Source organism: Salmo trutta, chromosome 37 (genome assembly GCF_901001165.1).
Source record: "Salmo trutta chromosome 37, fSalTru1.1, whole genome shotgun sequence".
Classification (NCBI taxonomy): Eukaryota; Metazoa; Chordata; class Actinopteri; order Salmoniformes; family Salmonidae; genus Salmo; species Salmo trutta.
This window is the reverse complement of record NC_042993.1, coordinates 31,362,499-31,434,587: the sequence shown is the minus strand read 5'-3', so window position 1 is coordinate 31,434,587 and position 72,089 is coordinate 31,362,499. Positions and strand designations below refer to the sequence as shown.

Below are 72,089 nucleotides of genomic sequence, written 5' to 3'. Positions count from 1 at the left end.
AGAGGGGATGACAGAGGCTCGCCTCGTGGGAGACTGTTGCTGATTACTTATAACTGCCGAAGTGTCGCCCAGGTGGGTGCTACACTTTTCGGTGTTGGATCTGTTCTAGCCTAGCTACAGAGAAGGAGTAGCTGTGAACTTCAGAGACAGAGGTGCCTGATAAAGAGCTCCAGGACTTTGAGATTCTGTATGAAAAGTGCTACGTTAAATAAATCTATTATTATTATTATTTCCAGACTCAAATGACACTCTACTTAAGTGATAATAACCAAGAAGCCGGTGTTTGTTGGATATATTGGCACGGATGTTGTTAGTCTCGAGACGAAGTATATACATACTGTACATTTCAAAGTGAACCCCATTCTAACAATCACCTTTCCTACCAAAGACAGAGAGTCTGTTATTGAAGACACAATGTATTGTAATGACCCTAGGGTATGGTGCCTTACGTTGTTTTCCAATTGGGATTTCGTTATTGGGATTGTCGCTAGGGTGTTTTTCTATCTCAATTTACAATACTTAAAATACATTATTTTGTTGAATTATTAACACATAAATGCATGCACTGAGTGTACAAAACATTAGGAAAACCTGCTCTTTCCATGACATAGACTGACCAGGTGAATCCAGGTGAAAGCTATGATCCCTTTTTTTGATGTCACTTGTTAAATCCACTTCAATCAGTGTAGATGAAGAGGAAGAGATATGTTAAATAAGGATTTTTAAGTCTGAAGAGAGTTGACACGGGTGCCATTCAGAGAGTGAATGGGAAAGACAAAAGATTTAAGTGCCTTTGAATGGGGTATGGTAGTAGGTGTCAGGCGCACTGGGTTGAGTTTGTCAAGAACTGCAACGCTGCTGGGTTTTTCACGCTCAACAGTTTCCTGTGTGTATCAAGAATGGTCCACCACCCAAAGGACATCCAGCCATCTTGACACAACTTTGAGAACCATTGGAGTCAACATGGGCCAGCATCCCTGTGGAACGCCTTGTAGAGTCCATGGCGTGACAAATTGAGGCTGCTATGAGGGCAAAAGGGGGTGCAACTCAGTATTAGGAAGGTGTTCCTAATGTTTTGTACACTCATTATATATACAAATCAACTGGGCACAGTAAAAGGAGAGCTCAAGGACAACTGGCTACCAATCTGTTTTACACACAAATATGAACTGGGCAGAAAGATTATATGTAAAACTATATGATCACATTGTGTAACTGTTGGATGTCGAATGGTGGCAGAGAGGATGGTGCGTTACAGCCAGTAGCACTAGCCAGCCACTAACCATCTAGTAGCATCGACAAAAAGGGTTAGTTATCAGCTGTGTCAGTCAAGATTCGAGGGGTAACATCTGTCTTTTTCTTCTACCAATTCAAAGTTATGCAAATATTTCCACGATAAAGGCTAATGTCTCTGCCATTTATTTTCAATTAAGCCTAAACAGGGGCGAATTTCTATCCAGGCAGAACAGTTGGCGGTGCTCGTGAATGCCGCTCAGCCGAGAAAATAGGAGTCTGCTCTATTTTTCAAACGGTGCTGTGTTAGCGAGCTGTTGACACTATCCGTTTACAGAGTCACATTTAACAACAAAAATCATTGTTTTTGAATACATTTCTGTTGCATGTAAATACTTTTTTATGCATGCTTATGGTAAGGTGACCAGACATCCTCGATTTCCAGGGACAGTCCCCGGTTTGTTGGCCTGTCTCCGACTAGAGCTGTCCCTGAAAATGTCCCCAATTAATCCTCAGCAACTCTGAAGTTAATTTAAGACCCTTATTTCAATAATCAAACACTGTATCCAATCAGATTTGCATGTAACATTGAAGTCTATCCTAGTAACAAACTTGTTTGCTACCTTTTTACGAGAATGTTTGATCAGTGATACATAGTAACCACCACATGATCAACCATGAACATCCTGTAACTTCCTTTAGCGGGGAGCCTGAGGAGGATGGAAGGTTGTGGCTGTAGACCTTGTGCTAAATTCGAGGAAGGGAGAGAAGTTACTGTGTGTGTCTGTGTGCGCTTGCCTACATTTGTGTGCATTTGTGCATGTGTGCGAGTGAGAAAGTGGTGACGCAAAAAAGGTGAGGTGAGGTAGAGTGACAGGGTGAGGTAGAGTGACAGGGTGAGGTAGAGTGACAGGGTGAGGTAGAGTGAGGTAGAGTGAGAGAATGAAAGAGAACGACGGAGCAGCAGAAACAAGAATATATGAATTATTTCCCATCGACTTTTAGCAGCAGAGACTCCTAGAAGAGGGGAGGGTGTTTTTTGGAAGGGAACAGTATGTTCTTCTGTCAGCACAGTTCTGATTAACCTCAAATGACTGGGACAAGATTCATGAGTACAATGAGCGTGTGCACATTTTTTTGAGTAGTTTGCTTAATATACCTCAAATGGTCTTTCCCTGTATCTTTCTCTCTTTCTCCTTTTCTGTCACTCCCTTTTACTGTCTCTCCCTTTCTGTGTGTCTGTCCATCTGTCTGTCTGTTTACTTTTGTGTGACTGTTCATCCGTGCACATATGTGTGTTCACACATCAAGTAGCTCTTATAGCACTCTAGTGCCTCATGTCACCCACCTCACATCTCTAGATGCTCTCTGTTGCCATCTGTCTCCTGCCCTTCTGTGTGTCTAAGGACAGATGAGGTAATGGGTTTTGGATGGGTTGGAATAGGCTTTCAACTGATTTGGAGGGTTACTGAACGCAGGTGATTCTCAAAGAGAACGACTGAACTGAGAAGACACCATCTGTATTGAAGCATCACTGAGCACACTGCTTAAAACACACACTTCTGTGTGTGGGGAGGGGAAGTAAGCCACAATCAAGGAAGCTGAAATGATATCTTCTCTAGCAGGTGGCCTTCTGATATTGTATACTGTGCATGCATGCTTGCGTGCTTGAGTATGTGCGTTGAGCAGGATCATTTCATACCCCCATTATGAGAAATGGCTCCCTCTAAGGCTCTCTCTCTCTCATGAAGGGGTCTGATGGGCTGCGCTGCACCCAGGATTGGCTATAAGACCTCTTTAATTAAATACATCTCGCTCAGGCTAAATTCATTAGAATACTGTCAAAACAATTGCGATGAGCTGGTTTATGAGGGAGGCTGAACCTGTGGGATCACCATACCTGAGGGTTGAAAACATAATTGCACAATGTCCCAGTCTTCCGTTAGTCAGTGACCATAATGACATAATGTCAGAACTAATTTGATCCCCGAGGGAACCAGACAGAACGGTGTTCGTTTAATCATGCTTAATTAATCATGATTAATTAATCATGTAATAAACCATTCATCCTTAAGAGTCTATTGACTCACCCGTGCGTCAATCTAAGTGACATAATAAAAAAAATCCCCATCAAACTCCGTCAGTTTAAGATAGACATATCACTTTCTTTTTTTTCTTTTTTTTGCATCGGCTGCATCTCAATCCACCACATCTGCCTATGGCGGCCTTCCGCATCTGCGGTGGAAGGGGGCCGAGCTACAGCGAGTTTTGTCAGACCATGTAACATCCCGAAAATCGGTCTCCTCACGAAAACGTCTGTAGCGTCCGAGCGGTTTGGCATACAAACTATTATGACCACTCTAGAAAGGGGGCACTCTCACTCTCACGATGGTGTTCTCCGTTTTGCTCTATGACCCCCACAAGTGTCACGGGACTCATCTGAAGTCAGTAACGCCGATGTGCCAACTTCTGTCCATAGCGTCCAAACCGTTTGAGCTACAAACTCATAATGACCCCACTATGGAAAGGGAAGACTCTCATGGGACTTGTCTAAAGGTATCCCATACAAACAAATGGAAGTATGGTGGTAGTTTTGTGGCAACAAAAATAAGGGGTTAAATATGTGTTAAAAAAAAATAGGTAAATATTTCCTGAGCTTTATATCTCCTAGATATAGGACAGACACTTCAAAACCTACTTCTTTTACTGTCTTTTTTGCCTTTTAGAAATGTGTTATTCAGTGTGTTTCTATGGGCTATAGTAGTAAAGGCCACATTCAATATTTTATCAAGTAGCCAAATTATTCATGGTATGGCCATCCTAAAACAATTATATATGTTAACTTAAACCCCATCGCCCCCCTCTTAAGAATTGGTATTATCCATTTGCTTTAGCGCAAACACCTGAACAAGTACTGTGTATAATTGTTGTTATGTTGTTACGTCCTGTTTTCTCAGAGCTTGTGTAAAATTGTGGTTAGCAGTGGTACGTTTGTAGCAAAAAGGGAGTACTTAAAAAGAGAATGTACCATGAGCCATTGTAATGATGCTATTTTTTCATTGCAATTGTGTAAATCTTGAAACATTGAAATGAGATTGGACAGTTTTCTGTATATAGCCTTGCTATGTCCGGGGGTATCATCGGATGGGGCCACAGTGTCTTCTGATCCCTCCTGTCTCAGCCTCCAGTATTTATGCTGCAGTAGTTTATGTGTCGGGGGGCTAGGGTCAGTCTGTTACATCTGGAGTATTCTCTTGTCTTATCCGGTGTCCTGTGTGAATTTAAATATGCTCTCTCTAATTCTCTCTTTCTCTCTTTCTTTCTTTCTTTCTCTCGGAGGACCTGAGCCCTAGGACCATGCCTTGGGACTACCTGGCATGATGACTCCTTGCTGTCCCCAGTCCACCTGGCCATGCTGCTGCTCCAGTTTCAACTGTTCTGCCTGCGGCTACGGAACCCTGACCTGTTCACCGGACGTGCTTGTTGCACCCTCGACAACAACTCTGATTATTATTATTTGACCATGCTGGTCATTTATGAACATTTTAACATCTTGACCATGTTCTGTTATAATATCCACCCGGCACAGCCAGAAGAGGACTGGCCACCCCTCATAGCCTGGTTCCTCTCTAGGTTTCTTCCTAGGTTTTTGGCCTTTCTAGGGAGTTTTTCCTAGGGAGTTTTTCCTAGCCACCGTGCTTCTTTCACATGCATTGCTTGCTGTTTGGGGTTTTAGGCTGGGTTTCTGTACAGCACTTTGAGATTTCAGCTGATATACGAAGGGCTATATAAATAAATTTGACTTGACTACTCTTATTTTCAAATGTCTTTTTACTGTTGTTTTATTTCTTTATTTAACTACACACACACACACACACACACACACACACACACACACACACACACACACAGACACACACACATTGCACTCATAACGCAATATCGCCTACACATGCAGACCGTACTTGCTACAAAGTTACAGAAGGATAAACCAACAACCACACAAACTGAAATTGGATACATTGTAAATGCAGGTCCAAAAGACACTTTTTTTTAAAGCATCTGATGGCCTAACATGGTGAGTGATGAACATGAATCTCTCCGAAACCTGTGTTGCAGTCATGACGCAAGTGGCGCTTTGCTGTCAAATCCTCCCACATGTTTCATGTTTGACCAACTGTTGTCAGCAACTGGTCTTTTTTAATTCTGTTGCCATACTGGCAGGTTTGCTAGCAACACATGATTTAGCTAGTGTTTGATATGCAATGCAATCGCCCCCATAATGAACAGTGTTGAATGACCTGACGAGACGGCAAAGTTTTCTAGCTATGCCAGGCAAAATCGGGCATCATCAGCTCATTGTTGTGGATGTATCCAAATGAATCTCAATAGCTTAAACAAACGCAAATGCAGCTACTTTGCTGTTATTCCGGCTGCAAAGGTCGTGACTGTGTTAGTCGTAGCTAGTTGGCTAGCTAGCAAGCAAGGGACAAGAACATTGCCAGCGAGCATGGCAGCGGAACATATAGAATAAACAACTGGGTCGCCGTCCATAAATATCGAACTAATCGAAAGAACAACTGGATCATGTCTCTAGCGACCAAAAGATGAGAAAGTATGAATTCTCTTATAAACATGAAAATATCAAATATATATATATTTTTTGTTTCTACTGGTAAATGTATCCTTTAGTACTGATTGATTTGGCAACTATGCTAGAAGAGGGATCAATGCCTCCGTTCTGTACATTACCTTGGGAAAATGAACTCTGCAAAGAGATGTCATTGTCAGGTCAAAACAGGTTCCTTTGAAAGTCTGTGTGAGGACTCTGATCCTTCTCTCATAGGCTACCATCTTCTCCCATCTGGAGTCTAAAACTCTGAGCTGACCTGGGAGCCTCTGCTTCATGAAGAGTGCTTTAACACCCTGGTGGGATGGCGCAGGCTTCCTGGAAACACTGGGCCTCCATGGTGCACCACAGCACTCAACAAAGAGAGCTAACATGCCTACACCCAGGCCGTTAACTCAAAAACATGGACAAAAACATGGACTGACTTTAGTTGACACCATTTTACCCAAACTGATGATTCTTTAAAAGTTGCCTTTTGTGGGATTTGGTGCTACTTGTACATTTGCACATTTGTGACAGGCAGGTGGGTATAGAGCAGGGTTGTTAACTCAGACAGATGCAGGCATCTCACGCCAACCTCTCTCTACTATCCCTCAACCCAGTTGCAGTGCTGTCCGTCCACTCTTTCTCTTCTCATCTGTCCTCCGCACGCACACACACACACGCACGCACGCACGCACACACGCATGCACGCACACACACACACACACGACATTAATATGAACAAATGAACATTGAAACATCCATATCCACCCATTCCCTCCATCCACCCTCTGGATCAGACTGTGTTATAGGGCACTTAGAAGGTCTTAAGGACCCCATTGGTGTGGGAAAAGCCTTCAGGAGCTCTGAGAGAGACCCCATACACATGTCTCTGTAGCCCTTTACTGCCTGGCCTGCTCTCCACTAGGTGCATCGCTGGAGATCATTTCCTACACATTCAAAATGCAAAGTGCAATATACCTTGCCGGAATTACATTTTAAAGCATCTACAGCAAAATGCAATTACATACGTTACACACACACGTATGCATGCACACACACAGCCCACAGCGCATACACACACACACACACACACACACACACACACACACACACACACACACACACACACACACACACACACACACACACACACACACACACACACACACACACACAAACGTGGCATTAATATGAACATATTATCATTAAAACATCCATACCCACCCATTCCACCCCATTTACCCTCTGAAGCTATGAACAGTTGGCCTGCTCTATAGCTGGACAGAAGACCAGATGCTGCTGGGTGTAGGGTTGGAGGGCCAGAATAGGAAACACTCTTCCTCAGATATAAAGGAAACCAGGATAGTGATTGGGAACTTCCTCATCCTCTGGCTCTGACTCAATGATTATTAAAGATCCAATGGCAACTGTCACAAAAATTCCCAACCCAGCCCCTCGCACTACCATGGTGACTCATTCAACCAAATCTTTATTCTCGCCTCTGGAACTCTTCACTGTGATGAGAGAGAGAGAGAGAGAGAGAGAGAGAGAGAGAGAGAGAGAGAGAGAGAGAGAGAAAACCTCTCAACTCTGTTTGCCAAGCAGTGTAAACAAAGTTTTAGCGTTAATTATACTCCTCATATTCGGTAGAAAGCAGGAAGTGGGGAGTGATAAGGCTACGTTTTGATCGACTGCGCTATCGTCCCTGCCAACTTGGTTGGTCATCAGTCAACAAGATAATTGAAAAAACATTCTTATTTTATTTCATAATTTACACCATTTAAAATGGCCAAACTCTATTCACAACAGTATTCAGTTGGTAAGAGACAGACATTCAGTAAATACTAGGAATAGATTGTCCACCATCTATGTGTTATCCAGACAGAAAAGAGAAATAGGAAAAATAACATTTCGATTTAGAGCAATAAAGAAATTGAATAATTTATCTGAGCAAACCAGAAACCTTTCAATATATAAATTCAAACAATACTTTAAAACCATTCAAATATAATACATAGGAAAGTTGTGCTGTGTCACGCCCTGGCCATAGAGAGGGTTTTGTTCTCTATTTTGGTTAGGCCAGGGTGTAACAAGGGTGGGCATTCTATGTGCCCTTTTCTATGTTTTGTGTATTTCTTTGTTTTGGCCGAGTATGGTTCTCAATCAGGGACAGCTGTCTATCGTTGTCTCTGATTGGGAACCATACTTAGGTAGCCCTTTTTCCCTCCTTGGGTTGTGGGAAGTTGACATTGTTTAGGGCACATTGCCTTTAGCTTCACGGTTTGTTGGGTAGTGTTATTGATTTGTTCGGCGTCTTTCTAAATAAAGAATATGTACGCTCACCACGCTGCACCTTGGTCCTCACCTTTCAACCAACGTGACATGCTGAACTATGGTAGATGAAGAATCAATCTATTTTTGTAGACTGTTAGAGTATTTATCTGGTCAATATGTTAGTGTAATATGTATGTTTGCAACAGTGTGTTATATGTGAAAATGTGATCCTATTATAAATTGTATTTTAATGTTTAAGGACTCTTGGAAGATTAGTCCACATGAGGACTCAAAGAGATCCTAATAAAATTAAATAAAATCAAACTCAAGCTTGAGAGCCGCAGCTGATGGGTGGCTCATTGCGAGGCTGATCATGACGCCAGCTCCCCACCTCTGCTTGTTCTATAAACCATTAACATGTAATTATTTCATCCGCTCCTATGATAAGCCCACCTCTACTTCAGGCAGGGATGAAGGAGGCCATATACTCATCTGGTAAAAAATAGCAAATGCTCTCTGATATGAATGTGTTATTGAAGGGGACGCATAACGGAACACACATATATAGGAGAGAGCTCTAATACAATTCCTCTCTGACTATAATATGAAATGCAAGGACATGTTCTTTTCTTTTAAGACTTCCTCTGACAAATGTGGGCATTTGCTGCTTGAGTGACAGCTCACCTTACGTGAATGAGTTGCCAATGTAGAAGCACACTTCCATGTGCAAGCATAGTACCGTTTTCCATTGTGAGCAACGGGCGTTTTTTCCCCCCCAATGTCTCTATTTCATCATTTTCTCTCAGAGCTTGAAGGTAGCTACAGTAGGCATGAGATGATGATTCCCCTTGGGTGGGCTATTGACAGTGAACTTGTTGCCCTCATAGCAACTGGTAGGTATCCACGTTACTACCAGTTTATTAAAGGACAGGCAGCTTGCAGGGGTTCATATTGGCCTGACATTTTAGCTGTCATGACTTTGGCACACCCCACCACATTGTGCCTCTCTGCATCTTCATGGGGAATGAATGAGTGCTGCTCCCAGCGCCAGAAGCTTTTCCTGCTGATCGCCGTGCTCAATCATGTCCTGAGCAGTGGTGTTTGTCTTCTTTATACATGTATTTCCCCCGTACCACTTACTCTATCTCATTTTCAGAGCCAGTGTTTATGGATGAGCCCCTCTCCATGCTGTACAGTCATTTTTACCGTTTTCCTTTTCTGGAAGGGTTTTTCATTTAAGCACATTGGTAAAATACGACAGATAAGCATTCCTGAGGCATGAATAAAACATTGGGTAAATCAATATTGTTTATTTGGGCGGAGAGGTCAGCACATTGGCAAACAACCAAGATACAAGCTAGTAAGCATTTCCCGTTAGAAAAGTCCCTACAGAAATACACGCATCCTGATTCCAGGTACAGAGGGAACATCGGAAAAACAGTATGCACAGTCCAAATATTACTTTTTACTGTCTGTTTTTTATCCACGGATGCCTAATGAGGCTTTTGTAGTTTCATATAATGTGTGAGCCGAGAGAATGACTGTTCTTTTCATGTCCACTCTCAACAACATACTCAAGCACACACTCATCATGCATTAGCACAACACATGCCCCTTTTAGCTTTCAGTGAAAGGATGAAACAAGAACGTTGATTCATCGTGCTTCTCTATAAGCTGCATGTGATATCTTACCTGAGAGGCTGCAACAGCCTAATACAGTTGCGTCTACGTTCACACAGATATTGCTTAAATCTTAAGAGCAAAACTTGGAAGGTCTATTTGTGTTTGCACGTGTGACGCACAGCGAGAGCTGCATGGATATCCTTCACTTAGCTATTGGCTATGGTTTGATCTTTCCCCCATCACAGTAACATAGACAAGCCCTAAGTGAAGTACAAGCTCATGACAGATTACCTCCTGTAATGAGACTATCTGTGGCTGAGGATGAAATCAGCCCACGTTGAAGGTCTCATGCCTGCATCAGCCTCCCACAGTGTTAGAAAAGAGCAGTTCCGGGTTGAAATGAATAGACACAACAAGCCCTTTTCTCTATGACTATTTCAAAGTAACCACATTGGTTGGTGTATGTTCAAGGTCCCAGAGGTTTATGAGGAGAGGTGAGGCTCTTGCGCTTGGGGACTCTTTAGGATGAACGACACCCACTTACCACTTAACTCCTCTGCTTCTCTTGTCACTTTGTGATCAGAAGGGAGACAAGCCACCAATACTATGGCTGCAAAACATTTGCTGACCTTTATTTGAAATCCACTCGGTTAAATATAGCTCTTGTAGCATTTTGGGAAATAATTTTTCCTTATAATTTCCCTGCTCCTTGTTGAGAAGCCCCTCACTGATTCCCTCTTGAGAGGACCACCAGAACACAGCACTGCTGCTTGCATCAGAAAGGTCAAAGTGTGGTGTTGCGCATGTAAACACATGTAAACTGCCTTGAGAGGGCTACTCATGTATGACATTTTGAAGCACAGCTGACTATATTTCTTCAACTTTATAATGGACTCATATAGTCATTATATAATGGACTCAGTAATAGTTATTGCTTCATGACTGGTTTTACTTTCTGTTTTTCTTGTTTATATTCTGTACAATACTAAGGGGCCATTTTATCTCCATTTAATACTAGATAAGTATAGCATTTAACCTTTTCACATGTACCAACAAACGAGTGTGATCATTCTATAGTGGTCCCTGTTGTGTACGGTTTGGTGTGATTTGAACGCTTGATTAGAACGCTTATTTAGAACGTCCATTTTCGATTGGCACAACAATCAACATTTGAGCTGGCCACAAGTTTTCTCAGAAACATTTTGCACAAACACAGTCCTTACAAAGTTACGTCCAGAATGTGACAAGTTTATTGTTGGATGCAATGTTCAGACATTCACAGAAGTAGCTACAGCATAACACAATCATGCAAACTGGAAAATGTAGGCTACATTTGTCCTAGCGCTAACTTGATGAAAGATTGACCAAACACAGGGCGGTCATATCTTTATAACTCTCAGCTGACAGAAACTACAATATGAATTAGCTAATAGTAAATTACTATTTATAATTAATCACATCACGGGTGAGCTCACCATTGATCGTAATAATTGAGTAAAACACTTTCTAGAAATCGAGAGTAATCCGATGAGGGGTAGTTTTTGCCACCCTGAATGTTTTTGGTTTCATCAACCAAAGATAAGAAGAGGAGACAAGAGGAGTTTGGTCTGTTTATAGTGTGCATGTTGAAGGGGGTGTGTTGTCTACGATCATCCACTTCCCTTCATTTACTTCCGGAAGTTTACACGAAAGATGAGTGAACCATTCCTCACCTCATTATAACATCTTTGGTCTGACAGATTATGTGACACCCAGAATGCATTGTATAATGTCAATTAAACATGGCGCCAGTCATAGCTGGCAAAATGCTTAACTCATTATAATCAGTACAACCTTCAAAAAAGTGTTTCACACACATCATAGGTGTCCATTACAATATATGCAATAATCGGAATGCATTATTTGTAACCAGTACTTGAAAACTTGTGAATAAAACTGTAAATACATTATGCTCCAAACATACAAGCATACATACAGTACATACTGTGTGCGCCTACAGTAGAAACGACAACACGATATACAGAAAATAAGGAACTTACTTTGATAGGAACGCACACATGTCCAAAGTTGTTATTTGTAAGGAAAACAACAAGGAAGGCAAATCGAGAGCCAGCAATAAAATGTTCCAATTCTTGCAAGACTGCGCAAATATATCCATACTTGATCTGCTCAAACATGAGTGAAGTGCGGTGGGTTCTCCTCGAGAGAGGAGTTTATCCGGCTCAGTAAAGCCTCAAACATAAATTGTCCGCAACACTGAAATGGGCTACTTCTATGTGAATTAATGAGGAGGCGGAACACACCTCAATTCAAACTGTTGTTAGAAAATACAACTTGTTAAAAAATCATTTGAAATTGACAAGTTGAAACATAGCCTATAGATAATTAACAGGCTGTCACGCTTGTCGTCTGTAGAAGAAGGAGACCAAAGCGCAGCGTGGTGAGTGTTCATATTAATGATTTAATAATAAGAAACACTTCAAACAAAACAAGAAAATGAACGACAGCCAACAGTTCTGTCAGGTCACAAATGTACAAAACAGAAAATAACTACCCACAAACCCCAAAGGAAAACAGACTGCCTAAGTAGGACTCCCAATCAGCGACAACGATGTACAGCTGTCCCTGATTGAGAGCCATACCAGGCCAAAACAAAGAAATACAAAGCATAGAAAAAAGGACATAGAATGCCCACCCAAATCACACCCTGACCAAACCTAAATAAAGACATAAAAAAGTCTCTCTCAGGTCAGGGCGTGACACAGGCAGTGCGTGTTAACTGTCCTGTTGCGTAATAATCCCATTTTGGAACAGTGAGTGCATTCTGACATCACTTGCTTAAAACAACTCACACTGGGGCGAGCGTTAGAAATATTTGGAACTCACATGTGAAAAGGTTAATGTTAATAACAATTACAAAGACTCATTTCTGTCCCTTACCAGAGAAAAACGTAGGGCTGGGCCATTTTGTCTGGCATACCAAGCATGGAGACACTGCGGCAGCTCTTGTGCAGTCCAGAGACGACATACTTCGTTTCTGGGGTCTTTCTCTCCATACCCATGGGAGTTGCACTCAAGGTAGCCCAAGACCCCAAGGATGCCGTACTACTATGGCTGACCCTGTAAAACAACACATTTCACTGCACCTATGTGACAATACAACATTTCTTTTTATTAGCTTATGTAACAGGATGAAACTCTTGCAGTGTTGAACACAGCGTCTGTCAATGCCAGGTGTCTGTCATTTCTAATTAAGGGCGTGGCTGCCATGCCCAGGTATAAACGTTTGACTGTTTCTCTCATTCAGGAGATCCCTTTATGATTGTTCAGCTTGGTGAATGGTGCAGTGTATCTTGCCACTGGTAGTTGTACTCCTTAGCATGACTTCCTTGATATTGGTATGTACTTCTTGTGTTGGCCCGATCAGAATTAAAATATATAGTGATTTGTGTTGATGAAACAGATTGAATCATGTTGTGTTTGGTCAGCAGTGATTGTGCAACATACCGGAAAGCTCTTGAAAATAAGTGTATTTTCTATCTGATATTTGGCTGGTCATTTCTATGCAAAGAACCTGTTTTAGTTTAGTCCTGAGAATGTTCACTCATGTATGTGTTAGATCCCCCCCCCCCCCCCCCCCCCCCCCATGTTAAACTTACTCTACTTCACACACGGCAGCCTCTGCCTATACGAAGACTACGCTGGGGCACCTGACCCCCAAGTGAAGAATTACAGAATATTTGCTTTAAAACTGCACCATTTTCTCTACAGCCCACAGATGGGTTTGTTGTTTAGCAACAAAACCAATGCATATGCAACTATAGGGAAAAACTGACTGGGTTAGCTTGGATTGTTGGCAGCATGTAAACTATTTAATCTCCAATGTTTACTGAAAAAATGAATTTGCACTTGGTTAGCTAGTGAATTTTGGCCATATTAGCATAGACTTGACATTAGTTAAAACACCCCAAGAACAAGAGAGAACTAGCTGAAATGAGCTACCTATGATTCCCGCATGGCAGATTCTTGTCATTGTTGCTAGCTTTCTGGCCATCCAGAATTGAAACGCTCTGCCCCATTGGGTGGCAACCAAATCTCTCTTAAGGCTCCTGAAAGGCTAGAGGTGGCACTCACCTCATGTAAACTTGACTGAGAGGGTCGTAGGACAACTATTATTTATAATTTACAGCTGACTTTAATACCCCAACTTTCCACATAATGGACTATATTGGCTCAAATTAAAATAAATAGTCCAATGAAAACAAAATAACCTCTCGTCATCTGGACAATACTTGTGGGCTATTTGATCTTTATTTGATACTAGTTATTAGTGTCACGACTTCAGCCGAAGTCAGTTCTTCTTCTTATTCGGGTGGCGCTCGGCGGTCAGCGTCGCCGGTCTACTAGCATCGCCGATCCACTTTTCATTTTCCATTTGTTTTGTCTTTGTTTCTACACACCTGTTTCCCCCATGGTGTTGTGCGGGATTGTTTTATGTCATGTTCGGTAATGTTGGTGACTGGTTATTTCGACGAGCGCTGTTTTTTGTCCGTGCGTAAAAGTTGATGTTTGTGTGTTTGTGTTTGGGCAAGTGTAGTGCTTTACCTTGCACTATTCATTATTCTGAGTAAAGTTACGTTGCTCCCAATTCTCTGCTCTCCTGCGCCTGACTGCATACACCAGCTACACCCACCATTATGACAGAATCCCGCACCCATGAGGATATTGAGTCAGCAGGAGCAGACAACCCCGAATTAGGGGTCGAGGAGCGCGTCCAGCAGCATGCGGCCATGCTGCAACATCTCAGCACCGCCATGGATCGCTTCCTGCAGACGATGGATTGCTGGGAGAGAAGAGGAGTGCCTCCAGCGCCTCCGCCTACACCACCAATGGCACCACTACCCACCCCTCCTTCACCTGGTCCCAGTGGGATTCGGCTCGCTCTTCCGAGGGAGTATGATGGGACGGCTTCGGGATGTCAGGGGTTCCTACTCCAGCTGGAGCTTTACCTGGCAACCATTCACCCGGCTCCCTTGGGCCGTGAGAGCGTGTCCGCCCTTGTCTCCTGCCTTTCAGGGAAAGCCCTGGAGTGGGCCAACGCCGTATGGGGGGAAGGAGAAGCGGTGTTGGACCAATTGAAGGAGTTCAATTGGCCAGTTTTTGACCACCCACCTGAGGGTAGAGCTGCGGGTGAACGGCTTTTTAACCTTAGGCAGGAGACGAGGAGCACACAGGAGTTTGCGTTGGACTTTCGGACCCTGGCTGCCAGCGCGGCATGGAACGACAGGGCCCTGATCGATCACTACCGTTGTAGTTTGCGTGAGGATGTCCGTAGGGAGTTGGCCTGCAGGGACACCACACTCACCTTTGACCAGCTGGTGGACATGTTGGATAACCTGCTGGCTACCCGCGGACGTCCAGATCGGGGTCTGTTGGTTCCATCCCCCAGCACCACCGCTGGAACGCCCATGGAGCTGGGAGGTGCTGCACTTAGGGCGACCGGAGGAGGGGCTGGTCCATGCACAATCCTGATTTTTCCCCGCATTCCCAGCATTAGGTGCTCGTAGATTCAGGCGCAGCTGGGAATTTTATTGACAGATCATTTGCCCATAGTTTAGGGATCCCCATTGTTCCTGTGGACATGCCCTTCCCTGTACACGCCCTAGATAGTCGACCATTAGGGTCAGGGCTAATTAGTGAGGCCACCGTTCCACTGGGCATGGTTACACGGGAGGGTCACAAGGAGAGAATCAGTCTCTTCCTTATTGATTCACCTGCGTTTCCCGTGGTGCTGGGCTTACCCTGGTTGGCCTGTCATGACCCCACTATTTCGTGGCAACAGAGGGCTCTCACAGGGTGGTCACGAAAGTGCTCGGGGAGGTGTTTAGGGGTTTCCATCGGTGCTACTACGGTGGAAAGTCCAGACTAGGTCTCCACCGTGCGCATCCCCTCTGAATATGCCGATTTGGCTCTCGTCTTCTGTAAAAAGAAGGCAACTCAATTACCACCTCATCGACACGGGGATTGTGGTATAAATCTCCTGGTAGATGCAACACTTCCCAGGAGTCACGTGTATCCCCTGTCGCAAAAGGAGACGGCGGCTCACACTCCCGGCCTCTTGCCTAGTGGCAACGGTGGTGTGGGAGCTGGACGCAGACATCGAGCGGGTGTTCCGTGCAGAGCCCACTCCCCTCCAGTGTCCAGCTGGGCGTCTGTACGCTCCGTCTGCTGTCCGCGACCGATTGATCTATTGGGCCCACACGTCACTCTCCTCTGGTCATCCGGGCATCGGTCAGACAGTGCGCTGTCTTAGTGGGAAGTACTGGTAGCCCACCTTGGCAAAGGATGTGAGGGTTTATGTTTCCTACTGTTCGGTGTGCACCCAGTGTAAGGCTCCTAGGCACCTGCCCAGAGGTAAGTTACAACCCTTACCTGTTCCACAATGGCCGTGGTCGCACCTGGCGGTGGACTTCCTAGCGGATCTTCCTCCCTCACAGGTTAACACCACGATCCTCGTCGTTGTAGATCGGTTTTCTAAGTCTCCTCCCTTTGCTCTGGTCTCCCTAAGTTACGTTGCTCCCAATTCTCTGCTCTCCTGCGCCTGACTGCATACACCAGCTACACCCACCATTATGACAATTAGGCAAGTACAATTACAGGAGTCCACTCCTCTCCCTAACCTGTTTGAGAAAAACAGAGGGCTGGGCAACTTTGAAATGTGTTGTGACACTTGTGACTTCACAGCTGTTGTTCAATAACATAGCCCTAATCAGTTTATAGGGTCTCTCCAAACCTAAGGGAATTCAATTTAAACTAGGCTACCCTCCACCAGAGTACTCCACCAACTCAACCTCACCTCACCCTAGACAACTCAACCTCACCTCACCTGTCAATTGAGATTCCAATGTGAAGGAGAGAGTATAGAGGGTAGGGTGAGTTTGAGGGATTGAATGTTCAAATCCAGGGATATCATTTGTGACATTTTACTCTATTGAGCCTGGCAGAAAATGTTGATTACAAGGAAACAACTTCAAGGTTAATGTCTCTCCGGTCAGTCCCTGGAATCCCATCATGCAGAGCAGTATGGGCACCGCTTACCACTGGCTAGGTAGGGCATGGTGTAGGCTACTATTTTTATTTTCAAGGGCCTGCACCAGGTAAATTGATGGCTAAACATGCTGTCCAAAGCGTTGTCCTTTAAGGTCCATTGAGCCCCAGTGCTGTGTGCCCACCTGTGAGCTGTCACACAGGCAGTCTAGTGGTGCTGTGCAGGACATTAACACTGAGCATTAGAATGCACTTGCTCTTTACAATGCTTAAAGCCTGATTAATGAGGACAGAGATGGTGGATTGCAGCGATGTCGAGGGAGGGAGAGAGAGGGGGAGGACAGGGTGGCAGAGACACTCAACATCAAATCAATTATGTTTCTTAAACAACACGCCGATCGTGATAAGTTTTACGTTAGGAGTTTGCATATGCTCAACTTTGTTCCAGAGGACAAATGTGTCATCTTTAAGTGACTGGTGTAGAAGACGGACAGAAGTAGGCATATGGGAAATATATTTCATCCCTTGACAAATCAGTCAATTTTCCATCATTCCGATTCAATATGTTTACAGTGATTAGAAAGCTGAACAATACGGCTTTATATGTCACTATGATTAAGTGCCCCATAATTAAATGTCACCATGTTACACGGTTTCATTTTTCAAAAATGATGTCCTGTTCAAATTGAATAACTGCCACAGGTAATTGCATTGAGACAAAACAACAACCACAACGTATCAGTGAAATCAATTGGTTTAAGCTTCAAGCATGGCAGATGTTGCAACCAGAATGCCAACAGCGTCTAGTCAGGTAGTTTCTGGAAGATAAATAGGTGCTGTTTATCTCAAAGGTCTTTGAAAAAGAGAAACTCTGCACTCTTAAAAGTGAGGATTTCACAAATATACTGAACAAAAATATAATGTACTTGCAAAGTGTTTCTCCAATGTTTCATGAGCTGAAGTAAAATATCCCAGAAATGTTCCATAATCACAAAGAGCTTATTTCTCAAAAATGTTGTGCACAAATTTGTTTATATCCCTGTTAGTAAGCATTTCTTTCACGACTTCTACCGAAGTCGGTTCCTCTCCTTGTTCGGGCGGTGTTCGGCGGTCGAAGTCACCAGTCTTCTAGCCATCGCCAATCCATTTTTCATGTTCCATTTGTTTTGTCTGGTTGTCACACTCACCTGGTTTCAATTCACTAATTACATGTTGTATATGTTCCCTCTGTTTCCCCCATGTCCTTTCGGGAATTGTTTATTGTAAGTACATGTGCTATTTGTGACTGGTGTGATACGGGTTTTGTTGCCCATGTGTTTTGTTATTTTTGTATGCTGGTAGTTATGTACATTAAACGGCTCCGGCTATTTACCAAGCTCTGCTCTCCTGTGTTTGACTTCCATACCACCAGTTACGCACCCCTGACAGAATTCCTGACCTGACTATGGAGTCAGCAGGAGCAGGTGCCCCTGGTATAGGGGTCGAGGAGCGCATCCAGGAGCAAGCGAACATAATCCACCAGCTTGGTGCCATCATGGATCAAGTTATCCAGATCCTGGACCATTGGGAGAGACAGGGAGGTCCACCAGCGCGTTCAACAACGCAACCTGAACCTCCACTACTCACTCCTTCTGCAACTGGTCCAAGTGGGATGCGTCTCGCCCTTCCCGGGGAGTATGATGGGACGGCGGCACGGTGCCAGGGTTTCCTGTTACAGCTGGACCTATACCTTGGCACCGTTTACCCAGCTCCCTCGGGAAGGGAGAGGGTGTCCACCCTCATCTCGTGCCTCACAGGGAGAGCTCTGGAGTGGGCCAACGCCGTGTGGGGAGAAGGAGAAGCGGCGTTGGAGGACTTCACCGAGTTCACCTGCCGTTTCCGGCAACCACCCGCCCGAGGGTAGAGAGGCGGTAGAGCGCCTCTTCCAGCTGAGGCAGAAGACGAGGAGCGCCCAGGAGTTTGCCCTAGAGTTTAGGACCCTGGCTGCTGGCGCGAGATGGAACGACAGGGCCCTGATCGACCACTACTGTTGCAGTCTGCGCGAGGACGTCCATCGGGAGTTGGCCTGCAGAGACACCACCCTCACGTTGGATCAGCTGGTGGACCTGTCCATCCGGCTGGATAACCTGCTGGCTACCCGCGAACGTTCAGATTGGGGTCTGGTGGTTCCATCCCCTTGCACCCCCTCTCTTGAACCTATGGAGCTGGGAGGGGCGGTGCGTAGGAAGACCGGAGGGGGTTCCAGTTCGTGCACCATCTGTGGCCGCAGAGGACACACTGCCAGTCGGTGCCGGGTTGGTCCCTCTGGGAGTCGAGGGAGCAGGCAGGGCACTCTGGCGTCATGTTTGTTTTCCTGATTTTTTCCCCGCATTCCCAGCATAAGGCGCTAGTCGATTCAGGCGCAGCTAGGAATTTTATTGACAGAGCGCTTGCTCATAGTCTTATGATCCCCATTATCCCTGTGGCTAGACCTTTCCCAGTTCACGCTCTGGATAGTCGACCATTGGGGTCCGGGCTAATCAGGGAAGCCACTATCTCCCTGGCCATGGTGACGCAGGGGAGGCACGAGGAGAGAATCAGTCTCTTTCTCATTGACTCTCCTGCATTTCCCGTGGTACTGGGCCTTCACTGGTTGGCTAATCATAACCCCTCTATTTCATGGCAACAAAGGGCTCTCACAGGATGGTCACGAAAGTGCTCGGGGCGGTGTGTAGGGGTTTCCGTTGGTGCTACCACGGTGAAAAGTCCAGACCAGGTCTCCACCGTGTGCATTCCTCCAGAATATGCCAATTTGGCTCTCGCCTTCTGGAAGAAGAAGGCGACTCAATTACCACCCCATCGATGGGGGGATTGTGCGATAAATCTCCTGGTAGGCGCAGCACTTCCCAGGAGTCACATGTATCCCCTGTCGCAAGCGGAGACGGTGGCTATGGAGACATATGTCTCCAAATCCCTGTGTCAGGGGTACATTCGGTCATCCACTTCACCCATCTCCTCGAGTTTCTTTTTTGTGAAGAAGAAGGATGGAGGTTTGCGCCTGTGCATTGATTATCGAGGTCTCAATCAAATCACGCTGAGGTACAGTTACCCACTACCTCTTATCGCCACGGCGACTGAGTCAATGCACGGGGCGCGCATCTTCACAAAACTGGATCTCAGGAGCGCATATCACCTGGTGCGTATCCGGGAGGGAGACTAGTGGAAGACGGCATTTAGTACCACCTCAGGGCATTATGAGTACCTCGTCATGCCGTACAGGTTGATGAATGCTCCATCAGTCTTCCAATCTTTTGTCGACGAGATTTTCAGAGACCTGCACGGGCAGGGTGTAGTGGTGTATGTCGATGACATTCTGGTAAACTCCGCTACACGCGCCGAGCATGTGTCTTTGGTGCGCAAGGTACTTGCACGACTGTTGGAGCATGACCTGTACGTCAAGGCTGAGAAATGCCTGTTCTTTCAGCAGGCCGTCTCCTTCCTAGGGTATCGCATTTCCACATCAGGGGTGAAGATGGAAAGTGACCGCATTTCAGCCGTGCGTTATTGGCCGACTCCCACCACGGTAAAGGAGGTGCAGCGATTTCTAGGGTTTGCCAATTACTACCGGAGATTTATCCGGGGTTTTGGTCAGGTGGCTGCTCCCATTACCTCACTGCTGAAGGGGGGTCCTGTACGTCTGCAGTGGTCAGTTGAGGCGGACAGGGCTTTTGGGCAACTAAGGGCTCTGTTTACTTCGGCGCCCATGCTGGCCCATCTGGATCCCTCTTTGGCGGTCATAGTGGAGGTGGACGCGTCCGAGGCTGGGATAGGAGCAGTGCTCTCTCAGCGCTCGGGCGCCCTGGGCCTTCTTCTCGAAGAAGCTCAGCCCGGCAGAGCAAAACTATGACGTGGGGGACCGGGAGCTGTTGGCTGTAGTCAAGGCTTTGAAGGCGTGGAGACATTGGCTTGAGGGGGCTAAACCTCCTTTTCTCATCTGGACTGACCACCGTAATCTGGAGTACATCTGGTCAGCGAGGAGACTGAACCCTCGCCAGGCAAGGTGGGCCACGTTTTGTTTTCACCCTTTCATACAGACCAGGTTCCCAGAACGTGAAGGCAGACGCACTGTCCCGGCGGTATGACACAGAGGAGCGGTCCATGGATCCCATTCCCATACTCCCCACCTCTTGTTTGGTGGCGCCGGAGCTGGACGCAGCTGGGCCTCTGTACGTTCCGTCTGCTGTCCGCGACCGATTGATCTATTGGGCCCACACGTCACCCTCCTCTGGTCATCCGGGCATCGGTCGGACAGTGCGCTGTCTTAGTGGGAAGTACTGGTAGCCCACCTTGGCTAAGGATGTGAGGGTTTATGTTTCCTCCTGTTCGGTGTGCACCCAGTGTAAGGCTCCTAAGCACCTGCCCAGAGGTAAGTTACAACCTTTACCTGTTCCACAACGGCCATGGTCGCACCTGTCGGTGGATTTCATAACAGATCTTCCACCTTCACAGGGAAACACCACGATCCTGGTCGCTGTGGATCGTTTTTCTAAGTCCTGTCGTCTCCTCCCTTTGCTCGGTCTCCCTACGGCCCTACAGACTGCGGAGGCCCTGTTTACTCACGTCTTCCGGCACTATGGGGTGCCTGAGGATATAGTGTCTGATCGGGGTCCCCAGTTCACTTTGAGGGTCTGGAGGGCGTTCATGGAACGTCTGGGGGTCTCGGTCAGCCTTACCTCAGGTTTTCACCCTGAGAGTAATGGGCAGATGGAAAGAGTTAACCAGGATGTGGGTAGGTTTCTGAGGTCTTATTGCCAGGACCGGCTGAGGGAGTGGGCAGCGTTCGTGCCTTGGGCAGAGATGGCCCAGAACTCGCTCCGCCACTCCTCCACTAACCTCTCTCCCTTCAGTGTGTGTTAGGGTATCCGCCAGTTCTGGCTCCTTGGCATCAGAGTCAGACCGAAGCTCCTGCGGTGGATAACTGGTTCCTGCGCACGGAGGAGACATGGGACGCCACTCATGTTCATCTTCAGCGCGCCGTGCTGCGACAGAAAGTGGGCGCAGACCGTCACCCCAGTGAGGTCCGGGTCTGGCTCTCGACCCGGAACCTGCCCCTCTGCCTGCCCCGTCGGAAGCTGGGTCCGCGGTTTGTGGGGCCATTTAAAGTCCTGAGGAGAGTGAACGAAGTATGTTATAGCCTACAGCTTCCTCCTGATTACCTCATTAACCCCTCGTTCCATGTGTCTCTCCTCAGGCCGGTGGTGGCTGGTCCGCTCCAGGAAGCTGAGGTGCAGGAGGTTCCTCCACCCCCTCTGGACATCGAGCGGGCCCCGGCGTACTGAAGACCCATCTGACTCGTTGAAGAAAAAGTATTCCTCCAGTACCGGGTGGGTAATCGCTGTCCTGATATCTAGAAGCTCTTTTCGGTCATAAGACATGGTGGCAGAAACATTATGTACAAAATAAGTTACAAATAATGCGAAAATAGCACAATTGGTTACGGGAAACGGCAGCCATCTCCTTCGGTGCCGTTCTTCATGTCCACCAGTGCTGTTACCAGAGAATTTAATCTGAGAATTGAATGTGTAATGTTAATTTCTCTACCATAAGCCGCCTCCAACATCATTTTTGAGAATTTGGCAGTACGTCCAACCGGCCTCACAACCGCAGACCACGTTTAACCACGCCAGCCCAGGACCTCCACATTCGGCTTCTTCACCAGCTGGATCGTCTGAGACCAGCCACCAGACAGCTGATAAAACTGTGGGTTTGCACAAGCGAAGAATTTCTGCAGAAACTGTCAGAAACCATCTCAGGGAAGCTCATCTGTGTGCTCGTCGTCCTCACCAGAGTCTTGACCTGACCGCAGTTTGGCATCATAAACGACTTCATTGGGCAAATGCTCACCTTCAATGGTCACCAGGGTCTCAATGGTCACCAGAAGTGTGCTCATCACTGATAAATCCAGGTTTCAACTGTACCGGGCAGATGGCAGACAGTGTGTATGGCGTCTTGAGGGGGTGAGAAGTTTGCTGATGTCAACATTCTGAACAGAGTGCCCCATTGTGGCATTGGGGTTATGGTATGGGCGGTCATAGGCTACAGACAACGAACACAATTGCCTTTTATTGATGGAAATACCGTGAGATACCGTGACAAAATCCTGATGCCTGTTGTCGTGCCATTCATCCGCCGCCATCACCATGTTTCAGCATGATAATGCATGGCACCATGTCGCAAGCTGAAAATGTCACAGTTCTGCCATGACCTGCATACTCACCAGACATGTTTAGGATGCTCTGGATTGACATATACGACAGCGTGTTCCAGTTCCCGTCAATATCCAGCAACCCCGCACAGCCATTGAAGAGGAGTGGGATAACATTCCACAGGCCACAATCAACAGCCTGATCAACTTTATGTGAAGGAGATGTGTTGCGCTGCATGAAGCAAATGGTGTTCACACCAGATACTGACTGGTTTTCTGATCCAAGTCCCTACCTTTTTTCCAAGCTATCTGTGACCAACAGATTCATATCTGTATGCCCAGTCTCTTATTTTCATCATCCTGTATTTGCAGGGAGAGGCTGATGAGTCATCCAGGCCCACTAGCGTTGTCTTGGGAATTAGGATCATTAGACAAGCCTCATCTTCCATAGGTCTGCATCGAAGTAATGATGAAAGTACACAAAATGGCATGGTTATTAATGCTTTTGTCAAATTTGTACATAGACACTCTTAGCAAAGGCCCATTCTGTTGAGAAAAAAATGAAGCTGTGTTTTCTTTCATGTGTTGGTGACCTTTCTTTGCTCCAATCATATGATCATCTCTCCATAATTGATGTGAGGTCATTAAAACAGAATGAAACATTGTCATGTTCATTTATGTGAAATAGTCTACATGATTCTATGCACTGCTCTGAATGGGCAAGGTACTTATCACAGAGACCTCCTTATCATTTTAATGTCAAGATCAATTATATAACCTCACGCTTATTATAATAGTTGAAAGTGTACTGCTATACAATTACCTGTTCTGCTAAAGGTTACACTACTCTGCTGTTAATGAAGCCCCAAGTGTATTTTTGGAATAATTATTTCTCAACTTTCACCTCATGTAAATTCTTCTATCAAGATGTGATAGAAAAAGACCCAAGAAGAATTGAGGTTGTAATCGCTGCCAAAGGTGCTTCAACAGACAGAAAAGATGGGGGACTAAATTCAGCAGTGTATATCACCTCAAGATAAAAACGTAATATTCATAGCTCTCGTAATAATGCATAGCTCTCGTAGTCGATAAACTGCATATTGATAACCAAATGTTTAGAGACACAAAGACCTCTCCATGGCTATTCTAAATATTACAAATTTCCCGAAGAGGAATTGAATAATGGAACACACAATACTAGACATGGTAGGGATTGTAATAAAAAAAATATATAGAAAAGCCATAAAATACAAAAATTCTTAAAGAAATAAACTACAACTACACTATACTATTCTAGATATGGAATGTTGGAAAAATAATTTGTTTTACACTATTTCATAAATTGATAAGACAGCATCAAATATAAGGAACTGGAACTCAAAAGTACTCAATCAACATGGAAGAGATAAAACCCAGAGGACATAGAAGGCACAGTACGTGGGTACGTGCGCATGTATTGTGATGGAAGTTAGGGTGTGTGTTTTTGTGTTTGGAAAAGTGTGGAGTTAAGTGAGTGAAAAAGGATAGCAGTTGCAAATCCCAGAGCCCATGTGTGTTTGTGAGCAGGGGTTATGAGAGAGAGCTTTCAATTTTGTGCAGATATGGGATATACATTTTAAAATAAATGATTAATATTTATTCATTTACTGTCCTATCATGATGGAATGGTCCCCAACCCTATTCCCTAGACACCCACCTGAGAGACGCATACACTAAGGAGAAGTACTCTGTTTTATGGGCCTACTGTAAGTAGCCTATACACAGCCAAATCAGAAAGATGAATGTGGTCAGAGACCTACTAAAGCAGCACCGCCCTATCAAGATCCTGAGCCTGCCTGGCAGGGTTGGTCCTACAAAGCCTACTGATGGGAGAGCATAATATACAAGGAAATTCTCAAAGCTGCTAATGAGAACCTTGATGACCTTGTACCTAGCCGGTGGGTATTCCAGGCAGTGGCAGTGCTGGCAACACTAGCTGCAGTAACCCATTGGGAGGGGTAACACTTGGACATTCAGAGAGGGGGCATATTATTGTGGCCCTGGTGGCACAAAATCATAAAATGTCTGACTGCACAGAGATGCTTGGGAATATGGTCACTACGGGGGACCGCGTGTGGGTGTTTCAGGGGAAGGGGGTGTATCTGATCTCCATCACCTATGACGTGACAATGGTTAATCAAATCTCCCCATTTCTGAACATTTTTGCTCAATTTTGCTTGCCTTCTCATCAGTGGTGGAAAAAGTACTAAATTGTCATACTTGAGTAAAAGTAAAGATATCTTAATAGAAAATGACTCAAGTAAAAGTGAAAGTCACCCAGTAAAATACTACCCGAGTAAAAGTTTAAAAGTATTTGTTTTTAAATATTATTAAGTATCAAAAGTAAATGGAATTGCTCAAATGTACTTAACTATCAAAAGTTAAAGTTAAAGTATAAACCATTTAAAATTCCTTATATTAAGCAAACCAGTCAGCACAATTTTCTTGTTTTTTTTATTGACTGATAACCAGGGGCACACTCCAACACTCAGACATAATTTACAAATGAAGCATTTGTGTTTAGTGAGTCCGCCAGATCAGAGGCAGTAGGGATGACCAGGGATGTTCTCTTGATAAGTGTGTGAATTGGACCATTTTTGTGTCAAAATGTAACAAGTACTTTTGGGTGTCAGGGAAAATGTATGGAGTAAAAAGTAAATTATGTTCTTTAGGAATGTAGTAAAGTAAAATTTGCCAAAAATCTAAAAAGTTAACTAAAGTACAGATACCCCAAAAAACAACTTAAGTAGTACTTTAAAGTATTTTTACTCAAGTTCTTTACACCACTGCTTCTCATCAAGCTGCAACTGTTCATGCATTTGTAAATCAAGGCCTTTCTTGAGTTGGGCTCTGGAATGGAACAACTTTTGAGCATCTGAGTTTATGGTTGTTTGAGGGGTAAAGGGTTGAGTGTGTATGAGTGTTTGTGTGTGTATGTATCCCACAACTGTAAAGATGTTAGGGACAATATATGATGAACCACAATAATTGTTTGCTAAAATAATAATTGCTTGCCAAAATGTAATTTTTGTAATGGCAATACTGGTAAGAGGTAACAATCCTTTGCATAAACTACCTACATAATTACAAATATTAGTACTTAATTATGGAAATTAAGATAAGCATGATTTTTTTTAAATATCTGCTGTATACACTATCGTTCAAAAGTTTGGGGTCACTTAGAAATGTCCTACATTTTGAAAGAAAAGCACATTTTTTTGCCCATTAAAGTAACATCATTGATCAGAAATACAGTGTAGACATTATTAATGTTGTAAATGACTATTGTAGCTGGAAACATCAGATTTTTTATGGAATATCTACATACGCGTACAGAGGCCCATTATCAGCAACCATCACTCCTGTGTTCCAATGGCACGTTGTGTTAGTTAATCCAAGTTTATAATTTTAAAAGGCTAATTGATCATTAGAAAACCCTTTTGCAATTATGTTAGCACAGCTGAACACTGTTGTGCTGATTAAAGAAGCAATATAACTGGCCTTCTTTAGACTAGTTCAGTATCTAGAGCATCAGCAATTGTGGGTTCGATTACAGGCTCAAAATGACCGGAAACAAAGGACTTTCTTCTGAAACTCGTCAGTCTATTCTTGTTCTGAGAAATGAAGGCTATTCCATGCGAGGAATTTCCAAGAAACTGAAGATCTCGTACAATGCTCTGTACTACTCCCTTCACAGAACAGCGCAAGCTGTCTCTAACCAGAATAGAAAGAGGAGTGGGAGGCCCTGGTGCACAACTAAGCAAGAGGACAAGTACATTAGAGTGTCTAGTTTGAGAAACAAACGCCTCACAAGTCCTCAACTGGGAGCTTCATTAAATAGTACCCGCAAAACACCAGTCTCAATGTCAACATGTAACGGCTGTCGGGAGAGAGAGTAGACCAAGGCGCAGCGGAGTTAGTGTTCATCATGATTTTAATTTAATAAAGAACACTACACAAACAAAACGAGAAAACTGACAGCCAAACAGTCCTGTCAGGTGCAAAACACTCAACAGAAACAAAAAAACAAAAAAACAAATGAAAAACATGCTCCTTATGTGTGACTCCCAATCAGCAACAACGAACTTCAGCTGTGCCTGATTGGGAGCCACACACGGCCCAAAACAAAGAAATACCAAAAACCTAGAAAACGAACATAGAACGCCCACCCAATGTAACACCCTGGCCTAACCAGAATAAAGAACAAAAAACCCCTCTCTATGGCCAGGGCGTTACACAACAGTAAAGAGGCTACTCCGGGATGCTGGCCTTCAAGGCAGAGTTCCTCTGTCCAGTGTCTGTGTTCTTTTGCCCATCTTAATCTTTTATTTGTATTGGCCAGTCTGAGAAATGCCTTTTTTTTCTAGGCAACTATGCCTAGAAAAAACGTTTTCTAAACAACTGGTTGCAGTAAAGAGCCAGCCTGGAAACTCAGGAGATCCTGAGGGAAATCGATGAGTATCAATAGCTTTACACTATGGAGGAACAATATACTCCATCATGGAAAGATCCGGCTACTTCACGAAAGAACCCGACAAAAAAAAGAAAGACAGATTCATCTACAGACACGGACGATTTACTTACCGTTAAAGTAGAGGCTAGTGCTCTGGCTGGAATCCATGCAACACTGGATAAGTTGTGTGAGGAGGTAGCAGGGCTGAGGGGGAGTTTGGAGTTCAGCAAGAGTGAAATTCTCACGCTCCAAGTAGAGAACAAGGCACGGAAAAATCCACGATTCCAACAAGAATTGTCTACTCACGGAAAACAGGGTGATGAGGGAGTCGCTGATAGACATACAAAGTGAAAATCTAATATTTTCTGGGATTCCTGAGGACGCATCCAATAATACAGAGGGTGCGATCAGAGAATTCATGCAATCCGCCTTGAAACTTCCTCTGGACACTGTAAACAAGGTGGCTTTCCATCGAGTACACGGACTTGGAATTCGGAGCGACAAGACCAAGGGTCCCCGACTGATTTGAACACTACCAACAAAAGGAGCTGATCAAAAGCAGGGGAAGCTATTCTTCCTGGGGTCCGCATGAAATATGACGTAATCCATAGTACTGAACAGTATTAGTCAAGGACTTAAATACAGTTGAAGTCGGTAGTTTACATACACCTTAGCCAAATACATTTAAACTCAGTTTCACAATTCCTGACATTTAATCAGAGTAAAAATTCCCTGTCTTCGGTCAGTTAGGATCACCACTTTACTTTAAGAATGTGAAATGTCAGAATAATAGTAGAGAGAATGATTTATTTCAGCTTTTATTTCTTTCATCACATTCCCAGTGGGCCAGAAGTTACATACACTCCGCACACACTTTTTCAGTTCTGCCCACACATTTTCTATAGGATTGAGGTCAGGGCCACTCCAATACCTTGACTTTGTTGTCCTTAAGCCATTTTGCCACAATTTTGGAAGTATGCTTAGGGTCATTGTCCATTTGGAAGACCCATTTGCGACCAAGCTTTAACTCCCTGACTGATGTCTTGAAATGTTGCTTCAATATATCCACACAATTTTCCTACCTCATGATGCCATCTATTTTGTGAAGTGCACCAGTCCCTCCTACAGCAAAGCAACCCCACAACATGATGCTGCCACCCCCGTGCTTCACGGTTGGGATGGTGTTCTTCGGCTTGCAAGCGTCCCCCTTTTTCCTCCAAACATAACGATGGTCATTATGGCCAAACAGTTCTATTTTTGTTTCATCAGACCAGAGGACATTTCTCCAAAAAGTATAATCTTTGTCCCCATGTGCAGTTGCAAACCATAGTCTGGCTTTTTAATGGCAGTTTTGGAGCAGTGGCTTCTTCCTTGCTGAGAGGTCTTTCAGGTTATGTCGATATAGGACTCGTTTTACTGTGGATATAGATGCTTTTGTACCTGTTTCTTCCAGCATCTTCACAAGGTCCTTTGCTGTTGTTCTGGGATTGATTTGCACCTTTTGCACCAAAGTACGTTCATCTCTCGGAGACAGAACACGTCTCCTTCCTGAGCGGTATGATGGCTACGTGGTCCCATGGTGTCTATACTTGCGTACTATTGTTTGTACAGATGAACGTGGTACCTTCAGGCATTTGGAAATTGTTCCCAATGATGAACCAGACTTGTGGAGGTCTACAATGTTTTTGAGGTCTTGGCTGATTTCTTTTGATTTTCCCATGATGTCCAGCAAAGAGGCACTGTGTTTGAAGGTAGGCCTTGAAATCCATCCACAGGTACACCTCCAATTGACTCACATGATGTAAATTAGCCTATCAGAAGCTTCTAAAGGCATGACATAATTTTCTGGAATTTTCCAAGCTGTTTAAAGGCACTGTCAACTTAGTGTAAGTACATCTACATCTGGATTTTACCTGAAACGTGTTAGTTGCAGCCAATGTGTATACTGTTGAGTCGTCAGCGTACATAGACACACATACTTTATTAACAATCAGTGGAAGGTGGTTTGTAAAAACAGAAATCAATAATGGCCCTAGGCAGCTGCCCTGCAGTACACCACACTCAACTGTATTTGCATGAGAGAGGCTTCCATTAACGAAAACCCGCTGTGTTCTTTTAGATAGGTAACTCTTGATCCATAATAAGACAGAGGATGCAAATCCATAACACCTACGTTTTTTCCAGCAATAGGTTATGATCAATGACATCAAAAGCTGCAATGAAGTCTAACAAAATAGCTCCCACAATCTTCTTACTATCAATTTCTTTCATCCAATCATCAGTCATGTGTGTCAGTGCTGAGCTTGTTGAGTGACCTTCCCTAAAAGGAGGTTGAAAGTCTGTTGTTAATTTGTTTTCTGTAAAATAACTTTGATCAAAAACAATATTTTCAGAAAAGTTTGCTATGCACTGATTGGTCAGCTATTTGAACCATTAAAGGGTGCTCTGCTATTCGTGGGAATTACCTTTGCCTCCCTCCATGTCTGAGGGCACATACTGTCTTCTAGGCTTAAATTGAAAATGTGTCATACAGCAGTCACAATGAATTCTGCTACCAACCTCAGCAATTTACCATCCAGGTTGCCGGTACCAGGTGGTTTGTCCTTATTTATAGATAGCAAAAATCACCTCTTCCACACCCACTTTGTGAAACTCAAAACTACAGTACTTGTCTTTCATTATTTGGTCCATTATGCATGAATATGAAGGCTCCACATTTGTTGTTTCCATGTCATACCTAGGTTTGCTAATCTTGTCAACAAAAAAGTTATTGGCAATTTCAAAGGGTTTTGTTATGAACAAGCCATCTGCCTCAATGGATGCAGATGAGTTTGCTTTTTTGCCTAGAATTTAATTTAGAGATGTTTTAATTCAGAGATTTTTACTATCATTCTTTATACAATTTATGTTTCTTCCATAGGATAGTTTCTTCTTCTTTTTGTTTAGTATAATTACATGATTTCTCAATTTACTCTGTTTGCCAGTCTGCTGTGTTTTCAGACTTATTTGCTATTCCTTTTTCCGTTATCCCTCTCAGCCATACAGTTTTTCAATTCATCATCCATCCATGGGGATTTGGCAGTTCTAACAGTCCGTTTCTTGATGGGTGCATAACCTCTTGCATAGCCTTAATAATAAGTCATGCAGAATTAAGCATTTCTTGCAGTAAAATTATTCACCAAATGTAGGCAAAATTTGGACTTGGGAACAGGAGTAGAGGATTATGATTTCTTTGCAATGCTCAGTTAGATACTATCTGTAGAGGTGCTGTCTTCCTCATAAAAGCATCATAGAAGCAGATAGTATTTGAACCACATAAAATATGCATCGAAGCCGAACTGAAATCTTATCAGAAACACGTTGGGTCACTTTCACAGCTTACTTTTCCTTACAACTGGTCAAAGTTATGTCATTTGGACATTTTGCACAGAAAATCTTTCCCTTTTTTTGCGTTATTGTATTTTCCCCCAGTCCCTAAACATCTTTGCGCCGCTAAAAGATGACATAGAAAACTTTACCAATGTCAACTAAATTTAAAGCATTAATTCTATAAATCTATTACATTATTCTGTTCAGCAAGGGTTTATTTAGTCTTCGAGGGCAAAATATAATAACAAAAGAGAAGCTACATGTATCTAATTATACCCAAGGTTGACTAACAAATAGCCAACCAAAATGTCGGAAATTATAAGCAGAAACATATCTAAATCAGGCAACAACAAAAAATCCTAATCAGGCAAAAACAAAAAATCCTACACCCCCTGTCAACAAATCGTTCTGCCGTCTTTGACTGTAGCCTATAGTGCATTTTCGGGTTAGGGTTGGGTGGAGGCCTCAGATTTTCACTTCATCACATATAGTCGGGCGGTTGTGGATGGGTTGTTGTAGGCGGGTGAACAAACAGCTGACCAGCACACCAATATCATACGCCCTCGCAATTTTCGCTCTCTCTCTCCCACTACTCTATCCTCTTCTATCCTATAATCTCTCCCTTCTGCTAAAGCCTTCTCCCTCCTGTCTTCCGATTCTGCCTTTTCGACCCTAATATCCTCTTACAGAACAGGGCTGTGGGCATGTGAGCGAAAATGGAGGAACTTCTGGAGGACCTATCATCCTTTCACTCCCTCCTCTCTACCTTCTCTTCCTCTGTATCCGCTGCTAAAGCCACTTTCTATCACTCTACATTTCAAGCTTCTGCCTCTAACCCTAGGAAACTATTTTCCACCTTCTCCTCCCTCCTTAATCCTCCACCCCTACCCCTCCCTCCTCCCTCTATGCAGACAACTTTGTCAACCACTTTGAAATGAAGGTTGACGACATCCGCTCCTCATTCACTCAGCCTATTGAGTCCACTGGTCCCACTCACACAGAACCATCCTACGCCTTGACCTCTTTCTCCCCTCTCAAGATGGGTCCCTCAACCAAGACTGCTCTTCTCTGTGTCAGCTTCATCATATCCTCACATGGTCTCTCCTATCATTGCTATGTGGATGACACTCAACTACTTTTCTCCTTCCCCCCTTCTGACACCCAGGTGGCAACACGTATCTCTGCATGCTTGGTAGATATCTCAGTTTGGATGTCGGCCCACCACATCAATTTCAACCTCAACAAGACGGAGCTGCTCTTCCTCCTGGGGAAGGCCTGCCTGCTCCAAGACCTCTCCATCATGGTTGACAATTCCACAGTGTCCCCCTCCCAGAGTGCAAAGAGCCTTGGCTTGACCCTGGACAACACCCTGTTGTTCTCTGCAAACATCAAAGTAGTGACTCCCTCCTGCAGGTTTGTGCTCAACAACATCCATAAAGTATGACCCTATCTTACACAGGAAGCAGCACAGGTCCAAATACAGGCACTTGTCATCTCTCGTCTGGACTCCTGCAACTCACTGTTGGCTGGGCTCCCCACTTGTGCCATCAAACACCTGCAACTTATCCAGAACACTGCAGTCTGCCAGGTGTTCAACCTTCCCAAATTCTCCCATGTCACCCCGCTCCACCGCATACTCCACTGGCTTCCAGTCAAAGTTCGCATCCAGTACAAGACCATAGTACTTGCCTACGGAGCAGCAAGAGGAATTGCCCCTTCCTACCTTCAGGCTCTGCTCAAACCCTACACCCCAACCAGAGTACTCTGTTCTGCCACCTCTGGTCTCTTGGCCCTCTCACCCCTACGGGAAGGCAGCTCCCACACAGTCCAGTCCAAGCTCTTCTCTGTCCTGGCACCCCAATGGTGGAACCAGCTTCCCCTGAAGCTAGTCCCTGCCCATCTTCCGAAAACATCTGAAACCCTACTTCTTCACTTGACTCTTTTCCCCTTTACTAGCTCTGACTTTGTTGATAGCTATTTCATTGGGGGTAAATGTACTTACTATGACTGTGATATGTAGTTTTCCCACCTAGCTATCTTAAGATGAATGCACTAACTATAAGTCCCTCTGCATAAGAGTGTGTGCTAAATGACTAAAATGTAAGGGTGCCAATCATTTTGGACCTGAGTGTATATGATGGAAGGGAAATCTAATCTCCCAATTAAGAAATAACTTACTACTAACGGGACGATTCTGACCAGAGTTATGCGCATGTAAATGGAACTTAATTCACTTTTTATGCACTTTTCTCTCTACTCGTATTCTGACCTTAAATTTAGGCAGGAGGTAACCCATGTTTCAGCCAGCTATTATTTCAGGGTGGAGACCACATAAATGGAGGTGTGGCAGAGGTGTGTCAACAGATATGCCGTGTTCTGACTTTAGCTTAATTTCCTAATAATTACAAACCTTTACTCGTGACTTTCTTTCATCCGTCACGTTCATGTGGTTGTTACTGAGGATCTCTAGCAATAGTGAATCATATTAGGCTAATGTATTACAAGTTGTGCAATAATTTGAATCATTATGGAAAGCAAACCATTTAACTGTTTAATCCTGGAGCCTGACGGACTGTTCACAGCGACTGGACCATTGTCATCACAGTTCTCTGATTAGTGAGGGTTATTATACAATTGTACACTTTTCTCACGTACCAATAATTCATGGATTTAACAATTGAAAATGGTAACTTTCAGGAAGAATCGAAACCCCTGTATTTTTTAAATGACCAACATATTTTGCGCGTAAAGGCTCTCCAAACTAGATTTTTATTATTCATAAATACTTTCCTAACCTTAAATACAATAATATACAAGACCAGAGTATTTCTTATCTACCAATTGGTGCTGAAAGGGAGATGAATATGTGTGTACTTACACGGCTTTGTTTCATTGATCCCTAATATTCCGAAACGCTCTCTCCATATATTCTACTGAGTCCGCAGACTAAATTCTAATTAAAGGTACACCAAAATTAATGGGATGGCTTTATATTAATGTACTGAACACCCTACTGAATGGAAACTCCACAAGATAATATGTTGGCCAACAAGTGGGAGGGTTTTCAGCGTTTGAATGACATTTATAGAGTGTGAGCAAGGGAGCCACGCCTGCAAAGCCAGTTACGCACCTGAATAAGGTAAATCTGACAACCAACCACTGAGAAGTGCGCAGGAAAGGCGTGCTTATGAAAGACGTACATTTCCTAAGGCTGATTTGGGTTTACTATACATATGATGTCAGTCCCCTGTACTCATCCTAGCAATGGATTAAAGCTGAACAAATACTAAATTAATCTCTGCCTTTTTTGTTGAGTGCTACAACTCCTGTCTGCCTCAAATTAGTCCTTTTGGAAGTTTTTCTTGGTAATCTCTTTTCTGGGACTTGTCATTGTTAAGAAGAACCTCTCCTACTTTTCTTTGTTTAGTGTTGTGCAGAGGCCTACCTGAACTCACATCCCTCCCTCTCTCAATAAATGTCTAGATTGTCAACATCTCTACTTCAGAGCATGCTTTCATTTCTATTTGGGATGTTATTCTTTGTTGAAGTTTCATAGTTTGTATCCAGCAGTGGCAAAAAGCTAATATCACCACAGTCAGGGAAGAGCATGAGGTGGATGTGGAAAATAATAAGGTTTTGAAAGGGGAAAGGTTTAATGAAGATTCACCTGTAACATCCGTTGTCAAATAGTGGAGTTTAGGTCCTGCTGAGAATGAAAAAGCGTCACAATGGCTTTAACATGAAATGTACAAAGGCTTCCTGTCATCCTTGGTCTATTTTGGCCTGTACTCCTGTCCTATCTTCGGTGGAGGATATGTGAAGGAGAATATAAGTCTTCCTGGGCATGACAACATAGTAAATGGAAAAGGTTGACCATCTGGCTGCCTCTCTCTCCATCTCTCTATTCATCAGCTACGACGAGTATCTGAAGGCTGCAGTCTTCTCTCAATATTCATCATACTCAATGAATGATACTTGAAATGGTTAGCAATGGTAGAGTGTTTTTGTGTCTTTCAGAGTATCTACCAACAAATGGTCTCTATAATATACTTTCGCTCAATGTTATCAGCAGCATATGGGGTACTGTAGGAAGCTAGAGTTTGTTTTCAAGATAAGCCATACAGTATGTACTGCATGGTTTGGGTAATTGAAATGGATAGGGACTTCTTAGTTTCACAGTAAAGCCCCTCTGGAATGAGAGGGTTCATATGTGTGTGTTCGTATGCGTTTGGACTTTTTCCCCAACATTTTTTTTGTCTGGATATACTCGAAAGTGGAGGATCAGGTGCCTTTATCTGTGAGGGACTGTCAGGAGGATCCCTACCTCTCTCTATCCAGTCTGCACAGCACACTGTAGTTTCAATACTGTCCTCATCCTGTGAAAGTATTTAGAGTGTGTGTGTCTGTGTTTCAGGTTCTCGTGCTGTATGCACATCAGGCTCAGTTCATCTGTCTGACATGACATCACCCTCAATCAGACCTGAGTGTGAGTGAGGTTCCTGGAGGCAAAAGACTGACTGCTTGGCTTGAATCATCATTAAAGAGGATGAGGGTGATTAATCATCTTGTGTTAACACCACAAAATGGGAAATTACGTCCAAGATGGATCAATGAGCCCTCGAAATCCAGAGCCCATAATTAGACATTTAGTAAAGGAATTATATCATTACGAATGTACTTCCATTTGTTTGCATAAACCATTAACTGAGCCATGTCTTATCCTAAGTGATTAGGGCAAATAAAGAATCACAGTCTTTCACAATATAATGAAAAGGTTTTCTATCCATTTCTCACACACACATGGGAAAATAATTATCCTAAAATGTGCAGCTCTAAGCTGGACAGCTAGGCTGGATAGAATGGAACAGCTGGCTTTGGTTGCTCAGCAACACACAGTTTCTCCTGTCAGAGATAGGAGGCATCGTCTGGGTGGCACCCGACACGTCTCTATATGTCTCTATACCAGGAAACTGTGGATGATCTGAGTTAATGATTAATCCTGACTTGGTGCTGTATATAAACACACCTGCTACATCTCCCACCATGTAATGTTTATAGTCTACAGATCTGCACAGTGCTGGTTGTTTGAAAAACCCATGTTGCGTGGGTTGCGTGTAAAATGAGGTATCGGTCAGCTTGCATTTCCCCTCATCTCACCTTGCAACATTTGCTTTCATTTCTACATAATAAATATTTCATTGGGGCCATTAAAAGCAACATGATATCATAGGAAAACGTCATCCTGTGACGTTTTTGAAACACGATAAGGTTCACAAGATATGATGCCTATGTCAAAACATTGCAGTCAATAGAAAAGGACGAGTGTCAAGCAAATGACTCTTACGTCAATACACAGCATTCATTGGGAAAAGTAAACATCAACCAACTGAAGCTTTTGTCAATACATAACAGTCAATGGGAAAAGATTATCGTCAACCAATTGATAGTTAAGTCAACATGTTGCGGTCAATGGGAAAAGATGAGTAACAACCAATTGACACTTATGTGAATACATTGCAGTCAATGGGAAAATATGTGTCATAGTGTTGACCCTTATGTCAATACATAGCAGTCAAAAGGAAAAGATGACCCACTGGGCTCACGCTGGTTTGACTGCATCACTGCTTTTTCTTTGTGAGAGGTATTGATGTGTTGAAAGCACCAAACTATCGATTCAATCAGCTAATACACAGCTCGGACACCCATTCATACCTCACAAGACATGCCACCAGGGGTCTTTTCACAGTCCCCAAGTCCAGAATAGACTCTGGGAAACGCACAGTACTATATAGAGCTATGTCTACTTGGAACTCTCTTCCACATCAAGTAGCTCTAGCGAGCAGTAAAATCAGATAAAGAATAGTGATAAAACAACACCTCACGGCACAACCCGTGTTGTGAGGAGACACACACACAAGTATATGCACACACACTAACTCACGCACTGTACACACACACACACACACACACACACACACACATACACACACACACATTGTAATTTTGTATTATTGTGGTATTGTACATTTTATATTGTACATTTGTAGTTGGACCACAGAGTGAAGGAAAAGCAGCCAACAAGTGCTCAGCATATATGAGAACTCCTTCAAAACTGTTGGAAAAGCATTCCTCGTGAAGCTGGTTGAGAGAATGCCAAGAGAGTACAAAGCTGTCATCAAGGCAAAGGGTGGCTTTGAATCTAAAACATAACATATTTTGGGATTTATTTAACACTTTTTTGGTTACTACATGATTCCATATGATTCTCACGTCAGCCCGCTCCTCCGCTCTCTCCACTGGCTTCCAGTTGAAGCTCGCATCCGCTACAAGACCATGGTGTTTGCCTACGGAGCTGTGAGGGGAACGGCACCTCCGTACCTTCAGGCTCTGATCAGGCCCTACACCCAAACAAGGGCACTGCGTTCATCCACCTCTGGCCTGCTCGCCTCCCTACCTCTGAGGAAGCACAGTTCCCGCTCAGCCCAGTCAAAACTGTTCGCTGCTCTGGCACCCCAATGGTGGAACAAGCTCCCTCACGATGCCAGGACAGCGGAGTCAATCACCACCTTCCGGAGACACCTGAAACCCCACCTCTTTAAGGAATACCTGGGATAGGATAAAGTAATCCTTCTAACCCCCCCCCCTTAAAAGATTTAGATGCACTATTGTAAAGTGGTTGTTCTACTGGATATTATAGGTGAATGCACCAATTTGTAAGTCGCTCAGGATAAGAGCGTCTGCTAAATGACTTAAATGTAATGTAAATGTTTTATTCATAGTTTTGATGTCTTCACTATTATTCTAAAATATATAAAATAGTAAAAATAAAGATAAAACCCTTGAATGAGTAGGTGTGTCCAAACTTTTGATTGGTACTGTAGTTGTTCCACCTAGATATCTTAAGATGAACACACTAACTGTAAGTCACTCTGGATAAGAGCGTCTGCTAAATGACTAAAATGTAAATGTAAGGGTACCAATAATTTTGGACCTGAGTGTGATGGAAGAAGAGAAATCTCCCATTAAGAAATAACTTAGTACTAATGGGACGATTCAGACCAGAGTTATGCGCATCTAAATGGAACTTAATTCCCTTTTTATGCACTTTTCTCTCTACTCGTCTTCTGACCTTAAACTTAGGCGTGAGGTAACGCATGTATCCGCCAGCTATTCTTTCAGGGTGGGGACCACATAAATGGAGGTGTGGCAGAGGTGTGTCAACAGATATGCCGTATTCTGATCTTGGCTTAATTTCCTAATAATTACAACATCTTTAGGCACGATTAATTTGTTTACTTTTCTGTCACGTTTGTGTGGTTGTTCCTGAGGATCTCTAGCAATAGTGAATCATATTAGGCTAACGTTGTCACATCTGCTCCTGCCACGCCCTCTAGTGCTCATCCAGTGTCTCCTTGACCTGCCGCCACTTCCCCAGTGCTGTCTCCCTCTCCCTCTCTCTCTCTCTCTCTGTGTGTGTATATGTGTGTGTGACTGTGTGGGCAGAGACAGATGTGCTGGAGTCAGAGCAGATCCCCACCAGCTGCAACCTGTTCCATAATCAAGACCTCTTCAAATACTCAGTCCTGCCACTTCTACACTTTCAGATCGTAATCTCTGCCCATTCTGCCCGCTCTGACCCTGGTCCCTGTCTTCAGTTCGACTCCTCGTCAGTCCTGCTACTCTGTCCTGGATTCCCCGCTCTATGCTCCTATGGATTCTCCTCTGGACCTGCTTACCCTGTCCCCACACCTCTCGCTCAAGCCTCAGCCTCCGCACCTGGTTTCCAGCAACCCGCCCGAGCTTCCCCTGGCCTGCACTCAATCTTCCGCGCGTGTTTCAATAAATGCCTTGGTTACCTCATCCCAGTCTCCTCGTCTGAGTCTGCTTTTGGGTTTACATGTTCAGCTCCGCATGACAAACGTATTACAGGTTGTGTAATAATTTGAATCATTATGGAACACAGACCATACGGAGCAGTTTAAAACTGGAGCCTGACACACTGTTGACGACGACTGTGTAACAGGCGTCGTATAGTGGGGACCAAGGCGCAGCGTGTTGAGTGCTCATATTGTATTTTAATGAAATCGATCACTTAGACAAATAAACAAAACAACAGCCAACAGTTCTGTCAGCTTACACAAACGAAACAGAAAACAACTACCCACGAAAACCAAGTGGGAAAAGGCTGCCTAAGTATGGCTTCCAATCAGAGACAACGATAGACAGCTGCCTCTGATTGGAAACCATACCCGGCCAAAACATAGAAACACAAACATAGAATGCCCACCCCCTATCAAACCCTGACCCAACTAAACAGAGAAAAAACAGCTCTCTTAGGTCAGAGCGTGACAGACTGGACCGTTGTCATCACAGTTCCTTGATTAATGAGGACTATTATACAATTGTACACTTTTCTCACGTACCAATAATTAATGGTTTGAACAATTGAACATGGCAACTTTCAGGATGAATCGAACCACTGTATTTTCGAATTGACCAATATATTTTGTGCGTAAAGGCTCTCCAAAATAGTTTTTTTTTTATTCATAAATACTTTCCTAACCCTAAATACAATAATATACTAGACCAGAGTATTTCTTTTCTACCAATTGGTGCTGAAATATGTGTGTACTTACATGGCTTTCTTTCATTGATCCCTAATATTCTGAAACGCTCTCTCCATATATTCTACTGAGTCCGCCGACTAAATTCTAATTAAAGGTACACCAAATTTAAAGGTACACCAAATTTTGAATGAAAACTCCACAAGATAATATGTTGGCCAACAAGTGGGAGGGTTTTCAGCGTTTGAATGACATTTATATAGCGTGAGCAAGGGAACCACGCCTGCAAAGCCAGTTACGCACCTGAATAAGGTAAATCTGACAACCAACCACTGAGAAGTGCGCAGGAAAGGCGTGCTTATGAAAGACGTACATTTCCTAAGGCTGATTTGGGTTTACTATACATATGATGTCAGTCCCCTGTACTCATCCTAGCAATGGATTAAAGCTGAGCAAATACTAAATTAATCTCTGCCTTTTTTGTTGAATGCTACAACTCCTGTCTGCCTCAAATTAGTCCTTTTGGAAGTTTTTCTTAGTAATCTCTTTTCTGGGACTTGTCATTGTTGGCGAGCACCCCTCCTACTTTTCTTTGTTTAGTGTTGTGCAGAGGCCTACCTGAACTCACATCCCTCCCTCTCTCAATAAATGTCTAGATTGTCAACATCTCTACTTCAGAGCATGCTTTCATTTCTATTTGGGATATTATTCTTTGTTGAGGTTTCATAGTTTGTATCCAGCAGTGGCAAAAAGCTAATATCACCTCAGTCAGGGAAGAGCATGAGGTGGATGTGGAAAATAATAAGGTTTTGAAAGGGGAAAGGTTTAATGAAGATTCACCTGTAACATCCTTTGTCAAATAGTGGAGTTTAGGTCCTGCTGAGAATGAAAAAGCGTCACAATGGCTTTAACATGAAATGTACAAAGGCTTCCTGTCATCCTTGGTCTATTTTGGCCTGTACTCCTGTCCTATCTTCGGTGGAGGAAATGTGAAGGAGAACAAAAGTCTTGCTGGGCATGACAACATAGTAAAGGGAAAAGGTTGACCATCTGGCTGCCTCTCTCTCCATCTCTCTATTCATCAGCTACGACGAGTATCTGAAGGCTGCAGTCTCTCAGTTCTCTCAATATTCATCATTCTCAGAGAATGATACTTGAAATGGTTAGCAATGGTAGAGTGTTTTTGTGTCTGTTTCAGAGTTCTACCAACAAATGGTCTGTATAATATACTTTCACTCAATGTTATCAGCAGCATATGGGGTACTGTAGGAAGCTAGAGTTTGTTTTCAAGATAAGCCATACAGTATGTACTGCATGGTTTGGGTAATTGAAATGGATAGGGACTTCTTAGTTTCACAGTAAAGCCCCTCTGGAATGAGAGGGTTCTTATGTGTGTGTTCGTATGTGTTTGGACTTTTTCCCCAACATTTTTTTTTGTCTGGATATACTCGAAAGTGGAGGATCAGGTGCCTTTATCTGTGAGGGACTGTCAGGAGGATCCCTACCTCTCTCTATCCAGTCTGCACAGCACACTGTAGTTTCAATACTGTCCTCATCCTGTGAGAGTATTTAGAGTGTGTGTGTCTGTGTTTCAGGTTCTCGTGCTGTATGCACGTCAGGCTCAGTTCATCTGTCTGACATGACATCACCCTCAATCGACCTGAGTGTGAGTGAGGTTCCTGGAGGCAAAAGACTGACTGCTTGGCTTGAATCCTCATTAAAGAGGATGAGGGTGATCAATCATCTTGTGTTAACACCACAAAATGGGAAATTACGTCCAAGATGGATCAATGAGCCCTCGAAATCCAGAGCCCATAATTAGACATTTAGTAAAGGAATTATATCATTACGAATGTACTTCCATTTGTTTGCATAAACCATTAATTGAGCCATGTCTTATCCTAAGTGATTAGGGCAAATAAAGAATCACAGTCTTTCACAATATAATGAAAAGGTTTTCTATCCATTTCTCACACACACATGGGAAAATAATTATCCTAAAATGTGCAGTTCTATACCAGACAGATAGGTTGGATAGAATGGAGCAATTGGCTTTGGTTGCTCAGCAACACATAGTTTCTGTTGTCAAAGATAGGGGGCAACGTCTGGGTGGCGCCCGACTTGTCTCTATATGTCTCTATACCAGGAAACTGTGGATGATCTGAGTTAATGATTAATCCTGACTTGGTGCTGTATATAAACACACCTGCTACATCTCCCACCATGTAATGTTTATAGTCTACAGATCTGCACAGTACTGGTTGTTCGAAAAACCCATGTTGCGTGGGTTGCGTGTAAAATGAGGTATCGGTCAGCTTGCATTTCCCCTAATCTCCCCTTCCAACATTTGCTTTCATTTCTACATCATAAATATTTCATTGGGGTCATTGAAAGCAACATAATATCATAGGAAAACGTCATCCTGTGACGTTTTTGAAAAAAGATAAGCATCATATCTTGTGATCCTTATGTCAAAACATTGCAGTCAATAAAAAAAGATGAGCGTCAACCAAATGACTCTTACGTCAATACACAGCATTCATTGGGAAAAGTAAACATCAACCAAACGAAGCTTTTATCAATACATAACAGTCAATGGGAAAAGATTATCGTCAACCAATTGATAGTTAAGTCAACATGTTGCAGTCAATGGGAAAAGAGGAGCATCAACCAATTTATGCTTATGGCAATACATTGCAATCAATGGCAAAAGATGACTGTCATGGAGTTGACTCTTATGTCAGTACATAGCAGTCAATGGGAAAAGATGACCCACTGGGCTCACGCTGGTTAACTTTTTCACGAGTGAATTCCAAATATCTCTAATGATTGCCCCAGCGTGAGTTTTTTTATGCGTGTGATATCAGAATGCACTCACTGTTCCAAAATATGATTGATACGCAGCAGGCCAGTTAACCCACCCTGACCTCAAACGAAGACGCCTTTTCTTTTCTAACAAGAGTTTGAATTGAGGTGGGTTCCGCTTCATCATTAATTCACATAGAAGTTGCGTATTTCACTGTTGCGGACAATTTATTTTTCAGGCTTTACCGTGCCTGGCAAACTTCTCTCTTTGACGAGAGCCCAAGCACTTCGCAAGTGTATCCCCAGATCAAGTATGCAGACATTTGCACAGTCTTGCACACAAGAAGTTAGAGTTAGGGTTATGGGTAGAGTTAGGGTTAATGTAGAGATTAAGCTAGGGTTAGGGTTAGGGTTGGCAGAGGTGTGTCAACAGATATGCCGTATTCTGACCTTGGCTTAATTCCCTAATAATTACAACACCTTTACACGCGCTGAATTAGTTTACCTTTCTGTCACGTTTGTGTGGTTGTTCCTGAGATATCTAGCAATAGTGAATCATATTAGGCTAACGTATTACAGGTTGTGTAATACTTTGAATCATTATGGAACACAGACCATACGGAGCAGTTTAAAACTGGAGCCTGACGCACTGTTCACGACGACTGGACCGTTGTCATCACAGTTCCTTGATTAGTGAGGACTATTATACAATTGTACACTTTTCTCACATACCAATAATTCATGGATTGAACAAATGAATATTGTAACTTTCAGGGTGAATCGAACCACTGTATTTTCTAAATGACCAATATATTTTGTGCGTAAAGGCTCTCCGAACTAGTTTTTTTTTAAATTATTCATAAATACTTTCCTAACCCTAACTACAATAAAGAAGATCAGAGTACTTTTAAATTGACCAATTGGTGCTGTAAATAGACAAATACTTGTGTACTTACATGGCTTTCTTTAATTGATCCCTAATATTCTGAACAGTTCTCTCAATATGTTCTAGTGAGTCTGTCGATGTCAGAAGGTGGGTGTAGCTGGCGCATGAAGTCAGGTGCAGGAGAGCAGAATGAGTGAGCAACGTACTTTACTCAAAATAAAGGCACAAGGTAACAATACACTTGACCAACAATAAACGGTAATCAATTACGCACGGGTGAAAACAGTACCCGTCGAAAACCAGCCATAACTTACCAAATGAACATAGAAACAATCACGCACAAAAACATGGGGGAAACATGAGGGTTAAATACATGAACATGTAATTGGGGAATGAAACCAGGTGTGTAGAAAACAAAGACAAAACAAATGGAAAATGAAAGGTGGATCGGCGATGGCTAGAAGACCGGTGACGTCGACCGCTGAACGCCGCCCAAACAAGGAGAGGGACCGACTTCTGCGGAAGTCGTGACAGTACCACCCCTTGACACGCGGCTCCAGCAGCGCGCCGACACCGGCCTCGGGGACAACCCGGAGGGCGAGGCGCAGGGCAATCCGGATGGAGACGGTGGAACTCCCGCAGCATCGACGGGTCTAACACGTCCTCCACCGGCACCCAGCATCTCTCCTCCGGACCATACCCCTCCCACTCCACTAGGTACTGAAGGACCCTCGCCCGACGCCTCGAATCCAGTATGGATCGAACTGCATACGCCGGGGCCCCCTCGATGTCCAGAGGGGGCGGAGGAACCTCCCGCACCTCAGACTCCTGGAGTGGACCAGCCATCACTGGCCTGAGGAGAAACACATGGAACGAGGGGTTAATACGGTAATCAGGGGGAAGCTGTAACCTGTAACAAACCTCGTTCACTCTCCTCAGGACTTTGAATGGCCCCACAAACCGCGGGCCCAGCTTCCGGCAGGGCAGGCGGAGGGGCAGGTTTCGGGTCGAGAGCCAGACCCGGTCCCCCGGTGCGAACACCGAGGCCTCACTGCGGTGGCGATCTGCGCTGGTTTTCTGGCGCCTCACGGCCCGCTGAAGGTGCACATGAGCGGCATCCCGTGTCTCCTCAGCACGCCTAAACCAGTCGTCCACCGCAGGAGCCTCGATCTGGCTCTGATGTCAAGGCGCCAGAACCGGCTGGTACCCCAGTACGCACTGGAGGGGGAGAGGTTAGTGGAGGAGTGGCAGAGCGAGATCTGGGCCATCTCTGCCCAGGGCACGAACGCCGCCCACTCCCCCGGCCGGTCCTGGCAATAAGACCGCAGAAACCTACCCACATCCTGGTTTACTCTCTCCTCCTGCCCATTACTCTCGGGGTGAAAACCCAAGGTAAGGCTGACTGAGACCCCCAGACATTCCATGAATGCCCTCCAGACCCTTGACGTGAACTGGGGACCTCCATCAGATACTATGTCCTCAGGCACCCCGTAGTGCCATTGTAAATAAGAATTTGTTCTTCACTGACTTGCCTAGTTAAATAAAGGATGAGAAAAATGTAAATTAAATAAAAAGATGAGTATGACTGAGAATGAGATTGACTTATCTTAAGTCATGCATGCCTGTACATTCATACTGAACAAAATATAGTTTTGTTTCAAAGGTGATAGGTTAATCTTTGTTTTGGTTCTTGGTAAAATATTTAAATTGAGAGTAGGCAGCTTGTATATTTTCTCTAATTACCTTTGTTGAGAAACAGCAAAGTGAAACAAGGCTACCTACCACTAAACACCAAGTAGATAGTTTAGAATTAAGGCTTGGTTGTGGTGTGCCGTGTGTACATGAAGTGATTAAAGTTTCCTGTGGTCTAAGTATGTGACCTGGGAGTGCCCCGACAGGAGGGGGCTATATGACCCCAAAGCCCCAAACATCCATATAGCACTTTTCACATGACGGGGACAGAATCTGGAACAGTGGCTGCAAAAATACACACAAAACTTGTATGACGCAACAAGCAGCTGAGAGATAGCTTCTGTGCATTGAGAACACTTTCTCTTCAAGTTAGATCTTACACAGAGCATTTCCTGCAGGCACATGTCACTCTGAAGCAGCTGCACTTTACTTCCTGCAATTATACAGTAAGCTCCTCAATGATGAATATAGTCATGTTGATATGGGTGCTTTCTACTCCTGTGGCTTTTCACTCTCCTTGGGCAGGCATCTATTGCTTACACACTACGTCCCTTTATATTGCTATGTGGGCCCGAGAGCAACAAGCTGGGATTACATGCCCTCTTTCACGCCACGTTCTCGTTCTTTGTGTTCACCGTTTGATTTGCACGGTGACGGTAACATTAGCCTCCACTGATTCTCTATAGCTTTAGTCACAGTCTGCACCATGTACATTATCAGCAGGTGGCTATTTCCATCTACTCCATCACAGTCTTAGCGTTGATTTGGCTGCTTTGCAAGACATATTCTCCACTTGGCTTCTTTGACAATTACAAGATTGATATGTCACTTAACCGCCAGCAGATCCCAGAACAACAAGCTTGTTATCATGCAGAGACAACACTGAGTGTTAATGAGATGGCTCCGTTATCATTTCTTCCCCCTACCACAATGCCTTTTTATTGCTGCTCCCTGCTGTAAACAATATAACATGTTTTATAGTAGCATACAGTAGCTTTTATCTCCCCATATCTCTTTTACAGCACATCACAGCCCAGTACAGCAGGTTCAGTCTAAATGTACTAAATCCAATAAATAAAAGATCTCTCCTGTTCATAAAGTACATATAGTGGCAGCACTCAGGCTTGATTTAACGGTGTCAAATGGAGCTGTCTAGAGCTCTAATTATTTATGCCAGAGCGGCAGGTAGCCTAGTGGTTAGGAGTGCTGGTCCAGTCAACAAGAGGTTGCTGGTATGAATCCCTGAGCCAACTACATGAAACATATGTCCTTGTTCCCTTGAGGAAGGCACTTAACCCTCCTTTAAGTCACTCTGGATAAGAGCGTCTGCTAAAGGACAAAACTTGAAATATATCCCATTGTGGTTTGGGAAGAAACGATAACAGAGCCTGGATTTATGGTGCTGATGATGTCAGTGATCTTCAGGTCGTAGCTCCAGAAAGAGGCCCGAGTTCCTGATTTACAATTCCGAGTTGGATGAAAGTTCAAAACTTATTTTCCCAGTTGTGGCTCGTTTTTCCCGAGTTCCAAGTTGTCTTAAACTCACTAAAGTCAGATTTTGCAGTTCCGAGTTAACAGTTGTTTTGAGCGCGGCACAAATCATGCTTCATTGACAGCGCAATGATGAATGTTTATCATTTTAAACTAGGAAAAGAGACCCTTAATCTTAGACTTCGGACCACACAGCCACTCCACTGAATAGTAGGCTAATGATTGCTTTGCAATGCTTGCAGTTAGCCACTGATTCCTTCCAAACCACTCATTGTTGAATTTGCGATTTCCAACTTGTTGTGTAATGTTTATGTCCAATGGCCGATGAGCACCGATACGTTTTATCTATAATTTCTCCTCATTATTTCTCTTCATATGACAATAATTGAAAAGGATTTGCAACTAGATTGTCGACTTGATTCATGATGATGACTGCTAGCTAAGATTTTGAAAGTATGATGTTGACATGATCAGTCCAATCAAAGCTACTGTAGATATATATATATATTTATATTCACCGTTATTTAACCAGGTAGGCGAGTTGAGACCAAGTTCTCATTTACAACTGCGACCTGGCCAAGATAAAGCAAAGCAGTGCGACAAAAACAACAACACAGAGTTACACATGAGATTAACAAACACACAGTCAATAACACAGTAGAAAAATCTCTATACAGTGTGTGCAAATGTAAGGCAATAAATAGGCCATAGTGGCGAAGTAATTACAATTTAGCAATTAACACTGGAGTGATAGATGTGCAGATGAGGATGTGCAAGTAGCAATACTGGTGTGCAAAAGAGCAGAAAAACAAAAACAAATATGGGATGAGGTAGATAGTTGGTTGGATGGGCTATTTACAGATGGGCTGTGTACAGCTGCAGCGATCAGTAAGCTGCTCTGACAGCTGATGCTTAAAGTTAGTGAGGGAGATATAAGTCTCCAACTTCAGTGATTTTTGCAATTCGTTCCAGTCATTGGCAGCAGAGAACTGGAAGTAAAGGCGGCCAAAGGAAGAATTGGCTATGGGGATGACCAGTGAAATATACCTGCTGGAGCACGTGCTACGGGTGGGTGTTGATATGGTGACCAGTGAGCTGCGATAAGTCGGAGCTTTACCTAGCAAAGGCTTATAGATGACCTGGAGCCAGTGGGTTTGGCAACGAATATGTAGCAAGGACCAGCCAACGAGAGCATACAGGCCGCAGTGGTGGGTAGTATATGGGGCTTTGGTGACAAACGGATGGCACTGTGATAGACTGCATCCAATTTGCTGAGTAGAGTGTTGGAGGCTATTTTGTAAATGACATCGCCGAAGTCAAGGATCGGTAGGATAGTCAGTTTTACGAGGTTTGGCAGCATGAGTAAAGGAGGCTTTGTTGTGAAATAGGAAGCCAATTCTAGATTTAATTTTGGATTGGAGATGCTTAATATGAGTCTGGAAGGAGAGTTTACAGTCTAGCCAGACACCTAGGTATTTATAGTTGTCCACATATTCTAAGTCAGAACCGTCCAAAGTAGTGATGCTAGTCGGGTGCGGGCAGCGATCGGTTAAAGAGCATGCATTTCGTTTAACGTGATAACATGATTTGACATCATTTTATCTGTGGCCTATGACCTTGTGCCTTGGATGGGCACTTCTAATGTAACTCTATGGCAGCACCCAAGGGGCTTGAATTCTCGAGCTCTACCCTTAGACTTGGCGATGACGTAGTGTCCCCATGAGTGACAGAACACTGGGCCAATTACGGCACAACGCTCTGTATTTTCTGCTGGCTTGTCCCACCACCACAGAAAGCACTGAGCTAGGCTGAAACACCTACATTATGGAGCTGCCTTACTCAAGAAAGCAAAAAAGAGACCATGTTTGTATGTGGCTCTATTAACTCAATTATATATATATTTTTTACATTGTTTGCAAACTGATATGTGACACGTATTCATGCCAAAATAACATGTAAAACAGGCAAGCCCCCAATTATATTTTTATTTTGCTAAAAATGTAGAGCTCAAAACACCTGCCCTGAATGACGGGTCACTATTGTTTATTGGTAGCAATACTTTGTATGAAATGCATACATTACCACTCATATTAATCATTAATTGTGGAATTAAATTAAGATATGCAAGACCTTTTTATATATACAGTGCCAGTCAAAAGTTTGGACACACCTACTCATTCCAGGATTTTTCTTTATTTTTAATATTTTTTACATTGTAGAATAATAGTGAATACATCAAAACTATGAAATAACACATATGGAATAAAATAGTACAAATAAAGAAAAACCCTGGAATGAGTAGGTGTGTCGAAAAAAAGTGTTAAACAAATCAAAATACATTTTAAATATGAGATTCTTAAAAGTAGCCACAGTTTTCCTTGATGAGAGATTTGCACACTCTTGGCATTGTCTCGCCTAGTTTTATGAGGTAGTCACCTGGGATGCATTTCAATTAACAGATGTGCCTTTTTAAAAGTTAATTTGTGGAATTTCTTTCCTTCTTAATGCGTTTGAGCCAATCAGTTGTGTTGTGACAAGGTAGGGGTGGAAAACAGAAGATAGCCCTATTTGGTAAAATACCAAGTCTATATATTATGGCAAGAACAGCTCAAAAAAGCAAAGACAAATGACAGTCTATCATTACTTTAAGATATGAAGGTCAGTGAATTCTGAAAATCTTAAGAACTTTGAACGTTTCTTAAAGTGCACTCGCAAAAACCATCAAGCGCTATGATGAAACTGTCTCTCATGACGAATTCCACAGGAAAGGAAGACCCAAAGATAAGAAGAATAAGAAGAAGAGACTTGCTTGGGCCAAGAAACACGAGCAATGGACATTAGACCGGTGGAAATCTGTCCTTTGGTCTGATGAGTCCAAATTTGTGATTTTTAGTTCCAACCGCCTTTGTCTTTGTGAGATGCAGAGTAGGTGAATGGATGATCTCCGCACGTGATGGTGATGGTGTGGGGGTGTTTTGCTGGTGACACTGTCTGTGATTTATTAAACACCCCTCCAGGCTGTGTATGGGCTGTTTGACCAAGAAGGAGAGTGATGGAGTGCTGCATCAGATGACCTGACCTCCACAATCACCCAACCTCAACCCAATTGAGATGGTTTGGAGTGAGTTGGACCACAGAGTGAAGGAAAAGCAGCCAACAAGTGTTCATGACTGTTGAAAAAGCTTTCCAGGTGAAGCAAAGCTAAGTGTGCAAAGCTGTCATCAAGGCAAAAGGTGGCTACTTTTAACATTTTTATATCTAAAATAATCATTTTTATTTATTTAACACTTTTTTGGTTACCACATGTACATTATTCCATATGTTATTTCATCATTTTGATGTCTTTACTATTATTATACAATATAGAAAATAGTACAAATAAAGAAATGCCCTTGAAGGAGTAGGTGTGTCCAAACTTATGACTGGTACTGTATATTGCTTGCTGCACGTATGAGCAACATCATATTGTGGATTAACAAGCAATTTTGAAAATAATTAGTTACAAAAATGACTGACTACATGATCCTTGGTATGACTTTGGAAGATTGTGTTAATTTGTTTATTTAGTAAGTTGTATTCCTTTTTTCTTACGCCTTCTCGTCATAAATCCTACAATAGCCACCTGTTTGTAAAAGGCCATGTTGTGCATATCTGTAGAAATAATATCATTGAATTGAGAAAATTGTAATTCAGGTATTTTGCTGGTTATTTACAGAGCGCTTTACCAGAGGGTGACAGGTGTGTGGGTGAGCAACCTTGGAGTCAGAGAAGAATATAATGTGGGAAAATCTGGATACTCAAACTCCTTACCAATGGGAATGTCCTTGGGACCAGTTTATCCTGTTAACAGGCTATGCACACATTCATTCCCAAACAACTTTGAGGCACGTCTGACTGTATTAATCCTAACAACCTACCCCAGCTTTGGAAAAGTCTTTGTGTGTGTGTGTGTGTGTGTGTGTGTGTGTGTGTGTGTGTGTGTGTGTGTGTGTGTGTGTGTGTGTGTGTGTGTGTGTGTGTGTGTGTGTGTGTGTGTGTGTGTGTGTGTGTGTGCGTGTGCGTGTGTGTGTGTGTGGGCATGTGTATGAGTGTGTGCGTTTGAGAGAGAGAAAAATAAAGAGTGAGAGAGAAAAAAATAAATAGAGTGATTGAACGATATAGCGGTTGGCTAATATATTTATCTGTATTCTGTTTGCCTTCCTTTCACCTCAACCTTCATTCATTCTTGTCTTTCTCATCTAGTTATTACTGAGAAGGCTGCTTTTATAGCTTCTATAAAGAACAAAGCAGTTTTAAGTTAGTAGACAAAGAATTTGCCAACATGTTTATGCAAATTTACTACCATAACAATCCTTTTTACGGTAATAAAATAAGAAATATGTGTCTGGTAAACCTCATGTCTGCTTGAGCAAGGTTATTTACTTTAAAATACCATAACATTGACAGGTCTAGTGGGACTATCCAACTATCCAAAAATGGAGTGCATTGCTCACAGGGGGACAGATTATTCCAGGTCCTCCGAATAGTGCTGAATCAGGGGACCTGTTTAAAGATTGATGTGGTCAATACCGTCATCCCATTTCATTTCTCAGTATACTGTATCTCGATTGACGATTTATGAAGAACATTTTGATGATTTGCTATGTAGTTGTCATCGCAGCTCTCCATTATTTAATGTAGTGTGTGTGAAGAATACACTTGAGCACTACATAACACCTGGGCGCACCTTTAAAAATAAATGGATGCTTTCAATGTTGCTTTCCACACCAATATCCCATGTATTACTCCAAATGAATGTGCTGTGATAAGGACAGATGGAAACTGCCATATTGTTAGCTGCCATATATGTTCAAATTCGTGGTATTTATTTGTGCAGTCATCTGGATAAAATCACTACGTGATTAATCACTACGTATTAGTGTTTTGACGAAGTTGCAAAAGTAACCATATGTTTTGATTGCATCCTAATGGAATTGATGAAAAAACAGTGAGGATGTGTCAAAATAAACAGAGACTAACTACAAATAATGACACATGAATCTCTGGATTCTGAGAGTAATTATCAATATTTGACAGGCGACATGATCAGTGATCAATTTATTTATTATAGACAAATAACAATACAAAATACAAAACACAAACCATCCAAACAACAAGAGCAGTTTTTACAATGCAGAGAACTGCCAGCAAGAGAGACCAGGTTACACAACATTGCTGAGTGAAGATAAACTGTATACTGTACATAGATGTCTTTCTTTTTTTGAAATCACACCACAACATCATTTGTTTTACAGTGTCCATGCTGCAAACTCGCTGTTATGGTGCACCACTCCCACAGTGTCCATGCTGCACCACTCCCTTTTATGGTGGAAACTGTGCAGCGCGGACAGTAGATGAAAGTGCACATACCTTCTTTGAAACTGAAGAACAGCGTAGCTCCACATTGATCGCTCCATAGCAAAATACTGTACATTGATTGGAACAAACAATAAAACGGAACAAAAGAAACTACATTATCACAAAATAGCTCTACTGGCAGACAATTTAAAAGGTGCAAAGGTATGAATTGAGAACAGGTCTGAAACATACATTGAAAAACAAACATTTCTCATGGCACCGAACAATCAATTGCAAGCATTTTTACAGCATCCTAAAAGGGACAGAGAGGGCGTTTTATCAGTATATAAAAAACAACAATGAACTGTATATTTTTTCCTGATTTGAATTCTAAATTCAATCAATGCGCGTTCCTTTTATGCTTTATCTTTCTGTTTTTTGACCCTGTGCCCATGCTTTATGGCTGTACCATGACACACCAGCCTCCCTCAAATCTTCAAAGTAGAACACTTTGGCATTGATGAAACCTCTAATCTCGCCTTTGCTCTGTGGCAGTGGTTCCCAAACCTTTTATAGTCCAATACCCCTTCAAACATTCAACCTCCAGCTGCGTACCCCTTCTAGCACCAGGGTCAGCGCACTCTCAAATGATGTTTTTGCCATCATTGTAAGCCTGCCACACACACACACCATACGATACATTTATTAAACATAAGAATGAATGTGAGTTTTTGTCACAACCCGGCTCGTGGGAAGTGACAAAGAGCTCTTACAGGACCAGGGCACAAATAATAATATAATAATAATCAATATTTTTGCTCTTTATTTATCCATCTTACATATAAAACTTTATTTGTTAATCGAAAATTGTGAATAACTCACCACGGGTTAATGAGAAGGGAAGGGTGTGCTTTAAAGGATGCACATAACTCTGCAATGTTGGGTTGTATTAGAGTCTCAGGCTTAAATCATTTCCACACACACTCTGTGCCTGTGTTTAGTTTTCATGCTAGTGAGGGCCGAGAATCCACTCTCACATAGGTACGTGGTTGCAAAGGGCATCAGTGTCTTAACAGCACAATTTGCCAAGGCAGGATACTCTGAGCGCAGCACAATCCAGAAATCTGGCAGGGGCTTCTGATTAAATAAAATTTTCACAGAACCGCTTGTTGCAATTTCGATACGGCTCTCTTGTTCAGATATCAGTAAGTGGAATGGAGGCAGGGCATGAAAGGGATAACGAATCCAGTTGTTTGTGTCAGCCGTTTCGGAAAAGTACCTGCGTAATTGCGCACCCAACTCACTCAGGTGCTTTGCTATATCACATTTGACATTGTCCGTAAGCTTGAGTTCATTTGCACACATAAAATCATACAATGATGGAAAGATCTGTGTGTTGTCCTTGTTAATGCAGACAGAGAAGAGCTCCAACTTCTTAATCATAGCCTCAATTTTGTCCCGCACATTGAATATAGTTGCGTAAGGTCCCTGTAATCCTAGATTCAGGTCATTCAGGCGAGAAAAAAACATCAGCCAGATAGGCCAGTCGTGTGAAAAACTCGTCATCGTGTAAACAGTCAGACAAGTGAAAATTACGATCAGAAAAGAAAACTTTAAGCTCGCCTCTCAATTAAAAAAACATGTCAATACTTTGCCCCTTGATAACCAGCGCACTTCTGTATGTTGTAAAAACGTTACATGGTCGCTACCCATATCATTGCATAGTGCAGAAAATACACGAGAGTTCAGGGGCATTGCTTTAACAAAGTTAACCGTTTTCACTGTAGTGTCCAAAACATCTTTCAAGCTGTCAGGCATTCCTTTGGCAGCAACAGCCTCTCGGTGGATGCTGCAGTGTACCCAAGTGGAGTCGGGAGCAACTGCTTGCACGCGCGTTACCACTCCACTATGTCTCCCTGTCATGGCTTTTGCGGCATCAGTACAGATACCAACACATCTTGACCACGTCCATTTGATGTCGCAAAGCTGTCCAGTACTTTAAAAATATCCTCTCCTGTTGTCCTGGTTTCCATAAACGTAACGGACATATTCCAGGAGCTGTGCCAGGCCTGCCACGTCTGTTGACTCATCCAGCTGTAACGCACAGAATTTGCTGGCTTGTTTGTGAAGCAGTACTTGTTTCAAAACATCTCCTGCCATGTCACTGATGCGTTGTGAAACAGTGTTGTTTGATGAAGGTGTCGTTTTTTTGGCCTTTTCCCCCAGCATTGTCCCAGACAGATCCGCAGCAGCAGGTAGAATTAAGTCGTCCACGATAGTATGTGGCTCGCCTGTCCTAGCCCCTCGGTATTTCACCATATAAGACGGTATCTGTTGTTTATGATATCTGTTGCTTTTATACATGTCTTACTACTCGAAAGTCGTCTTAATTCTCGCTCAAAAAACTCCTGTAGGTTATTTTTCAAATTGGCATGTTTTGTTTCTAAATGTCTGCGCAAGAGTGAAGGTTTCATTGAGTTGTGAGATAGTACTTTTGCACATATAACACACTGTGGCTGAGGAAAGGCACTACTCCCAATATAAGTGTAGCTCTCATCATATTTGTGTCTCTTCGATGGTCCAATGTCCCTGTCTGTTGTTCGGTGCTTTCCCGGGTAAGGGGGCAGTAGCTCTTCGGCTGCATCAGATTCACAACTGTCAGTGTCCATGCTAGCTGGTCTAACAACAAATGTAGAATTACTGATGTTAACATTGGATGTGCTCGTGGAAGCAGAACAACTTGTGTAGTCGACAGGTGCAGGTGTTGTACTGCTGGTAGTAACAGCACTACCAGTAGAGTTGGTATGTGTCTCTATGGACGCGGCCTTACTTTTTGTAACTATTGATCCATTTTCGAACAAACGGAATGAGCAGCAGCTACGTTTGGCTACATACAGACCGTTAGTGGAATTCCCGCGATAGAGTAACGTTTAATGTGATTGGATGTTAAATATTTGACTAGGCTACCTGTATTTGACATTGTGTTGTTATTTCGCTGAACACTAGATGGTTTAATTTTATTTTTGGCAGTGAAACGAGGATTCTCAGGTGAGAAAAAACCTCACCCAAATGTATAGCCCTGTTGGAAAATATAAATGGACTGTTTGAAAATGTGAAGAATTTTTAAATGCTACCATCAGTCTCTGCTGTTGCGGATGTCAACATAATGTTTGGTCTGGTCATGTCAGGCCCCTGACCTAGAGACAACCATCAACCACCCAGGTGTCTGAGTCATCAAAGATCTTTCTCATTATGGACTCCGGGCCTTTCAACTCTTTTTGATTGAATCCACATCACAGTAGTCCATTATGGGTACAGAAGGATGTTTAACCATGCTGCATTTTTTGACACTAGCCCCTGTGGAAAGTTCTATATCGGGTGAACCTTCTGGCCAATAAGGTTACTATACATTTTTGACACTAGCCCCCGCAGAACGTTCCATATCAGGTGAGCCTGATTTATAGTAACCAGTAAGGTTACTATGAAGTCAAATGGCATTGAGCAGTCAAACGGATGAAAGATCTGGAGTGTCATTGCTTTGCTATCAGTCTTTTTCATCATCTGTAACCTTTAAAGAAATTTCATCCCACCTCATCTCTATTTCCCTGACAGGCAGGTTTCAAAGCAATGTGCGATATTTACACCCCTAGAGCAGATATGGTTTTAATACTCTGCCTCCTTTGAATTTTGCCTTTGAAATGTGGTCAGTGATCACATTCTCTCTATGCTGTTTTCAAACATGCAAAGTAGCAGAATGGTTCAAACAACTTAGGCCAGACAGTTTGACTCCTCCCTTAGAGTGAGCTTATCTTTTAAACACACACAAGCACGCACGCACGCACGCACACACACACACACACACACGCGCACGCACGCACGCACGCACGCACGCACACACACACACACACACACACACACACACACACACACACACACACACACACACACATACACACACATACACACACACGCACTGAGTACCTGGCCTAGACCTCTGCAGGTAAAAAAGAGGGATAACAGCTTATCTTTTAAACACACACACACACACACACACACACACACACACACACACACACACACACACACACACACACACACACACACACACACACACACACACACACACACACACACACACACACACACTGAGTACCTGGCCTAGACTTCTCCAGATAAAAAAGAGGGATAACATCTTTCCCTTGTTATTTTTCCTTCGTAGGAAAACACTTTACAGAGATGGAAACTGTTGCTCAGTATGTGAAAGCAGTGAAAGCAGTATTACCTCGCAAATTAAATCTGTGTGTCACACAATGTTAGGACGGATTTAAACAATGCCTATAATTGGGTGCTTTGTGCTAAGATGGCTACAGAGAGGGGAGAATATATTTTCACCATGCTAGGTAAAGAAATTAAGCATTCCTTCCTCTATTAACAACACATTTTTGGTATTTAATGTTTGCCGTTGTACTGCTCAAATATTAAATCAATTCCTCTGCAAAAAAAATGAATTATAGAATAGAATTCACAAACTAGAGCCTGAATGGATTTACTTTTTCCGTCAGGGAGTGCTAAGGGCAACCCTGCCTGACAGAGAGGGGTCCTCGAATGACATCCTCTTGGTGCTGGGCAGGAACTGGTCACTGGGTGTGGGCGTGGCCAACTCATCCATCTCGGTAGTAAAGTGGTCAGGGCTCTCCCCATTGGTTGTGTCCTTGATGACGCTGTAGGTCAGGGCCACGCTGTAAGACGCCGGCTTCTCCAATCGCTGCGGACCGCAGTGACACAACTTCTTGAAGGAGGTGCGAAACTTCTGAGACATGGCGTTGTAGATGACAGGGTTGACGGCGCTGTTCAGGTAGATGCAGATGCGGCAGAAGAGTAGGAACCAGTGGTCCAGGTAAGCCTTGTCCAGGAAGGAGTTTACCACCACCAGCGTCCGGTAGGGCATCCAAAGGAGGGCGAAGAGTACCACCACCACAGCTAACATCTTAGTCACCTGACAACAACACATGGAAGAAAATCAACAGCCATTTTCATCAAAAGACATGGGAAAGAATAGAATTCAGCTTGACCGCTGTAAAAACATTTTGACACGAATCTGAAAAAAATTATGTTCCTGCTATGCAAAGAAAAGTGGTTGAAATGGGTCAGAGAGCACCCTCTGACAATTAATATCAACCACAGACTGAAGAGACGGACAAAACAGCATCTGTAAGACTAAACCAACAGAGCCTAGAGAGCAGTTTAATTACAAATATAATTATGATATGATCATGTTTATATTAAACTCTATCATACTTATTTATGTTGTGAGGTCTCACACCAGTGATGTGTCTCTTATTGGATAGGGCTAGGGAGCGACTATCATCATTACTCGAGGAAGATTCCTGACCACTATCCTTATTCAATTTTGATCTTTTGAGGTAATTCATCAGGCCCTGGTAAGTGGCATGGATTGCACTGGTTTCCATTCATCGCTAGGCCAGTTAGAGATGCGTGTGTTATGTCAGAGCCTTATCCTGACTTGTTTTGCTAAATGACCTAGCAGTGAGCATAGGTCCATCATCTGTCTTTTTTGTCTATGCCACTGAGACAGAAAGAGCCCAAGGCTGGCTTGGTCCATGTACAGACAAGGCTGAGGATGTGCAACCAAGGTAACCTAATTCATTACAAATAAAACATCTAAGATGTCTTTAGTGAGTATGTCTTCACACCCCAGAGTTAATGCTTGGTGGAAGCATCTAATATCTGTGGTTTTTGTCAAAATTGCTTACACTCAGTAAATTTGGTTGGGAGTCATTGATGGACAGCAATATTCAAACCTGGTCTCAGATTTTCACGCAAATTTCATTCAGGACTGAGACGGGACCACTCAGGAACACTTAACATCTCTTGGAAAGCCATTCTGGTGTGTCTTTGGCATTAAAATGTGTGTAATTGTCCCACTGAAAAATAGAAGACTGAGGCAGTTTTCCTCTAATTTATTACCTGGGCTTTGCAACTTTCATTTTTATCAGGGGTGAAATTACTATAGATTTAATTTCTTACAGGTAGAATTACATATAGAATCCCTATTCAATTAATAGGATCTCTGTGGACCTAATAGTAAAAATGTGTCCTTTTAACTTTTTTAATGCATTACCTTTTAACGAAGAGTCTATTGATGCACCCGTACCTCAATCTAAGTAACATCATTTTTTTTAAATCCCATACAAATCTGTCAGTTTAATCTAGAGATTTTTTTTTTCTGTCAGTTTAATCTAGAGTTTTTTTTGCATGGGCTGCATCTCAGTCCACCGCATCCGCCTATGTCAGCCTTACGCATCTGTAGTGGATGCCTTCCGCATCTGCGGTGGAAGGTGGGCGAGATACAGCGATGTTTGTCTGACCATGAAACATCCCGAAAAATTGGTCTTCTCACGAAACGTCTGTAGTGTCCTAACAGTTTGGCAATGGCTTGACAAACAGATGAAAACATCATGACTGGTTATGTTAATGCCACATTAACCTCTAAAAGTCTAAGCCATTGGGGGGGGGGGGGTGGGGGTGTATTTGATTACTTCAATTACTTCAAAGGGCTCCTGTAAGCCTGGAAACCTGCGCATGTTACATACTGACCAAACCGGACGCGTGCGTGCGTCCACGTGTGCCATCGCGCGCACATAGATTTTGTTCACCCACACCAGAAGCCATTAGGACACACAGGTTGAAATATTATTTTGGGGACAGTTCGAAAATAATTAAACATTTATGTAATTTATCTAGCTAGCTTGCTGTGCTGGCTAATTTGTCCTGGGATATAAACATTGGGTTGCTATTTTACCTGAAATGCACAAGGTCCTCTACTCCGACAATTAATCCACAGATAAAACAGTAAACCGAATTTGTTTCTCGTCATCTCTCCTCCTTCCTACAGGCTTCTTTTTCTTCTTTGGACTTAATATGGCGGTCGGCAACCAACTTTACGGTACATTACTACAACCGACTGGAGTGTGGATGTCAGTTCATCTTTCAATCACCCACGTGGGAATATGCTCCTAAAAACCAATGAGGAGATGGTACGTGGGTATATGCTTCTAAAAACCAATGAGGAGATGGTATGTGGGTAAATGCTTCTAAAAACCAATGAGGAGATGGTACGTGGGTATATGCTTCTAAAAACCAATGAGGAGATGGTACGTGGGTATATGCTTCTAAAAACCAATGAGGAGATGGTACGTGGGTATATGCTCCTAAAAACCAATGAGGAGATGGTACGTGGGTATATGCTTCTAAAAACCAATGAGGAGATGGTACGTGGGTATATGCTTCTAAAAACCAATGAGGAGATGGTACGTGGGTATATGCTTCTAAAAACCAATGAGGAGATGGTACGTGGGTATATGCTTCTAAAAACCAATGAGGAGATGGTACGTGGGTATATGCTTCTAAAAACCAATGAGGAGATGGTACGTGGGTATATGCTTCTAAAAACCAATGAGGAGATGGTACGTGGGTATATGCTTCTAAAAACCAATGAGGAGATGGTACGTGGGTATATGCTCCTAAAAACCAATGAGGAGATGGTACGTGGGTATATGCTTCTAAAAACCAATGAGGAGATGGTACGTGGGTATATGCTTCTAAAAACCAATTAGGACATTTGAGAGGCAGGACTTGCAGCGCGTTGAGCATCACAAATAGAACCAATCCACTGTCGCGCACGAGCAGTATGGGTGTAATGATTGAATAACATGTATGTGTACATTGATTTTGCATCGCTCGCGCACGCGACGCGAGCGGTGTGGTCAGCATGCTAGTCCACTCTAAAATAATTCCCACATCCATACAGTGCACTGTGCAGCGGCCATTTGATGAATGAAAAGAGACATCGGTTACAAATCAGCAAAAAAGTGTAAGGAATTACATTCTGTGATTGTCATTCATTAGGCCTACACTTGTAAACTGAGTTCACTGTCCAGTCGCATCTCCTTCTCGGCCACTCATCTCTGCCTTCACAAAATGTCACTGTTATCGTCGAACCACATCACATTTTGAGGCGTATTCTACAAGTTTTCTAGTCCATTCACTAATTTTCATGAGGGTGACATGCGTTAACGACAAATAATAGTGTAATATCCTACAGGTTTCTTGGCATCTTCGTTTTAAATATTGTGTTGACTCATTTTCAACAGGTATGGTGTACACGTACCCCAGTATTTATTTTGCGGTACTCTGTCTCCAGTCCCTGCTGGTGACAAGCATTCCCATAACATGCTGCTGGCACCGCAATACTTGATAGTCCACTCCTTCAGATAAACTCACACCCCTCCCATTCGCATGCTCAGTCTCAGGTGCTGTGTATGCTCTATATGTGTTACAAACTACATTATTCAGTGACGTGTGCTGTCAGCATGGTGGTGAGGCTTTATGAGTCTATACTAATGCGGTTTGTTGCATGTTGACTTGCTCGTGTTACAATGACTACCCACTGGTTGAATCAACGTTGTTTCTACGTCGTTTCAATGAAATGACGTTGAACTAACGTGGAATAGATGTGGAATAGACGTTGAATTGACATCTGTGCCCAGAGGGCAAATGTTCACTTCTCTAGGATGTTATCATGCACTCTTAGAAAAAAAAGGTCTTAATTATCTATAACCTAAAAGGGTTATTCGGCTGTCCCCATAAAATAACCCTTTGAAGAACCCTTTTTGGTTTGAGGTAGAAACCTTTCCACACAGTGTTCTACATGGAACCCAAAAGGCTTCTTACCTTGAACCAAAATGGGTTCTCCTATGGGGACAGCCGAAGAACCCTTTTGGAAGCAATTTTTGTAAGAGAGTACAGTATATTCTTGGGTTGAACACCCCAACTTCACGACATATCATACCAGTGCAATTATAAAACTGTTGAATTCCTAATCTAATTATACTGGAGTCACACACAAACACACTGTAGTTATTACACTGTAGATACACCTTTATAAGATAACAAACTTTAAAACAATAGTGGCAACTTACCTGCCTGCGAGAGCGGGCAGTTGTGCTACAGGATGAATTGTTGGTGCTCATCATCCTATTTCCTTGGCATGATTCTTTTTTCCACTTTTTAGTATTTTCCTTGGGGTCTGCCGGCAATGGGTTAAGGAAAAGAATTCTGGCGATAAATCCATACAGAACAGTGGCTAGCATGAGAGGCACCACATAGAACACGGCAAAGTCAGTGAAGTAGATTGGCAGGTAAAGATTTCTTGACACTTTGTATTCGCATGAGACCAAGGTAATATTGTCGTAAATCAACTCTTTCGTGTCAGACAGATAAAACCACAAGGCGCAGTAGAGCGAGGTAAAAGCCCAAACGACCAGTATGATTTTCTTTGCTCTTGACAGAGTGCACATAAACTGCGCTTTTATGGGGTGGCAGATGGCTATGTACCGCTCAATGGTGAAAGCGGTGATGGAGCATGAAGACGCGTTGATGCCCAAGTACTGGAAATAAGTTATGCTAAGGCACCCGATGTATCCGTACACCCAGCCTCCTCCATACAAACTCTCTGTAATATTCGGCAGTCCCGCAGCAGTCAGAACCATCAGGTCGGCCACCGCCAAACTCACCAGGTAACAGTTGGTGGGTGTCCGCATGTGTTTGGTTGTAAGAACAACTAGTATCACCATAACGTTTCCAACCATTCCTATCCCACAGATGAGGATCACAAAAAATATGCTGACCACTTTGTATTCCATGCTATAATCAGTCCATGGACCAAGCGTCTGGTTATCTGGATTTAAAGTAACATTTTCCATGGTTTAGTTCTGTACACTTCACTTGGAGGAGTAATTCATTTCAGACATAGACTTTACATTTAAAATAGCCTCAAGAGAGTTCCCTTAAAAAATATATATATTAGTTCCAAAACCAAGTCATTATTCAATAAAGTATTTTGTATTACTTATCCAAAATAAAAGTTAACTAATTTCATGAGGTTATGAAAGCGATATATCATATAAAATCGAGCAAAATATATTCGATTAATACGAAGACCAGGTTTGGATGTTGATGCTGTTTACCCATGTTTTAGTCCTCTTTATGCACGAAGTTAGGCAAACTGCCAGTAAAAGCAAAGAGGTAAAGTAAAGAGGTGTGACGTCGTGCGCTGCTGAAGTCTGAGAAGACAGCCTTCTCATTACGCACAGAGCTCCAAAGAGCGTTTTGACTGTGGCTCCACACTCTACCAGCTGTTCTGGTAGTGTGGTTGCAGCCAACAGAAAAGCAGTGTATGCATGCATGATAGAGCAGGGACGTGAATTTTAACAATGGACTTAAAACATGTACACAGTAAAAATGAACTATTTGGATAAAGCCTAAAACAATACATGAGTTAGGGTTTCTCAATTTTAGAAAACTACGTTTGTGTGAAACCAAATATATTAACCAAATATATGATTCAATGCCAACTGTTGTATTTGATTATTACCAAACCTATATTTCAAGTTGTACATTTGTAAAATCCTACTCAAATTTGACATTTCAGATGTATTGGTTATCTGAAAGTCTTGTTTGGACATCATGACATCACACGTGTTGTGTCTTTCTCTTACATGCATTGACCTCCCAGCTAGCACATAACGTTCTGAGAACTATATATTTCATAGAGCTTGGTGAGAGCATGGTTGTCCTATGGTCATTTTGCATTAAACCATCCCAACACTTTCCGGGAACGGTGCAGGATAGTTGCTTGGCTTAGGCGCATTATCAGCACGTTTATGGAACTTGACCCAAAAAATTATATATTGGTATTTCATTACTTTAACAGAACTTTTCATAAAAGTTAAAACATGGTTACATTTCATTCAAATGTTGGTAATGTTCTAGGAAAGTTCTCGAACTGGTTTGACATTGGGAATGTTCTCAAATAGTTCAGAAACAATGTTCTTCAGTGGGAATTTCAGTACTTCAACATAAACTTTTCCTGCAGATTTCATGTGGTTCTATTTAATGTCGGGCTCAACAGAACATTCAGAGAATGTTTTTTTCTTTAATCCTTATTTTACCAGGTAAGTTGACTGAGAACACATTCTCATTTACAGTAAAGACCTGGGGAATAGTTACAGGGGAGATGAAAGAGCCAATTGGAAGCTGGGGATGATTAGGTGGCCGTGATGGTATGACGGCCAGATTGTGAATTTAGCCAGGACACTGGGGTTAACACCCCTAGTCTTACGATAAGCGCCATGGGATCTTTAGTGAGAATCAGGACACCCGTTTAACGTGCCATCCGAAAGACAGCACCCTACACAGGGCAATGTCCCCAATTACTGCCCTGGGGGCAACCCTGCTTAGGTTCAGTGGCAAGCCAGCCAGCACTGAACTTACTTTGGCTTTCTGGTTTAACCTAAAAAAGTTACATCTATACAAACTAATATATATAAAACCCATTTTTTCATGTTTTACCAAGTGGATATTTAACTTTGGAATAACCTATCCACATTTTCAATTGGGTTACACGCAATGAAATCCATTTCCTCTTAATGAAGATATTAAGTTGGTTCCATTTGCATGAATAAATGACTCCAAACACTTTCTTTACATAATACTTTCACATTAACTGATTAGAATATTGTAACCAAATGGTGGCCATTACATCAACAGAAACCTTTCCAGGCTTTTTAGTATCACAGAACTTAAGCAGATATCATTTGAGTCAGTGCTGGCAGTGAACATATAATCATATAAATTTTTTTTTAAAAACTCAATACCTGAAATTACATTCACTGTCACGGGTGGCCCAAAATTACAAAGTGAAAACCACGCCCCATTAGGCCACGCCTCCAACTCTTATGATAGACTACCGCCACTACATTGCACCCATCGCTATGCAAGGTGAATGCGCATTAAGTGTTGTAAGCAATTGAGAAGCATCAATTCAATTTTTTTAAATCACATTGATCTGTCAAATTCGGTATTTGATTTCAGGCAAATTGAATAGGTTGAACGAACCAAAGTGTAATTTTGAATCACAGTGTCTAAATGACTAAAATGTACAGTACCAGTCAAAAGTTTGGACACACCTAATCATTCCAGCATTTTTCTTTATTTTTACATTGTAGAATAATAGAGAAGACATCAGAACTATGAAATAACACATATGGAATCATTTAGTAACCAAAAAAGTGTTAAATAAATCTAAATATATTATATATTTGAGATTCTTCAAAGTAGCCACCCTTTGCCTTGATGACAGCTTTGCACACTCTTTTACATATTCAACTCCTTTTTTGGGCAGGTACAAAACTGCCGTAATACTTCCGTTAATTTTTTTTAACCAGTACTTGTGTTCGTGAGAGTCTCCCCTTTCCACAGAGTGGTCATAATAGTTTATAAGTCAAACCGTTCAGACGCTACAGAAGTTTTGTGTCATGGTCTGACAAACACCGCTCTAGCTCTGCCACCTTTCACCACAGATGTGGAAGTGCCACAGTGCTAGTTTAAATTGACAGATTTTGATGGGGATTTTTGTATTATGTTAGCGAGATTGACGCACCGGTTCATCAATCGACTCTAGGGGGTTTTAAGCACAATAAATGTGTAACATATTTCATGAATTGGATTTATAACATAGCCTATCATACAAATTCGTAACATATGACACAAAATGGATGCGGTAGTACACAATTGGATGAAGTAGTACACAAAAAAAACGGGAAACCCGTTTTGGCTTGTGAGCACCACTGTCAAAACTACTGGCTGAAGTTATATATAAAGTTCAAGAGTGCATCTGTGTTGAATGGCTGAAACAGTGAACGCTGATAATGCATGAATTAATAAACGGTCTTGTCTGCTGTGACCCATCTGCTCCTGTGTGTCATTACTTTATTGTCATGGCTCTATCGACCCATACCATGTCAGTAGCGGGATAAATATATTAGTGATGTAGCAGAATATGTATATAGTGTATCCGTCCTCACAGGCAGAGTTCAGGAGGTTAAGATCACACATTTTCCAAAGTACAGATGGAGAGAGACGTGTAATTACAGTTGGACACCCTAAGCACAATACCTTCACTATAGGGGTTCAAAATGACCTCAGTCTAATATGTTATCGATACATATTGAAGGGTTGATTTGGGGCCTCGACTCCCAAGGCTGATGATGTGATAAATCTCTGGGTTGACGTCAATTCATTTGTATTTATTTATTTAACCTTTATTTAACTCAATCAAAGGGTTACTGGAATCAATATGTCAGGTTACGGCTGTTGTGACCTGGAGAAAGGTACTTGTTTCCAGTCTGTCTACTTGTTGTTTCCAGTATGTCCTGGGTGCTGTTACAGCAAAAAATAACAATTCATGTGCAAACGGCCAATAAAAATATCCCATTGTAAAACCTCACTGTGATTGGACATTTAAACATGATTCAGTAAGAAAATAGTTATAGTTCATATATGAATATACCACACCTTCTAAATAATAGTCATGGACACCGCTCACAAAACAAATGTGACTTGATCAGTGGAGTGTTCTCATAATCATATCGGCGTGATTGTGCAGGTACTCACAAGTATTATTAGAATGGCCTTTCACTGCCATCTTCTGGACAAATTACAAATAGAGGGACTTGGGGAAATGCATCCACCACAATTGTGTGCTTTTGTTTTGGTCAAGGAATGTCTAAAGGAATATGAAACACAACATGGAATTAGGACTCTTAACAGACCCAATTATACTCAAGGGGGATAATTACGAAAATTCATTCATCACTCACCACTGCCCCACCACTGTAACGCTGTGGGTTTTTCACGCTCAACAGTTTCCCGCGTGTAACAAGAATGGTCCACCACCCGAAGGGAATCGAGTCAACTTGGAGTCAACGTGGGCCAGAAGCCTTGTAGAATGCTTTCGACACCTTGTAGTCCATGCCCAGGAGAATTGGGGCTGTTTTGAGGGCGAAAGGGGGTACAACTCAATATTCTAATGCTTTATACAGTCAGTGTAATTTTAAAAACAGTCAAACTGTCAATTGAATCGCCAAACTGTTTTGGTATCAATTCAACTGCACTCTTGCAAAATGGTAATGTTATATTATAGAAGAAGAGGTAAACACTGCTTTTGTTTCCTTTGTTACTCACCATGTGGACAAGTTTCCTCTATTATCACGAAACATTGTTCAATTTTTGAACTGCTGCAGTCTCTCAGGAGGGTGGCTTTAGGCTAAATAATCTCTTGGGTGTGTTTGCTGAGCGAGTAGTCTGAAATATAATTAAAATGTTGGGGGTGATAGTTGACTGACTGTGATTAATTATTTTTTTATTACCAGGCAAGTCAGTTATGAAAAATATCTTATTTTCAATGACAGCCTAGGAACAGTGGGTTAACTGCCTTGTTCAGGGGCAGAACGACAGATTTGTACCTTCACAGGTCAGGGATTTGAACTTGCAACCTTTCGGTTGCTAGCCCAATGCTCTAACCACTAGGCTACCTGCCGCCCCATTGTCATCCATCTTAAACTGAAATGTGAATGTGTATCTGACTAAGTTATGGCAGGGTTGTCAGGTAGGAGTCCATTCATTTATGAATATCTATTTCATAAAAGCTTTGACTGTGATGTAATTATATTTTATGCTAATGCCATGAATTATTTATTACAAAGCCTTTTGTGAGAACATTCCTTTTCTAATTTAACTTTCAAGCTAAACTTCACAACAAAAAAATAAAGGTTGTTTTTTTTTTAATATATTTGCCGTGGTTACTTCTCAAGGTTTGGCTTGTTTCGTCCCCGAAAACGAATGACATTTGGCCTGAAGTCAAGCTTATTTCATTTGACTAATGAACAAAACCTATCCCTGCTTCAAACCTGTGTGTTTTCCATAATAAACAGCTTTCGTGAAAAAGTATGCTCTGCATACAAAAACACCAAAGAGCTGTTTGTATGACCTAACACTAAATCCCCATGACGTGGTTTGATCACAATAATAGTAAATATTGCTCACTCTAAAACCAGATTTTCAACTGTATGGTGTAATAATGTCATAAATAGATACAGTAAAATTGTCTAAATGTCACAAAGAGATAGGACTAATATTTCAGTTGCATAGACATTTAGGGGCAAGTCGTAGAATTGCACAAAATAGCTACCGGATAAATTAGTATGCAAAGCAAGCCACGCTATGGTAGAGGCCTTAGTTGATAGCATTAAATTAATTATAATGCAGAGAGTGCGGGTAGACAGAAAATAATAATCAATTATCCCTGCCTAGAAGTTTAATCGAATGAGCAGCATGAGTTAATGATTGTTGAAAAAAACGTTTTTTATCTAATTATCTTTTCATCAAAAGATGAATGTCTTCTTTAATCTGCCAATCTGGGGCACACACACACACACAGCCTTGCCTTCTTGTTTTTGCTTCCATCTTTTGAGGTGTATTCCTTCTGAAAGGCCTAAAAAAAAATCTGATTGATATTCAAATGGGAGAAAACAGCACTACATTGTGAGAAGTTACAACATAACCCATAGAATCCATGTCAGGGCAAGACCTTGGTCCAATTAGGACAACCATTCAATGAACCTTCAGTGCCAACTACTGAATATTTTATGAGCCTGTCTAACTCTTATCAACCTCTACATCCGCTCTCGGGTGCCCAACCATTTAGTCCTGTCTTTCATTTCTCTCTACTACTCTCTATCGCTCTATTATACTCTGTCCTTTTCTTTCTCTAATAGAGTCCCCGAGGTCATTTTATGTTCTCGGAATGCTCTAGCCACCCTGCCTTGTCCTCCCCTGAAAGACGGTGTCAAAACATTTCAAATGCAGCTAGGGTTTGCGTGCCAACTCTCCAAAACAATCTCTAAGGCATACGCCACTGAGCCACCTGCTTATTATTAATCCAGCAAGCATTGGCCTTTAGATGCCCAGAGGCTGATGCTCGGTCATATTTCCTTCCGTACACTTGGAATTGCTCATAAATGTAATTGAAATAAGTCAAATAGATGAATCTAATCATATATCATCACATGACATGGGCATGTACAGTGGGAGACTGTTTACTGTTTACATTAGCTGGTTAATGTTTAGTGCTTAGGTTTTAGACTTAGGGTTTATGTTCTATTTAAGTACAGTACAATGCCCGCACCTCCGTACCATAACAGATAACTAAATACCACAACCCATCTATTTTGCAATAATAAGTATGGTGTTTTATAAAAAGCGTCAAGATTGTTATAGTCCATGCATATTCTTGGTACATCCAGCATACTTGCTTGTAGATATCCTTTCCTATTTTGATGTTGTTTTGTTAATATGTTACTTTGTCTTTATTGTGATTGCAGCAAAAGGAATTGCCTCTTTGAGGACATGAACGTTTTCTGAATCTAAATGTGTTATCCCCTGAAGGTAACGCACAAGGAGTGGCCTATCCATGTATATAATCTACAGCCCATTCTACCTTTGGATGTGACAGCGGCATGAGACACTCTATGAAGATGCACTGGCCTCAGGGTTGCTGTCTTTACCGCATGCAGGTCAGTTGTAGCAGACAACAACTGATGGTCTGTAAGTCTTAGATAAGTACACAGTCATATACTGTATCAGCTCTGTTTCTACTTGGAATAGACAGCAGCCTGGTCATTCTCATAATGCAGGGTCATGATACATCAAGCCATGACTGGGCAGTATTGCTTCCCAAGCTCTGCTCTAACAACTGTCTAGATGAATCACTTTCACTCCTCTCTCTCCTCTCTCCTCCAGCCTCATCTGTTAAACGGTAGCTTATTGGGCCATGGGCCAAAGTCCTTCACCCTGTACTGCTTCTGGTCTGCTGCTGGCAGCGTGTGACTGGGCAATTCTGTCTGATGCTGTTGTCTGTTTGTGCTCTGGAATGTATAGTTGGCTCTCTTGATATTTGCATGGCCTCAATAGCTTTGAATTGTGGTGCATGGGACACAGCTGCGTAAAGGGATAGGGTTATACTAACAAATATGCGGGTGGAGGTGACAATGGCATCAATTGAAATGCAAAGTGTTGCCATTCAGAAAAATCATTGTACTGTATCTTTTGGATTGCTTTAAAGCTTTACAAAGATGAAGATGGACTCATAATATGCGAATGAATCAATGAATCAATGACATGTACTAATATTTTCAGGGCTAGCTCTCTAGATTAAACATGGATTAAATTATGCCTTTGACATAGTGACCACTAATCTTCCATGGGGCCAGGGCACAGATTGTTGGGTCAATAACGAAAGGTTACTGGATCGAGAATCACCGAGTCAACAATGTAAAAATCTGTCATTCTGCCCCTGAGCAAGGCAGTTAACCCCCAACAACTACTGCTCCCCTGGCGCCGATGACGTGGACGTCGATTAAGGCAGCCACCCGCGTCTCTCTGATTCAGAGGGGTTAGGTTAATTGCGGAAGACATTTCAGTTGAAACTGTTCAGTTGTACAATTGACTAGGTATCCCCCTTTCCTTTTCTCCCATGTGGATCAGTTGACAATTCACTGTAAACTGGCTATTGGTTTAGGCCTATGCATGTTTTCACTTGATGCAAACAAGCATCTACACGAAGTACACATCTTGAGAAGATTATTAACACAGCTCTAGTAACGTTCATTGACATTTGATCAAATAAACGATATCGAATTTCCATAAGGTTGATACTTTAGGGGCAAAATATAATTTTTTTATACAAGTCTATATGGACTTCAAATGCAGAGGTCCATAAGAATGAAATCCTCTCTGGTGTGTGTTTATTTGAATGCACACCGATGTAATCTGCGTCTGTTCAAGGGTACCCGGGCTAGCCAGCTCATTTCAGCACCATAGCGAGGCAGCTTAAACCTTGCGTGAGAGGGAGGGACTACAGCGAAAATCTTTCCTCTCAAGCAGACGAGGACTCGAGGCTACGTTTTCAGTTTCGTTAAAGGCATTTAGTCCTCGATCTTTTATGATTCCGCTATACAAAGTATTCTGGCATATGAAGACAATTCGACATAATGAATTCTAAAGAAGTAAGTGCTTTTATATGATTTATTTCCTGAAATACAGTCGTTTATATTAGCTGAGCGCACTAAGCAGATGCACTGTGGCTATAGGGAAGACTATGCATGCTCCAAATACACATCGCAAAAACGATCACGTTATTTGATTCATCTTCAACACGCAAGGCGTGGAAAGCCTTTTATCTACTTCAAACCCATCCCATTTCCCGCACAAAGCAGCCTACTGAAATGATTTATCTCCATAACAGCCTATTATTGGAAGTTGTATGTTCCCTATGATACAGTTATGTACACTTCTCATGACTAGGTATAGTGAAGGGGGTGTTCTTCCATAATATGATATACATTATGTTTGAAAAATAATTACAGATAATCGGGTTTAAGGGGATTGCACACTAATTGGATACTGCTAATCTGTCACTTTAATCGCTTTGTATACGTGGAGCAAATTACTTAAACCCAAACAATTGTACATTTTTAGGCTAAGTATTTCTGATAACATCATGAGCATACTTGCCCAAAATGCGCTTGAAGCGCCAAAAATTACGCACAGGTGGCTGCTGTTTTCCTAATGAAATAATTTGATAGTTTTTAATAATCAGGCCCTATGTGACATCTGCTTTGTCAATTATTTCTCATCAGGGATGCTGCGGACTCAGAACGCCGTGGGGAAATAATTGAAGTGAACCAGTGGAAAGAATCGAATGGCTTCTGTAGAGCTTCTTTATATAGATGAAGGAAGAGGCAGACAACCCGATCCTCCCTGCGTCCTTGACTGGCCTTCCAATCCGGTTCATGTTCCTAAAGCGAGCAGTTTAGCCGGAGGGGCGCTCTCTATCTCAGCTCCGGTCTGCAAAGGACTGTGTAATTCAGCACCAAGGACGGTTCCCCTTAACGGAGGTCCGCATTTCAAACACGGTCACCCTGCGGTGGAGAAGGTCAGAGTGTGCTGCGACGAGGAATCAGAGACATCTTTCACCTATGTCGACGAGAATGTGAATTTGCGCCTGGCAAACCCTGGGAAAAGTGGGGAAAGTATCCACAAATCCTGGTGTAGGCCTAATGACTGTGCGAGCGACATTCGGCCCGAGGGATTGCATGAGCTCTCCCTAATGTCAGATGATGATCTCGCATCCGAAAGTTCGGGGGCATCTGTAGATTACGGTTTTATAAGCGCGGTCACTTTCCTAGTCACTGGGATCTCGTTAGTGATTATATCCTATGCAGTCCCTCGCGAGGTCAAAGTGGACCCGGAGAGTGTGTCCGCGAGGGAGATGGAGAGGCTTGAAATCGAAAGTGCCAGGGTAGGGGCACACCTGGATAGATGCGTGATAGCGGGGCTTTGTCTACTGACGCTGGGCGGGGTAGTGCTGTCCACTCTGCTAATGATATCTATGTGGAAGGGAGAGATGTACAGGAGAAAAGCCTTTGCATATTCCAAGCACTCAGCGAAACTATACGGCTCCATCATTTTAAAAACGAGGTCTAGCCCTAGTCGGTCGTCCGCACACCTGTCTATGAAGGAAGAGATAGAGGAGACCTTGAATTAAAATGATAACCAGTTGATAAAATACTTTGTCTTGTGTTACTAAGCCAGAGCGACACAATAACGCATGATGCAGGTTCTCCAGACACAAAGCGTGTAACCTGAACACAGCAGTCGGTCTACCTACAGTTACATTAGCATAACTGTTCAAATATTCATTCGTTTTAATATCCAAGATTATGAAGTATACATTGTCTTATAGTATTATCTCCATATAATTTAATGGCCTATTTAACCAGGTAAGCAAATTGCCAAAATGATACAGAATGAAAAAGCATGACAACAAAAATAAAAAATAAAAAACATCGACTTTTTTTTTTACTTGTTTTTGGAAATGGAAAATGCTGGGTCACGTTTTTCATAAATCAATCTCTGAGAGGTTTCATTTATTATTAAGGTGATACATTTTTTATGTGAAAGTGCCCGACAGTCAGTAATATGATGCATACACGCATTTTAGAGGGAAAAGTGTCTGTCCCATGAGTTTAGAAAGTGAGATGTATTAGCCTAGTCTAGTGCACTATATCAAATCTGATATGACAAAATCTGCTCAGTGGTGCACATGCTAACATCCAATGGTGCACATGCTAACATCCACCTACTTCCTCAATGCAGGTGAGCATAATTCTCACTGTGGTTTCTCACTGTGTGTGTATGTGTGTGTGTGTACGGAGGGGGGCCACATAATCACACATGAAAGACTTGCCCCAGTTTATAAAGCTGTCCTGCCCTGTATTGTACTGCGCTGTATTGTACTGTACACTTCAAATAACCTACTTCTAATGTACTGTACCTGCAGTATATGCAATTATCATACTTGAATGATCACGCAACATGAGAACTCACTGGATCACAATACAACAATGTAATTAATAGGTATCTTTAAGAGAAATAGGCTTTTATTTATAGGCTAAGGCCTACGCTACTAATGTTTTTATTATAGGCTACTAATG

General features: G+C 42.7%; 2 protein-coding genes across 2 annotated transcripts; one reads left to right on the top strand and one right to left on the bottom strand.

The window, feature by feature from the left end:
* Nucleotides 1-55,745: 55,745 nt before the first annotated feature.
* LOC115176845 (thyrotropin-releasing hormone receptor-like) lies at nucleotides 55,746-61,764 on the bottom strand. The gene is made up of 2 exons (XM_029737178.1): nucleotides 60,615-61,764; nucleotides 55,746-56,608 (listed from the first exon to the last, which is right to left on the bottom strand). The coding sequence occupies exons 1-2, from the start codon at nucleotides 61,395-61,397 to the stop codon at nucleotides 56,171-56,173; spliced, it is 1,221 nt and encodes a 406-aa protein (XP_029593038.1). The 5' UTR covers nucleotides 61,398-61,764; the 3' UTR covers nucleotides 55,746-56,170.
* Nucleotides 61,765-69,448: 7,684 nt separating this feature from the next.
* On the top strand, nucleotides 69,449-71,441 carry LOC115177355 (transmembrane protein 74-like). Its single transcript, XM_029738053.1, has 2 exons — nucleotides 69,449-69,599; nucleotides 70,233-71,441. Exon 2 carries the CDS (start codon nucleotides 70,295-70,297, stop codon nucleotides 71,138-71,140), a length of 846 nt encoding a protein of 281 aa, XP_029593913.1. The 5' UTR covers nucleotides 69,449-69,599; nucleotides 70,233-70,294; the 3' UTR covers nucleotides 71,141-71,441.
* Nucleotides 71,442-72,089: the final 648 nt, after the last annotated feature.

Coding starts and splice junctions, on each gene's coding strand:
- LOC115176845 (XM_029737178.1), bottom strand. CDS start 61,397: ATGGAAAATGTTACTTTAAATCCAGATAACCAGACGCTTGGTCCATGG. Junction 56,609..60,614: donor CTGCCCGCTCTCGCAGGCAG/GTAAGTTGCCAC, acceptor TGTTGTTGTCAG/GTGACTAAGATGTTAGCTGT.
- LOC115177355 (XM_029738053.1), top strand. CDS start 70,295: ATGGCTTCTGTAGAGCTTCTTTATATAGATGAAGGAAGAGGCAGACAA.